We start from the raw sequence: 72,089 nt of genomic DNA on the forward strand, positions 1-72,089 counted from the left end.
CTTTTTGGGATAGATTTCAAGTAGGCCTGAAATACCACAAACTAGTTATTTTCAGAATGGCAAATTTGGGAATGCTTTTTCAACCCAGAACAAAAAGTCTGCTTTGACGGTCACTACAAATAACTTGACCAGCTAAAACTGTGCAGATTTGGTTGAATAGAGATGTGAGACCTGTTTTTTTTTGCGCTGTGTGACAGTTATAGGCTTTAATCACAGAATGACACTTCTATCAGCACGCTAGCGTGTGTCTTAGGTTTTTCTGAATGATACTATCAATAACTTTAATGGAAGATTTTCTTTTTGGGATAGATTTCAAGTAGGCCTGAAATACCACAAACTAGTTATTTTCAGAATGGCAAATTTGGGAATGCTTTTTCAACCCAGAACAAAAAGTCTGCTTTGACGGTCACTACAAATAACTTGACCAGCTAAAACTGTGCAGATTTGGTTGAATAGAGATGTGAGACCTGTTTTTTTTTTGCGCTGTGTGACAGTTATAGGTTTAATCACAGAATGACACTTCTATCAGCACGCTAGCGTGTGTCTTAGGTTTTTCTGAATGATACTATCAATAACTTTAATGGAAGATTTTCTTTTTGGGATAGATTTCAAGTAGGCCTGAAATACCACAAACTAGTTATTTTCAGAATGGCAAATTTGGGAATGCTTTTTCAACCCAGAACAAAAAGTCTGCTTTGACGGTCACTACAAATAACTTGACCAGCTAAAACTGTGCAGATTTGGTTGAATAGAGATGTGAGACCTGTTTTTTTTTGCGCTGTGTGACAGTTATAGGTTTAATCACAGAATGACACTTCTATCAGCACGCTAGCGTGTGTCTTAGGTTTTTCTGAATGATACTATCAATAACTTTAATGGAAGATTTTCTTTTTGGGATAGATTTCAAGTAGGCCTGAAATACCACAAACTAGTTATTTTCAGAATGGCAAATTTGGGAATGCTTTTTCAACCCAGAACAAAAAGTCTGCTTTGACGGTCACTACAAATAACTTGACCAGCTAAAACTGTGCAGATTTGGTTGAATAGAGATGTGAGACCTGTTTTTTTTTGCGCTGTGTGACAGTTATAGCTTTAATCACAGAATGACACTTCTATCAGCACGCTAGCGTGTGTCTTAGGTTTTTCTGAATGATACTATCAATAACTTTAATGGAAGATTTTCTTTTTGGGATAGATTTCAAGTAGGCCTGAAATACCACAAACTAGTTATTTTCAGAATGGCAAATTTGGGAATGCTTTTTCAACCCAGAACAAAAAGTCTGCTTTGACGGTCACTACAAATAACTTGACCAGCTAAAACTGTGCAGATTTGGTTGAATAGAGATGTGAGACCTGTTTTTTTTTTGCGCTGTGTGACAGTTATAGCTTTAATCACAGAATGACACTTCTATCAGCACGCTAGCGTGTGTCTTAGGTTTTTCTGAATGATACTATCAATAACTTTAATGGAAGATTTTCTTTTTGGGATAGATTTCAAGTAGGCCTGAAATACCACAAACTAGTTATTTTCAGAATGGCAAATTTGGGAATGCTTTTTCAACCCAGAACAAAAAGTCTGCTTTGACGGTCACTACAAATAACTTGACCAGCTAAAACTGTGCAGATTTGGTTGAATAGAGATGTGAGACCTGTTTTTTTTTTGCGCTGTGTGACAGTTATAGCTTTAATCACAGAATGACACTTCTATCAGCACGCTAGCGTGTGTCTTAGGTTTTTCTGAATGATACTATCAATAACTTTAATGGAAGATTTTCTTTTTGGGATAGATTTCAAGTAGGCCTGAAATACCACAAACTAGTTATTTTCAGAATGGCAAATTTGGGAATGCTTTTTCAACCCAGAACAAAAAGTCTGCTTTGACGGTCACTACAAATAACTTGACCAGCTAAAACTGTGCAGATTTGGTTGAATAGAGATGTGAGACCTGTTTTTTTTTTGCGCTGTGTGACAGTTATAGGTTTAATCACAGAATGACACTTCTATCAGCACGCTAGCGTGTGTCTTAGGTTTTTCTGAATGATACTATCAATAACTTCAATGGAAGATTTTCTTTTTGGGATAGATTTCAAGTAGGCCTGAAATACCACAAACTAGTTATTTTCAGAATGGCAAATTTGGGAATGCTTTTTCAACCCAGAACAAAAAGTCTGCTTTGACGGTCACTACAAATAACTTGACCAGCTAAAACTGTGCAGATTTGGTTGAATAGAGATGTGAGACCAGTTTTTTTTTGCGCTGTGTGACAGTTATAGCTTTAATCACAGAATGACACTTCTATCAGCACGCTAGCGTGTGTCTTAGGTTTTTCTGAATGATACTATCAATAACTTTAATGGAAGATTTTCTTTTTGGGATAGATTTCAAGTAGGCCTGAAATACCACAAACTAGTTATTTTCAGAATGGCAAATTTGGGAATGCTTTTTCAACCCAGAACAAAAAGTCTGCTTTGACGGTCACTACAAATAACTTGACCAGCTAAAACTGTGCAGATTTGGTTGAATAGAGATGTGAGACCTGTTTTTTTTTGCGCTGTGTGACAGTTATAGGTTTAATCACAGAATGACACTTCTATCAGCACGCTAGCGTGTGTCTTAGGTTTTTCTGAATGATACTATCAATAACTTTAATGGAAGATTTTCTTTTTGGGATAGATTTCAAGTAGGCCTGAAATACCACAAACTAGTTATTTTCAGAATGGCAAATTTGGGAATGCTTTTTCAACCCAGAACAAAAAGTCTGCTTTGACGGTCACTACAAATAACTTGACCAGCTAAAACTGTGCAGATTTGGTTGAATAGAGATGTGAGACCTGTTTTTTTTTGCGCTGTGTGACAGTTATAGCTTTAATCACAGAATGACACTTCTATCAGCACGCTAGCGTGTGTCTTAGGTTTTTCTGAATGATACTATCAATAACTTTAATGGAAGATTTTCTTTTTGGGATAGATTTCAAGTAGGCCTGAAATACCACAAACTAGTTATTTTCAGAATGGCAAATTTGGGAATGCTTTTTCAACCCAGAACAAAAAGTCTGCTTTGACGGTCACTACAAATAACTTGACCAGCTAAAACTGTGCAGATTTGGTTGAATAGAGATGTGAGACCTGTTTTTTTTTTGCGCTGTGTGACAGTTATAGGTTTAATCACAGAATGACACTTCTATCAGCACGCTAGCGTGTGTCTTAGGTTTTTCTGAATGATACTATCAATAACTTTAATGGAAGATTTTCTTTTTGGGATAGATTTCAAGTAGGCCTGAAATACCACAAACTAGTTATTTTCAGAATGGCAAATTTGGGAATGCTTTTTCAACCCAGAACAAAAAGTCTGCTTTGACGGTCACTACAAATAACTTGACCAGCTAAAACTGTGCAGATTTGGTTGAATAGAGATGTGAGACCTGTTTTTTTTTGCGCTGTGTGACAGTTATAGCTTTAATCACAGAATGACACTTCTATCAGCACGCTAGCGTGTGTCTTAGGTTTTTCTGAATGATACTATCAATAACTTTAATGGAAGATTTTCTTTTTGGGATAGATTTCAAGTAGGCCTGAAATACCACAAACTAGTTATTTTCAGAATGGCAAATTTGGGAATGCTTTTTCAACCCAGAACAAAAAGTCTGCTTTGACGGTCACTACAAATAACTTGACCAGCTAAAACTGTGCAGATTTGGTTGAATAGAGATGTGAGACCTGTTTTTTTTTTGCGCTGTGTGACAGTTATAGGTTTAATCACAGAATGACACTTCTATCAGCACGCTAGCGTGTGTCTTAGGTTTTTCTGAATGATACTATCAATAACTTTAATGGAAGATTTTCTTTTTGGGATAGATTTCAAGTAGGCCTGAAATACCACAAACTAGTTATTTTCAGAATGGCAAATTTGGGAATGCTTTTTCAACCCAGAACAAAAAGTCTGCTTTGACGGTCACTACAAATAACTTGACCAGCTAAAACTGTGCAGATTTGGTTGAATAGAGATGTGAGACCTGTTTTTTTTTGCGCTGTGTGACAGTTATAGCTTTAATCACAGAATGACACTTCTATCAGCACGCTAGCGTGTGTCTTAGGTTTTTCTGAATGATACTATCAATAACTTCAATGGAAGATTTTCTTTTTGGGATAGATTTCAAGTAGGCCTGAAATACCACAAACTAGTTATTTTCAGAATGGCAAATTTGGGAATGCTTTTTCAACCCAGAACAAAAAGTCTGCTTTGACGGTCACTACAAATAACTTGACCAGCTAAAACTGTGCAGATTTGGTTGAATAGAGATGTGAGACCTGTTTTTTTTTGCGCTGTGTGACAGTTATAGCTTTAATCACAGAATGACACTTCTATCAGCACGCTAGCGTGTGTCTTAGGTTTTTCTGAATGATACTATCAATAACTTTAATGGAAGATTTTCTTTTTGGGATAGATTTCAAGTAGGCCTGAAATACCACAAACTAGTTATTTTCAGAATGGCAAATTTGGGAATGCTTTTTCAACCCAGAACAAAAAGTCTGCTTTGACGGTCACTACAAATAACTTGACCAGCTAAAACTGTGCAGATTTGGTTGAATAGAGATGTGAGACCTGTTTTTTTTTGCGCTGTGTGACAGTTATAGGTTTAATCACAGAATGACACTTCTATCAGCACGCTAGCGTGTGTCTTAGGTTTTTCTGAATGATACTATCAATAACTTTAATGGAAGATTTTCTTTTTGGGATAGATTTCAAGTAGGCCTGAAATACCACAAACTAGTTATTTTCAGAATGGCAAATTTGGGAATGCTTTTTCAACCCAGAACAAAAAGTCTGCTTTGACGGTCACTACAAATAACTTGACCAGCTAAAACTGTGCAGATTTGGTTGAATAGAGATGTGAGACCTGATTTTTTTTGCGCTGTGTGACAGTTATAGCTTTAATCACAGAATGACACTTCTATCAGCACGCTAGCGTGTGTCTTAGGTTTTTCTGAATGATACTATCAATAACTTTAATGGAAGATTTTCTTTTTGGGATAGATTTCAAGTAGGCCTGAAATACCACAAACTAGTTATTTTCAGAATGGCAAATTTGGGAATGCTTTTTCAACCCAGAACAAAAAGTCTGCTTTGACGGTCACTACAAATAACTTGACCAGCTAAAACTGTGCAGATTTGGTTGAATAGAGATGTGAGACCTGTTTTCTTTTTGCGCTGTGTGACAGTTATAGCTTTAATCACAGAATGACACTTCTATCAGCACGCTAGCGTGTGTCTTAGGTTTTTCTGAATGATACTATCAATAACTTTAATGGAAGATTTTCTTTTTGGGATAGATTTCAAGTAGGCCTGAAATACCACAAACTAGTTATTTTCAGAATGGCAAATTTGGGAATGCTTTTTCAACCCAGAACAAAAAGTCTGCTTTGACGGTCACTACAAATAACTTGACCAGCTAAAACTGTGCAGATTTGGTTTAATAGAGATGTGAGACCTGTTTTTTTTTTGCGCTGTGTGACAGTTATAGGTTTAATCACAGAATGACACTTCTATCAGCACGCTAGCGTGTGTCTTAGGTTTTTCTGAATGATACTATCAATAACTTTAATGGAAGATTTTCTTTTTGGGATAGATTTCAAGTAGGCCTGAAATACCACAAACTAGTTATTTTCAGAATGGCAAATTTGGGAATGCTTTTTCAACCCAGAACAAAAAGTCTGCTTTGACGGTCACTACAAATAACTTGACCAGCTAAAACTGTGCAGATTTGGTTGAATAGAGATGTGAGACCTGTTTTTTTTTGCGCTGTGTGACAGTTATAGGTTTAAACACAGAATGACACTTCTATCAGCACGCTAGCGTGTGTCTTAGGTTTTTCTGAATGATACTATCAATAACTTTAATGGAAGATTTTCTTTTTGGGATAGATTTCAAGTAGGCCTGAAATACCACAAACTAGTTATTTTCAGAATGGCAAATTTGGGAATGCTTTTTCAACCCAGAACAAAAAGTCTGCTTTGACGGTCACTACAAATAACTTGACCAGCTAAAACTGTGCAGATTTGGTTGAATAGAGATGTGAGACCTGTTTTTTTTTGCGCTGTGTGACAGTTATAGGTTTAATCACAGAATGACACTTCTATCAGCACGCTAGCGTGTGTCTTAGGTTTTTCTGAATGATACTATCAATAACTTTAATGGAAGATTTTCTTTTTGGGATAGATTTCAAGTAGGCCTGAAATACCACAAACTAGTTATTTTCAGAATGGCAAATTTGGGAATGCTTTTTCAACCCAGAACAAAAAGTCTGCTTTGACGGTCACTACAAATAACTTGACCAGCTAAAACTGTGCAGATTTGGTCGAATAGAAATGTCAGGTCTATTTTTTAGGCGCTGGGTGACAGGCTCAACTTGCCCCTGATGTAATATATGGCCAAAAAATAACCAGACTGTTGATGGTTAAATGCACTTCGGTGACACAGGCTCAGCCTGCAGCTGATGTAGTATATGCCCAAAAAATAATCAGACTGTTGATGGTTAAATGCTACTTGGGTGAAACAGGCTCAGCCTGCAGCTGATGTAGTATATGGCCAAAAAATAACTAGACTGTTGATGGTTAAATGCACTTCGGTGACACAGGCTCAGCCTGCAGCTGATGTAGGATATAGCACAAAATAACCACACTATCGATGGTTAAATACACTTGGTGATAGCTCGTGCTGGCGCACCACAAGTCACAAAATGGCCGCCGATCATCCCAGAAAAAAAGTGATCTAAAAACGCTCTGGGCAGCCTCAAAAAAGTGAGCAAGTCAATAATAGCACTTCAATGATCCACAGCTGCAGATCGATCACAGAATGAAGTCTTTTGGAGGAGTTAATCTGCCTAATCTCGCCCTAACATCGCAGATGCAACCTCTCCCTATACTGATCATAGCAGAGTGACGTGCGGCGCTACGTGACTCCAGCTTAAATAGAGGCTGGGTCACATGGTGCACTGGCCAATCACAGCCATGCCAATAGTAGGCAAGGCTGTGATGGCCTCTTGGGGCAAGTAGTATGACGCTTGTTGATTGGCTGCTTTGCAGCCTTTCAAAAAGCGCCAAGAAAGCGCCGAACACCGAACCCGAACCCGGACTTTTACGAAACGATACAGTTCGGGTTCGCTCATCCCTAGTCATAAGTTAACATTAGACAGTTTATTAGTTAAATACCTGGTTATGGTTGGCTTTATGGATTGTAACATGCAAAGAGCTGTGCCTGTAATGCCGTGTGCAGTACTGACTAACTGCCGGGGTCCAGTACTCAGAAGGATACAGTAGTACTTCAGTGGTATCTCAGCTGACTTTTAGATGATACACATGTGGGGGCCCAGTCATTATATGATGACTCTGAATCAGTGACACTGCCGTCTATATCAGAATCAGAGTGGTAAGTTTAAGATATATTGCCTCTTATCTACCAAAGAATCATCCCTGCTCAGTCAAATTGCTGATACATGGGCAGAAGCTTTGGTCAATAGTATATTAACAGTGATGTTATATCTGGGCAAATTTACCTGTGAAGCGGTATTTTCTGTCAGTGTGCTGCGTCCGATGGCCTCCCGGCGTCTGCAACATTACAGAGCGTCGGTCAGCCACGTCGGGCGCTTTAAAGTAACCGCCGGCTGATTACGTCACAGAATCACGTGATCGGAACTTGATCATGTGATGCATCACTGTCATGGTCTTACCTGCTTGCTGCTCTCCTTCGTTTGACATGTGCTGGCGGCCATCTTGGGTCCTGGGTTTCTTGTAGCCTTCCACCCTGCGGCTCCTCCTTCCCCTGGGAGGAGCTGGATGCCTAGCTCATATATATAGGAGGTCTGTGGCTTCAGTTCCTTGCTTGGTCCTCTTGTGTTCACATGCTTCTAAGACTGCTGCTGCTTCTGGTTCCTGATCCTGGCTTCGTCTGACTACCCTGCTGGTTCCTGATCCTGGCTTCGTCTGACTACCCTGCTGGTTCCTGATCCTGGCTTCGTCTGACTACCCTGCTGGTTCCTGATCCTGGCTTCGTCTGACTACCCTTCTGGTTCCTGACCTCTGGCTTCGCAAAGACTCTGCTCGGTTTCACCATCCGTTTGGACTTTTGCTTTACAGCTTTATTTTCAATAAAGCCTTCTATTTTCACTTATCTCTTGTTGTACGTCTGGTTCATGGTTCCGTGACATTAGGACCAAGCCATGAATTCTGACGGTACAGGGCCATCCTCGCTACCCACGCTGGTTGCCAGACTTGATCAGCAGGATCACCTGTTGGGTCGGTTCGCTGTGGCGTTGCAAACCCTGCTTGAACGCACGGCTCATTTCGCTCCCGTTGCCGATGGGTCGGTTGTCGCTCCTGGGCTCGCTCCTACTGCCGCTCCGGTTGTTGCGCCAGAGTCTACCCCGACACCTGTTGTTGCGCCTGCGGTGTTTCGGGGTATGACCGGTTCTGCCCCTCTTCCACAGCGCTTTGGGGGAGAGCCAACTCAGTGCCGAGGTTTCCTTAACCAGGTGGGCATTTATTTCGAGTTGCTGCCACATGCCTTTCCTACTGAGAGATCAAAGGTGGGCTTCTTGATCTCGCTGCTCTCGGACAAGGCCTTGGCCTGGGCCAGCCCTTTATGGGAGAACAACAATCCGGTGGTTGCCGAGTTTTCCGGTTTTGTTGCTTCTCTTCGGAAGGTATTCGATGTGCCGGCTCGTGCTGCCTCTGCTGCGAAGCTCCTTATGTCCATCAGACAGGGTTCACGATCCGTAGCTGAATACGCCATTGAGTTTCGTACCCTGGCAGCAGAGGTGGGCTGGAATAATGAGGCTCTGCTCGCTGCTTTCTCTCATGGTCTCTCGGATGCCTTGAAGGATGAGGTTGCAGCTAAGGACCTACCAGTTGAGCTCGAGTCTCTTATTTCTTTCCTGATTTTGATTGACACCAGACTCAGGGAGAGACCTTCCTTTAAGGAGAACCTGCGGAGGTCTTCTAACAGATTGGTGCCTACGTTTGCTGTCCCACCCGTGCCTCCCTCTCCTCCCACGCCTCCTGGGGATGACTTGTCTGGGGGTGAACCCATGCAGCTGGGGTTTGCTCGCCTGTCCGAGGGGGAGAGGGCACTCCGGAGACGCGAGGGCCGATGCATGTACTGTGGTCTCGGTGGGCATTTTCGGTTGGCATGTCCGAAACGTCCGGGAAACGCTCGTACCCTGAGATCCTGTCGGGGGCAGATCTTGGGTGGAGTCTCCTCGTCCCCGGTTTCCCGTGTTGACAAACCACTGATCACTGTTGTCCTCTCCTGGGTCGGGGGCTCGGTGACGACCCAGGCGTTGGTGGACTCTGGTGCTGGTGGTTTGTTCATTGATAGTGTGTTCGCTGCCGCCAATTCCATTCCTCTGCAGGCTCGAGGTTCCCCACTGGCTCTTGAGGCGATAGACGGCAGACCCCTTCTGCCGCCACACGTGACTCATGAGACCCTTCCAGTGGGGATAGCCATTGGCGCCGTTCACAGAGAGTCGGTCTGCCTCCAGGTTATTTCGTCTCCACACTACTCGGTGGTCTTGGGGTACCCCTGGCTCCAGAAGCATAATCCGACTTTCGATTGGAGATCGGTCGAGATCCTCTCGTGGTCACCGCAGTGTGGGGCTAGTTGCATCCATGGGTCTGTCAAGTTGCTGTGTACTTCCTCGGACTCTCTGTTGCCTCCTGAATACGAGGAGTACCGGGATGTATTCGATAAGGTGCGCGCGGTTGCCCTACCTCCGCACCGCCCATACGATTGTGCCATAGAGTTACAATCTGGTGCCGTTCCTCCTCGTGGCAAAGTCTATCCACTGTCGGTAGCGGAGAATGAGGCCATGGAGGAGTACGTGAGGGAGGCGCTTTCACGCGGACACATTCGCTAATCTTCGTCCCCGGCAGGGGCTGGATTTTTCTTTGTGAAAAAGAAGGGCGGTGAGTTGAGGCCTTGCATCGATTACAGGGGTCTCAATCGCATCACGATCAAGAACGCTTACCCGATACCCTTGATTTCCGAGCTGTTCGATCGCCTTAAAGGGGCCACGGTCTTTACCAAACTCGACCTGAGGGCGGCATATAACCTGGTAAGGATCAAGGCGGGCGATGAGTGGAAGACCGCGTTTAACACCAGGACCGGTCATTACGAATCCTTGGTTATGCCCTTTGGGTTGTGCAATGCGCCCGCAGTCTTTCAGGAATTCATCAACGATGTTTTCCGTGACCTGTTGCAGCAGTGTGTGGTAGTCTATTTGGATGACATCTTGGTTTTATTCTGAATCCATGGAGGCCCACATTCTGGATGTCAGACGAGTGTTGCAACGGTTACGAGAGAACAAGCTGTTCGGTAAGCTTGAGAAATGCGAATTTCACCGATCCCAGGTAACCTTCTTAGGTTACATCATTTCCGCTGAGGGGTTCTCCATGGATCCTGAGAAGGTTTCGGCTGTCTTACAGTGGCCCCAGCCCAGTGGTCTTCGTTCCCTGCAGCGCTTTTTGGGCTTCGCCAATTATTATCGGAAGTTCATCAGGGACTTTTCCATGCTGGCCAAGCCTCTCACGGATCTGACCAGGAAGGGCAGTAATTCCCAGGTCTGGCCGCTCGAGGCCATCCGAGCTTTTGAGGCCCTAAAGTCCGCCTTTGTGTCGGCTCCGATTCTGTCGCATCCCAACCCTGGGTTGCCCTTTGTCCTCGAGGTGGACGCGTCTGAGACGGGAGTAGGCGCCCTTCTGTCTCAGCGTAGAACACCAGAGGGTCCTCTGCTTCCTTGTGGGTTTTACTCCCGGAAACTGTCTTCCGCGGAGTGCAACTATCAGATTGGTGACAGGGAGTTATTGGCCATCGTGCAGGCCCTTAAAGAATGGAGGCACTTGCTCGAGGGTTCGGTGGTTCCGGTTCTCATCCTGACGGACCACAAGAATCTGACCTACCTTTCTGAGGCCAAGAGATTGACACCACGTCAGGCCAGATGGGCTCTGTTCTTGTCACGTTTTAATTACGTGGTCTCCTACCTACCCGGTTCCAAGAACATCAGGGCGGATGCCTTATCACGGCAGTACTCCGAGCTGTCCAGGGAGGAGTCGATTCCGACTTCGGTCATACCTCCGAATCAGATCCTGGCCGCCATTCGCACCAGCCTGACCTCTCCCCTGGGTGAGCAGATTTTGGCGGCTCAATCTGGTGCTCCCTCTGGGAGACCCAACGGCAGATGTTTTGTGCCTGAGGAGTTGCGCACTCGGTTGTTGCGAACCTACCATAACTCCAAGACCGCGGGGCATCCTGGAAAGAATCAGCTGTCCTGGGCTGTTTCACGTCTGTTCTGGTGGCCTTCCCTACGTTCCGACATCGCCGCATATGTAGCGGCATGCTCCGTTTGTGCCCAGAGTAAGTCCCCTCGGCACCTTCCGTTGGGCCTTCTGCAACCCATAGCCACCGGGGAGCGCCCATGGTCACACCTGGGGATGGATTTCATTGTGGACCTCCCTGCATCCCGAGGCCATACGGTCATTCTCATGATTGTGGATCGGTTTTCCAAAATGTGCCACTGTGTTCCTCTCAAGAAGTTACCCTCTGCACAAGAGTTGGCCACGATTTTTGCCAGGGAGGTCTTCCGGTTGCACGGTTTGCCTAAGGAGATTGTGTCGGATCGGGGGAGTCAGTTTGTGTCCAGGTTCTGGCGCGCCTTTTGCTCCCAGTTGGGGATTCATCTCTCCTTCTCCTCGGCCTACCACCCTCAGTCCAATGGGGCCGCAGAACGATCCAATCAGGCCTTGGAGCAATTCCTTCGTTGCTATGTCTCCGATCACCAAGACAATTGGGTTGACCTCCTGCCTTGGGCTGAGTTTGCCAGGAACACGGCGGTGAACTCTTCCTCTGGGACGTCTCCCTTCATGGCCAATTATGGGTTCCAACCTGCCGTGTTACCGGAGGTATTCTCTCCCCAGGATATTCCGGCTGTGGAGGATCACCTTTCCGTCCTACGTGCTTCTTGGGTACAGATCCAGAAGTCCCTTGAGGTCTCTGCGCAGCGCCAGAGATTCCAGGCTGATCGCAGACGAGCGCCTGCTCCTTCCTACCAGGTCGGAGACCGTGTATGGTTGTCCACCCGCAACCTCAACCTTCGAGTGCCCACTCCCAAGCTGGCGCCTCGCTTTGTTGGTCCCTTCCGAGTGCTTCGCAGGGTAAACCCGGTAGCCTATGCCCTTGCGCTTCCTCCTGGCATGCGGATCTCCAACGTGTTTCATGTCTCCCTGTTGAAGCCACTGGTGTGTAATCGTTTCACTTCCTCGGTTCCTCGGCCTCGTCCGGTCCAAGTGGGCAATCGTGAGAAATATGAGGTGAGCAATATCCTGGACTCACGCCTGGTCCGCGGTCGGTTGCAGTTTTTGGTCCATTGGCGTGGTTATGGTCCAGAGGAGCGTTCCTGGGTTCCCTCCGCAGATGTCCATGCTCCTGCCTTGCTCCGAGCCTTCCACGCACGCTTCCCTCAGAAACCGTTTTGTGCTTCGCGGAGGAGGGGCCCTTGAGGGGGAGGTACTGTCATGGTCTTACCTGCTTGCTGCTCTCCTTCGTTTGACATGTGCTGGCGGCCATCTTGGGTCCTGGGTTTCTTGTAGCCTTCCACCCTGCGGCTCCTCCTTCCCCTGGGAGGAGCTGGATGCCTAGCTCATATATATAGGAGGTCTGTGGCTTCAGTTCCTTGCTTGGTCCTCTTGTGTTCACATGCTTCTAAGACTGCTGCTGCTTCTGGTTCCTGATCCTGGCTTCGTCTGACTACCCTGCTGGTTCCTGATCCTGGCTTCGTCTGACTACCCTGCTGGTTCCTGATCCTGGCTTCGTCTGACTACCCTGCTGGTTCCTGATCCTGGCTTCGTCTGACTACCCTTCTGGTTCCTGACCTCTGGCTTCGCAAAGACTCTGCTCGGTTTCACCATCCGTTTGGACTTTTGCTTTACAGCTTTATTTTCAATAAAGCCTTCTATTTTCACTTATCTCTTGTTGTACGTCTGGTTCATGGTTCCGTGACAATCACATGACCGCAAACCGTCAAAGGTCCTTAATCCCTGCACTCGCTGAAGCATTGTATTTCTGACATTTAGAGAAGGCCAGATTAACCATAGTTAGGTAAAAACCATACCAACGGGATAGTATAAATGTGTTTATCTTACAGGTGGCATTATTTTATTTTATTTTATTTTATTAGTTATTAGTTATATCAGTCATATCTACCAAGATATTCTAATAGTATATAATGTGTAATATAGAAACTTATCATTCAAAAAATCTACTGTGAGAGGATCAAAACAGGGTTTTCCCAGTTCACCATGGAGAGCCATTGGGGTCGCCTTAGACCCCCAGTGTCATTTGACTATTCCATATTTATATCAAAGGATGTAGGGACCCCTGCATATGATAATTGATCTGGACTATAGAAAGCACGCAAAGTCGATCCCATTATTAATACCTCGTGGTTTTGAGGGTGAAGATCTACCTGGATTCTTTTTGTCTCAGGATCTTATCTAAATCCCCCCCTCGTATTGATGGTTTGATGGTTTCAATCATAGAGAAATGTATTGATTTGACATTTCCCTCATGGTACAGTAGAACATGTCTGGCTAGGGGTTTATCTCGTCTACTTCGTATATCCCCTATTTGTTCTAAAATCAGTTTTTTGAATGGCCTACAAGTTTTTCCTACATATTTTAAATCACAATCACATTGTGCCAAGTAAACTACTCCTCCCTTGTTAGAGTTGGCAAAGCTCCATGCTGAATATATTTTATTTCCTGAACTGTCCGTAAATGTGCTACCCATGTTAATAAAAGGACAGGCCTTACACTTCCCACATCTGAACGTACCCAGGCTCCTATTCTGGAGCCATGTATTATTATGCTGAGATTCTAGGTGATCGTGGACCAGTGTGTCCCCAATGCTTCGACCCCGCCTGTACGTTATCGCTGGGCTCTCAGGTAGGCATTTATCTAGATCTGGATCTGTTTTTAGTAGTGACCAATATCGGTTCATAACATCCTGTACTTGTTTGGCCTCAGTTTTGTATGTCCCAATCACTCTAATTAGTTCTTGTGATGTATCTCTTCTTTTTGATTGGAATAGTGATGACCGATTTACTGATTGTGCATGGGCCCAAGCCTCATAGAGGCAAGAGTCCGGGTATCCTCTGTTTTTAAGCCGATTGAACAGTTTCTGTGCCTCCACAGTAAAATCCTCTTGTTCAGAGCAATTCCGGGGAATTCTCAGGAACTGTCCCTTAGGTATACCCCTTTTTAGTGGGACCGGGTGGAAACTGTCCCACCTGAAAAGACCGTTTGTGGACGTCTTTTTCCTAAATAGGGTGGTTTTGATGGAATCTTTGTACCCACGTTCAATTTGAATATCTAAAAAGGTAATCCGATCATGTTGGAGCTCATACGTAAAGTAAAGGCCTATATGATTACAGTTAAGATCACTCATGAATATATTGAACTCAGTACCTGCCCATAGTAACATAATGTCATCAATAAACCTGGACCAAAGCAATATATGCTTTGTCCAGTGATACAATGACTCTGCGAATACCACGGTATCCTCCCACCAGCCCAGGAGAAAATTTGCATATGTCAGCGCACAGGGGCTACCCATCACGGTGCCCCTGAGCTGGTGGTAGAAGTGGCCCCCAAACACAAAATATTTATGCGTCAATACAAAGTTCAATAGTTGAATGACAAAGTGATTATGCTCTGACAAATCTTTGGACCTAGTATCTAGGAAATATTTTACAGCTGCCAGACCATTGTTATGAGGTATTGACAGGGCCGTCTTTAATATTGATTGGACCCTGGGCAAGAATTTACTTGGGCCCCCTGGATCCCGCCTTCCCACACCTTAAAAAAAAGCGAAAATCTTATACTCACCTGTTTCCTTTCACTGGCGCTCACTAGCTGCTGGTACGGCGAGGGATGGTGCAACGCAGACGCGCACACCTCACCGCTTCCTGGCACAGGCGGGCGTGATGACATCATCACGCCTGCCTGCGCTGGGATTTCACTACCAAATAGACCTCAGGCCTGTAGTCTATGACAAGTCTTGTCGCCATCTGCAAATTTTAAGGCACATTGGCGACCATTTTGCTCGCCATCTGGAGCGCTGTATTGCATCAGTGACATGAACACTCTCCACATATAATGATATATTACATCAGTGACATCACCGCTCTCCACATATAAGTGATATTTTACATCAGTGACATCACCGCTCTCCACATATAAGTGATATATTACATCAGTGACATTACCGCTGTCCACATATAGGCGATATATTACATCAGTGACATCACCGCTCTCCACATATATGTGATGAGCGGTGATGTCACTGATGTAATATATTACTTACCGGTATATGTGGACAGCAGTGATGTCACTGATGTAATATATTACTTATGTGTGGAGAGTGGTGATGTCACTGATGTAATATATCACTTATAAGTAATATATTACATCAGTGACATCACCGCTGTCCATATATAGGTGATATATTACATCTGTGACATCACCGCTCTCCACATACAAGAGGCATATTACATCAGTGACGTCATCCCTTGGCGCTGGGGTGCGCAGCCAGGGCCGGTGTTCAGGCGCCCTGTGCGAGCTAACCTTGTGGTAGTGTTACCTGCAGTCCTATGTAAAACCACAGATAACACTAGTGCTAAATAATGTAGTAGTGTTACCTGCAGTCCTATGTAAAACCACAGATAACACTAGTGTAGATCATGTGGAAGTGTTACCTTCGTCCTTAGTGTGCCTCCCTGTGTCTATCGCACAGACTCCATGCTGGCGCTGCCTCCTCTTCCATCTTCTTCCTCTTGTCCCGCACAGAACGTTCTGAAGCAGCTGCGTCAAGACATAGGAACACTGTGGGCATGGTGATACACACAGGGAGAGACACACACACACACAGGGACGGACACACACACACAGGGACGGACACACACACACACAGGGACGGACACACACACACACAGGGACGGACACACACACACACAGGGACGGACACACACACACAGGGACGGACACACACACACAGGGATGGACACACACACTGGCACACTCAAAATCAGCAGCAAGGAGTTAAAGTCCAACCCTTAATGCCCCCAAGATCCCTGGGGGGGGGGGGGGTTGATGTAGTAGCAGGAAAGCACACACTGTCCCCCTGTCCTATATGAGCCCCCCCTGTCCTATATGAGCCCCCCTGTCCTATATGAGCCCCCCCCTGTCCTATATGAGCCCCCCCCTGTCTGTCCTATATGAGCCCCCCCTCCCCTGTCCTATATGAGCCCCCCCTGTCCTATATGAGCCCCCCTGTCCTATATGAGCCCCCCCGTCCTATATGAGCCCCCCCCCTGTCTGTCCTATATGAGCCCCCCCCTCCCCTGTCCTATATGAGCCCCCCCTCCCCTGTCCTATATGAGCCCCCCCCCCATGGCTACCAAATACCTGTAAGTTCTGTTGTTGCTTGGCTGGCTCAGGCTGTCTGTTGTGGCTGCCGGCTGGGGCTCCGCCTCCTTGTTCTCTCTGCCTGTGCGGCAGCTGCATCACGCTCCAGCAGCCACTGGTCTGCTCTGTTAAAGAGACAGGCAGGCCAGGCAGCAGAGTGGAGCGCAGAGCGGCCCCGGGCCCCGCCCCCTCCTCACTCTCTCTTTCTATAGTCCGGAGTCCGGACCATGACTTTGTTATGTTACAGGGCCGGCGGGCGGCAGCGGCAACAAAATATAGGGGGCCCAAGTAAAATCCAAGTAAAATGCTGCTTGGGCCCCCCAGGAGCAACTGGGCCCGGGGCAGCTGCCCCTTTTGCCCTGTGGTAAAGACGGCCCTGGGTATTGATGTGTATAATGCGTCTATGTGGATGGAGGCTAGCCATGTATTTGATTCAATGATAATTCCCTCTTTATTTCCAGTCCTAGTTCCTGACATCTTTTCTGAAGATGTGAAAATTTTCCGCCATCTAAATTTTCTTGTGAAGAGATGAAGATCCTTAACCCATTCAAAAAGATTAAAACGGGTTGTGGGTACATATATAGGACAAGATAGATACTTCTGTCTTCGACAGCGGAATTCCTGCAAGATTCAGTACCGTCAATTTATCATTAGTATATTCTATGTTTTTTTGGTACCTGCAATCTCTCCCTTAGTCCATAGGTGTTCGTTGGCATCTGGCCTAAAAAAGAGTCTGGACTGGTAGAGGGAAAGGAATGTGTGGATGTACCAGACGAGCCAAATCTTGTTGATCTCTGTCTACCTCTATACTGCCCTCTACCTCTCCAGTTGCTCCTACGGGTCTTTTGTGTATGTAGAAAATGTTTCTGATCTTTGAGTTCAGCTCATGCAAAATGGGAGCAAAACCGAAAGTGTCATGTTTATATTTTTGTTCAGTATAAATATATTGAAGAGAATAGGGCCCAATACTGACCCCTGAGATACCCCACTAGTGACAGTCACCCATTCTGAGTGTGTACCATTAATAACAGTGTTTAGCACTATTCTATTGCTGTTCTAATCCACATTATGGCAATATCCACTCAACGAAGTAAAGAGAAATAAGAGTCTGTCATTAACCCCTTAGTGACCACTCATACTCATTTTTATGGTGGTTACTAAGGGGCCTTAGGCCTCCTGCACACGAATGTAGGTGTCCCGTTGCCGTATTGCGGACCGCATATGCGGATTCGCAATACACGGGCACTGTTCAGTGTGCATTCCGCATCACGGATGCGGACCCATTCACTTGAATGGGTCCTCAAATCCAGAGATGCGGAACGGTGCGGAACCAAAGCATGGAAGACTACAGAAGCACTGCGGAGTGCTTCTGTGGAGTTCCCTTCTGTACTTCCATCCCCCAAAAAATTAGAACTTGCTCTATCTTTTTGCAGAAAAGACGGATGCCGACCCATTCAAGTTGAATGAGTTTGGATCCGTCCCGGCGGCTGCACGGAGGTTGCCCGTGCATTGGGGACAGCAAATTGCGGTCCCCAATGCACGGATCAGGACAAATAAGTTTGTGTGCTGCATGGAAAGGAGTGCCGATCTGGATTGTTTAGCGCTTTATATGCCGCGGGCAATGGTGCCCACCGCAAGTAAAGCAGTGACAGAGGGAGCATACTCCCTCTGTCTTCCATTAGCACCCCGCAAATGCGATCATGGGGTGCCAATGTAATGGGGTGCCGATGTATGTAAAGGCTGGCTGGGGTCTGACATAGGCCCCAAGCTAGCCTTCAGAATTTTCTGGCCTCTCTGGCACAGTCTGCTGGTCAAAGTCAGTATAGCTCTGACATTAAAATGCAATGCACTATAGGTATAGTGCATTGTATTTTAAAATGAATCAAAATTTAGTCTGTTATAGTCCCCTTACTTATTAATTGGTAAAAATAAAAGTTAAAAAACACATTTATGAAATAAAAAAAATTCCAGTAAAAAATAAAATCTTTTTCCATTGAAAACACACTGTTCGATAAAAAAAAAAAATGCGGAAAAAAATCTCCCCCATATATTTGGTATCGCTGCATCCGTAACAACCCACACTACATAAATATCATGCAATTTATCCCCTACAGTGAACGCCGTAAAAAAAAAAAAAAATTTAATGACAGAATTGCTAATTTATTCTAAGTTGCCACTGAAAAAACTTAATAACAAGTGATCAAAAAGCCTAATTTACTCCAAAATTATACCAATTAAAACTGCAAGTCGTCCTGCAAAAATCCTTACACAACTCCATCAAGTTAATCAAAAATTTATGTGTACCCAAAATGGCGCCATTAAAACTACAACTTGTCCTGCAAAAAACAAGCCCTCATATAGCTATATAGATGGAAAAATAAAAAAGTTATAGCTTCTGGAAGGCAACGATGAAAAAAGGAAGAAAAACGCTTGTTCAGTAAGGCCCAAAACAGGCTGGTCACTAAGGGGTTAAAAAGTACACTGGAGTTACCAGCCTCATAAACCACAAATTAACAGCACCTCAAATTAGAATATACCTAAATGCTTTACGTAGATCAAGTGGCAGACAAATCTCAACATCAACTGATCAGAGGTGGCTGTGAGAATCAGGTTTTTATGGTCAAACTGCTGCAAAGAAGCACCTACTGAGGAGCAAAAAGAAGAAATTTCCTTGGACCAAAATAAGCAAGGAATGGCCATTAGACAAGTAGAAATCTGTGCTTTGGTTTGACAATTTGGTTCCAACCATTGTGAGATGCAGCAAAGCTCAGTGGCTGGTTTCTATATGTGTGGCTTCCATTGTGAATCTTGGAGAAGCTATGATGGTGTGGGGGGCTTTGCAGGTGACACTGTTGTTAATTTATTAAAAACTGAAGGCACATTTAACAAACATGGCTACCACATGTTTGTTAAATGGGACCATCATTTGCTTTCAACAGGGCTATGACTTCAAACACACCATCAAACTATTTAAGAATATTTGTCCAAGAAGCAGAGTGATGGAGTGCTGGCTTGGATGACATGGCCTCCACAATCACCCATCCTTAACCCAGTTGAGATGGTTTGGGATAAGTTGGAGCACACAGTGAAGGAAAAACAGACAAGTGCTTTGTACCTAAGGGAACTCCATCAAGACTGCTAGAAAACCATTCCAGGAGACTACCTCATGAAGCTGATTGAGAGAATGCCAACAGTATGCAAAACAAAAGGGTCTACGTTGAAAGATATAGATTATAAAACTCTGGTTATATTCTGGTATGTTTAACACTTTACTACATAATTCCATATGTTTTTCTTCAGCATTTTAATGTCTTCAATATAAATCTACAATGAAGAAAATAAAAAAGAAAAGCAATACAATAAAAACTGTGTGTCCAAAGTTTTGACTGGTACTGTATACTCTGTTATTAAGGTGATAATGTCTTCCTAAACTTTAAATTGAATTATTCTGGAATTGAAGTCTGTTAGAGCAACATTTCATTTTCCAATTCCGGTGCCTGGTCTGAGGAGCTCATGTAAGTATTTAGTGTCTACAACATGATTATTTAAATATATATAAGGATGCATCCAGTGACAGGATGGAGCGGGCGGTCCCCCCAGGGGCCTGCATATTGGCAAAGAGCCGATGCAGATTATGATGGGTGCCCGTGTTTTGAATAAAGCCATTCTGATCCGGATGGACAATGGAGGGAATAACCCTGGAAAGCCTTGTGGCCAGAACCCTCGCAAGAAGCTTTACATCTGCATTAAGCAGTGAGATTGGTCTATATGATTCTAGATCTACGGGATCTTTGCCTTTTTTTGGAATTAATGTTATTACGGCTTCCATCATTGAGTCTGGTAACTTCCCATCCTCCACTGATTCAGAGAAAACCTCCAACAATCTGGGGAAAATAAAGTCCCCATATTTACTATAGAATTCATATGGGAGTCCATCTGAACCAGGGGTGGAATTGGCCAAACATAATTTAATAGCTCCCTCAAGTTCCTGGATTGAAACATCCAATTCAAGTGCTTTCTTTTGCACCTCAGTAATGATTGGAAAAGCAATCCCATCAAGATAGGCATCCATCTTATCATCTGTGAGCTTGGATTCAGCCTTATACAAGTCCAGGAAATAGTCCACAAAGGCCTTCTCTACAGGACCCTGTCCACTAACCATCCTACCGTTAACCAGTCGAATGTTATCTATGTATTTTTTGGATTGTTGACTTGAGATCACTCTGGACAAAAGTTTACCAGGTCGCCCTGACTCAGTAAAATATTTTTGCCCTTTAAAAAAAAGGCTCTGTTGGGCCTTATCCAATAAAAAGTTGGAGTATACTTGTGTAACCATTTGCATGCTTTCCCTATTCTCCTCCGTCTTATTTCCCTATTTTTCTGTTTTTTCCCATACTCCTTTCTAAGGTTCGCAATATTACTGACCATCATTCCCCTCATATATGCCTTAAAGATATCCCATACCACTTGAATTTTTGCTGAGCCATAGTTGTTATCCCAAAATCGGCCAATTTTATTGTGGATTGTTTCATGTGTCTTTATTACTGATAGCCAATAGGGGTTTAGTCTAAAAGGGGGCTTTTGTATGTGTCTTTCCTGGGTTAAGCAGAGTTCGAGGAGTAACGGCGAATGGTCCGAAATTGACCTCGTTTCATATCTTATTTGCTTTACCAGTTTCACATATTTACTGTTTATCAGTGCGAGATCTATTCTGGACATAGATTTACCTGCTTTACTAAAGCATGAAAAAACCCTTTTTCCCTGTCCTAGGTGTCCCCACACATCTTCAAAGCCAGCCTCAGAACAAAACCGTGCCAGGGAAGATCCCTGAACCGTACTATCTCCCTTGGCACTCGTAGAGACCCTATCACGTAGAGGATCAATGACACAGTTAAAATCACCAATAATCATTGTCGGGCACTCTGGCCATTTATCCATAAATAATAGCAAAGAATTAAGAACCGAAAAGGAAAATGGCGGTGGAATATAGACAAAAGCTAAAATACATGTCTTCCCCCTTAACCTACAATATAGGAAGATAAATCTCCCCTGATGGTCGACAGAGGATGCCTCACAAACGAAATCAATCTGTCTATGTATCAAGACAGTAACAGTAACACCTCTAGAGTGGCTGGAGAAAGTAGAATGATACGTATGCGCGGCCCATCCCCTACCGACCACCCTAGAGGTCTCTTCGGTGAGATGGGTTTCTAACAAGCATACTATTGCTGGTAAGTGGACCTGAGTCAAATCAAAAACCGCTTGTCTTTTTCCTCTGTCCCCCAAACCGCGTATATTCCAGGCAATAATTCTAGTCGACATTATCAAAAGCGGTTAGGTGGAGCAAAAAAAAAAAAAAAAAAGCAATCATAATTTAGGCGCACCACAGCCCATCTCCCACCCCAGACCCCACCCCCCGTGCAGGTAATCCACCACATATTGTAGTAGATTTCTCTCCTATGACCATCCCTCCCACCCTCCCCACGCTCGGCCCTCCCTATTAGAAAACGGAGAAAAGGGCAATTGGGGTTGTAGACCCCCTATAACAGTTATTGTTCCCACCAAATCCTAAAGAGACAGTCACAGATCATTTCATTCAAGCCAGTCCGCGGCTTCATCCGGGGTATCAAAAAAAAGGATTTTATCATTAAAAAAAATCCGCAATTTTGCTGGGAACATAAGAGAGTATTTAATATCCCTTTCTCTTAGCTTCTTTTTTACCGTCATAAATGTGCGTCTCTTTTCTTGTATGTCCTTTGAAAAATCTGGAAAAAAAGCCAATCTGTTACCATTATATACAACCGGTGAGCATTCCCTCGCCCTTCTCAGTAACATATCTTTGTCCCCTGTGGCCAAAAACTTAACAAGAAATGTCCGAGGTTGTCTCCCTGGGATTAGTTTGCCCCGACAGGGTGGAGTGGCGCTTCCTCTGGAAGGTTCTGGCAAGGATGGGCTTTGGGGAAAAATTTATAGGCATTCTCAAACTATTGTATAGATCTCCTAGGGCAAAATTAAGTCTCAATGGGATCCTGACAACTAGTTTTGATTTAAATAGAGGGACGCGGCAGGGCTGCCCACTATCCTTATTGTTATTTGACATTTATATTGAACCCCTTGCGATGGCCATTAGGCAGGACGATCGGGTTAAAGGATTTGGTACGCTAGGAGTGCAAGACCGCATCTCCTTATATGCGGATGATGTTCTTTTCTTTATAGACCATACGGAAATAACTCTTCCCAGAATTATTCAAATGGTTAAATCATTTGGTGAGGTATCCGGTCTTCTTATAAACTGGTCTAAGACCAGTTTGATGCCAATAGACCCCCTCCCACAGAAAGAGGTTCTTGTGACACAGTTGGACATCGTTGACACTTTTCAATATTTGGGCTTGATTATATCACCCCGGGTGGAAAATTTTGTACAACTTAATTTGATCCCCATAATAGCAAAGATTAGAGCTAAAATAGGGATTTGGCTGAGGCTTCCCCTATCTAGAGCTGACCGAGTTTCACTGGTCAAAATTGTGATATTACCACAACTTCTCTATGTGCTTAGGAATACACCTATTTGACTTCAAGATAAATACTTTAAACTCATGGAAAGAATAATTAATGATTTAATATGGGGAAGAAAACGAGTTCGATTAAAGTTGGAATATTTGTATAAACCACTGGAGTGTGGGGGTTTAAATCTCCCTTACTTTAAAGGGTATTTTATTGCTGCCCAGCTATTGATGTGCTATGAATCAGAAAACAGTGCACTGTTGGGGAAGTTGGTAGGGAGCTACGCTCATGATAATATATTTACCCTGTTGGAATCCGGGCTACTGAAGACCCATGAGCCGGGCTACAGAGAGACTATAAAACTCCTCCTGAAAGTGTGGGCTACTACTAGGACATGGTTGAAGGTAAAGGGCTCACTTACATTCACACCTCTTTGGCACAATGTGTACTTACAAAGGTTAAACGATATTGCACTTGACACATTTTGGCAAAAGAATAAAATTTTGTATATTTCACAGGTAGTAAAGGATAGAGAGATTAAGCCATTTATAGAGATAACACATAATATAGAACATTTTTCATGGTTTAGATACTTTCAATTGCGTTCAGCATTATCTAGTCTGGACGATAAACTGGTGTTGGATATAGACAGCTCATCCTTTTTGAATGACTGGGTAGGGGGGACACCGTCTAGAATGAAGATTTCAAATATATATAAGTTATTACTTAAGGCACGGTTTAGTGATATACAGTCACCAGGACAAAGAGAGTGGGAGATGGATTGTCCGAACATACTGTACAAGTAGAAGGGTGGGAGAATATTTTTGGGAATCTAGGTTTACTATCCCAGAACTTTAATCATGTTCTAGTACATTTTAATATTTGTCACAGATTATATATCACTCCTTTATGGATGAATAAATGTGGGCTAAGAGATACTTCCAATTGCCCTAAATGCGACACCTCAGGTGCGGACTATCTCCATATGATCTGGACTTGCACAGAACTTATAAAATACTGGAATAGCATTAATAACTTTATCACCTACAAATTAAAAATACGAATTCCCTTCGAACCACAAGTGTTTTTGCTCAATGATCTCTCCAAAACAAATAGCCATAAGTATCAAAAGTTCTTCCTAGTTAGGATACTGATGTTGGCCAGAGTTTTGGTTAGTCGGACCTGGTTTGCTCGATATACCCCAGAGATAAATACATGGATAAACCTAATTGATAAGGTAAAAATTTTTTAGAAAATCATGTATAAACAGAGGGGAGCTGAGGAGAAGTGGACTAAGATATGGGGTGGCTGGAGGATTTGAATAGTTGGGATAATTTTTATTTTTTATTTTTAATTTTTTTGAGCTGTTTTTGTTTCTTTTGTTGACGCACCACAGGTATGGGGATAAGGGGAAAGGAAAATGAAGAATTCTTTTTGTACTGTAATCTGTTTTTTATACATCAATTAATAAAGATAATTAAATTTAAATATATATAAGGATAAAGGGAAAAAAAACAATTACAGGTATACTTCTCAGTGCGGTCTATGTACAGTTGTATTATTCAGTTTCATTATTGCACCCTACTAATGACACTGCTTCTATGACATTTTTATCATAGTTTAAAGTTGCCTTTCACAACATAGCACCTGAATAGTAACATTGCTTTTCTCCCCCTTTTAAAGTAAATCATAATACTGTGCTCATAATATCTAATTTAATAGCAATATTTCTAATATTGCATTGTGAGCACAACTTTGAAATAGCTGCTTCCAAGTTGAACCATTATTAATAATAAAAATATTATTAAGGTTATCAGTATCTGATCGTGGGGGTCTGACACCCAAGACCCCCGCCGGTCAGCTGTTTGAGAAGGCAGCCTAGGCCAGTGACAACTTGTTCATCTGTCACATGGCGTAGAAGCATTTCAACCCCATAGAAATAAATGTGGCTGAGAGTGATACCAAGCATAGCTGCTATACAATGTACAGCACTGCTTGCATAACCAAGGAGAAGGCCTTCTCAAACAGCTGAACAGCAGGGGTCCCAGGTTTTGGACCCCAACCAATCAGATACTGATGACCTATCCTAAGAAATAGGGATATGAAAACCATTTGAAACACACTAGATGCAATTAGTTCATGTATGTTTATTTATTAATGGCACTTCAAACTATTTTAACATGTACCAATTCTGCATAATGGTTTTTACAGGCGTTTTATTAGGTAAATCATGCACATTGATAAGATGTAGGGCAGAATGTTTATGCAGCAGCAGCAAAACCAACTTGATTGTTGCCCAGATCATATACAGAGTAGTACTGCCTGAGGAAGACATCACCAAGAATCCATCGTGGCTGCCCATCCTGAGAAGGCAGGGACATCGACATAATACCAATGGTGCAGTATCCATTGTTCTAAGTAGATAAAATATAACAAGACATAATATTAATATTACTTGTTGTTTAGCACATTACACAAAAAAAATTCTTTTACGAAAGAAGACTACCTGAAGAACGTAAGCAGATGGTGGAAGTGGAAAAGAAGTTCCACTAATGGTGAAGCTAATTGTGGGGAGATTCTGTATGGAACTGCAGCTCACGGCATACTGCAAGAGAAAATACAATTATTATAACAATGTGATTTCAACAGAAATTTCCACCCATGTGATAAATATTATCTCCATGAGAAGAAAATGTGGATGTGAGCATATTTGCACATTTGTGACTTTAGTAAAGTAACTTTAGGCAAGTATTGCTTACTTTAAGTATCCCAAGTCTTGGCTTTTATGCAGGACCTGGGAAAATTCAATCGAGTACCTTGTGTTGAAAATATTTGGTATAGACAGCCATTTTATCTTACATCTCCATTCTGATCTTGTTGTGCACCAATGTCTTGCATGAGGGTGGAGACGATATCTTCAGGAGCAGTCAGCAGGGAAGTTCCAGTGTCTACGATACCCTGGCATCCTTGGCTACACCATCCAGTAGCTTGTCCATTGATGGAGAACCTAAAGGACAAACATTCAGCCATTATATTTGTAACAATGTAAAGTAAGATAAAAATGGTTTACAACAATGTGTATGTAGTATTGGAAGGTGTAAAGCACATTTTTATATCAATACTAATGCTTGAGTACCTACTCTTGGATTCCAATTTGCCAGTAAGTTTCAGAGGTGACAGGAGTCCAGTAGATTTGTCCTGAGTAGTAGTTTTGATCAACTCCCCCAAAAACTACTTCTCCACCACTCTGGGTGTTCTCCTGTCTGCAAATAGAAGGTGATGGAGATAAATGTATGTAATTCTTACATGTTACATCACAATGTAACAGAGAAAAAAAACACAATTTGCAAAACATACAATCTTACCCACTAAGGTAAAAACCAAACACAGGCTGATTAATGAGATTCTGTTGGATCATTCCCTGCATCACAGTGGTGGCTCCTCCCTCGGCAATAGATGGATAAGCCAGACCCAGGATTCCATCAAACTGAGCGTACACAAAGTTGGTTCCAGGCTCAGTCACACTTAATCCTAACTCTTGCTGAGAAATAGCTATATTTTGGATCTATAAATAACCAAATAATTTAAAGTGAGAATATTTATCAACTGTTAGAAAAAAATGCGGTTTAAATATAACTTTGTTGAAAGTTAGAAAATTTGCTGTATGTTTGATATATTTTGACATTTTACAGTTCATAAAGAAATGGTCTTCCCATACTTCAGAAGACCAAAATACATTTACCCACAGTCACAGGTTCCCAGATGCCAGTCTGGCAGATGGCAGTTGGGATATGAAGAGAAAGACTTGCAGGCTTGTATTGGCTAATGCAGGTCATATTTTGGGAATATCTCAAGAACGGTACGTTCGCTCCTAGAGAGCTGAGACCCAGTCTAAAACCTTCACAGACACCTGATGTACCTGTGTGCCAAATTTGGTGAAGATCGGTTAAGTAGTTTGGTCACACATAAAGAACAGACAGACATCGGGACAGACAGATGTCGGGACAGACAGAAACAAATTTTTATAACATAAGCGATATAGGCGGGATTACTAAGACTGTACAAAGATGCATCAAATATATTGACATGCCTCTTGTCTAATGCTGTTGTATCTTGGGCTGCCCATGTGCCACAAAGTAAATCTACACCAGCTATAGGCTGGCATATATATATCACCTATAATTTATGTCAGATTTCAGGCAGAAATTATAATACATATGTTGTCTCCTTCTTTAATAGTGCAATGAGTATTGTACAATACAATAAAAAATTTTTTTTAGCGTGAACGCCATTTGCACAAGGCTTTACAACTTTTATACACCGGAAACCTGGCCTACAACTTTGCTACATATACACCCCCCATTGTCTGCACTCTGAATTTTATGTGAATTGTTGACAATTTCCAATTATTTTTTATGCCACAGTAAAAATATAAATAGAAGTGTGACATACGATGACAGTGTCATATCTCACTGCGCGTACGCCATTTGCTCAAAGATTTGCCACTTTTAAACACAAGAAAACTGGCCTACAACCCCACTACCCTTTTTCTGCAATTTCCAATAATTTTTTTTGCTACAGTAAAAATCTAAATGGAAGTGTGACATACGGTGACAGTGTCATATCCCAGGATTCCAGTCAAGCTTCCAGTTCCATACTGCAGAGAAAATTGCTGGTTGTTTGAGGAATAGGTGGAGGACTGGCTTGGGTTGAACAGAGGATGATTGTCTGTAAAAATAATAACAGGTAGACTATTGGTCCTGTTTCACAAATGAACAATATTTAGGCATTGCTAAAGCATGCTTATCTGTCAAAACTGAAAAATATTATTCACTTAATAAAGTATTATGTTCCACATTCCTGTAAAATACAATAGAGAAGTCTGGAATGTATATATTAGCCAACTATACGTCTTTCTTCCTGCAAGCTTTAAGCTCTTTAAAATGATAAACTAATGATAATTTTGACATTTGCTTTCCGGATAAAAATTCAAGTGCATGAACTTATGTATTGCTAGAACTATAGTTCTAGGCACTGGATTAATTTTAAAAAGTATTAATTAATTAAAATACATCTATTGTTGTAATTTCATTTTTTAAACGGGTTATCCAGGAAAATATATTTATGTTATGACTTATCATCAGGATAGGTCATCATTATCAGATCTGCGGGGGTGTGACACCCGGGCCCCCGCCGATCAGCTGTTAGAAGAGGCCTTGAGCGCTGCAGTCTCTACCTAGGCCAGTGACATCACTGTACATAGGTCATGTGGCAAAGTTGCAGCTCAGCCCTATTTAAGTCAATGGGGCTAAACTGCAATACCAAGCACTGTCACAATACAATGTATAGCGATGTCCTTGGAAAGCTGTCAGGAGCCTGCATCGCTCACCAGAGTGCAGCCTCTCCCTGAAACAGATGATTGACAAGGGTGCCGAGACAATTACATTGCCTGATTTTTCTGCAGATAATCGCTAACAAGTGTTTATATGGATGCTCGATAGCAATCATCTGGCAGTGTAATACTACCACCGACTGCCTGATGAACAAGCAAATGGTTGATCATCAGGCAATTCAAATCTTTTAACATGTTAAAAAATGATTGTGTTAAAACGATCTTCACAACAGCAAACCACTATACAGTGTGGGGACAAGCGATGGCATAGTGATTGCTCCTCCCCATGCTGCTGCAGAGATCGCTGCATGTAATAGCAGTGGTCTTCTCTGCTTGCAAGCAGGCAATTGCCAGGAGGGAATGCTTTCTTCCCAACAATCATCTGCCACATCGGGCTGTGTAATACAGCCTTTAGACCAGCACTGATGTGATAATGATGACCTATCCTTAAGACAAGTCATCATTATCTTTTCCAGGATAACCCTGTAACTCAATCTACAGTTACTTACTGCATGCCTGGCTCTGACAATAGGTTGAGGCTACCCACAAGTTAGAGGATCCAGTGTCAAACAGAACCAGGAAGTTCTGAGGTGGTGTACCAATGCTGATTTCTCCATAGTATGACATCTATCCACAAAGAAAACAAACAAACATATTGACTAAGTGAGTTATTTGTTCTAATCTTGCCACCTATAAGACTAATTATGTTAAGTAATTAATGTTCAGTCCTAAGTACTCACGTCCATGTAGTTTGCCAAAGGCTCATAAGCAGTGGCAAACTGGTTGTAATACTTTGAAGCTGGATCAGCTCTTGGGGCTTTGATACCATGCTCGCTCATCACCTCTCTCATGGACTTGAATCTCTTCAGGGGGACTCTAAAATAAAAATTTAACAGTTATTATAGGAGAGTTCTTCAGATTGATATATATTACTATGCGATAAAGATTGATGTTCATTTTAGCACTTTGTAAAAGGTATTAGATAACTACTGATCTATTGCCTTAAATATGAAGAAAAAAAATGGGTCAAACATATGTAAATTAATACATATTACCTAGTTGTTTTATATTTTTAGTTCTATGGCAATTAATTGAAGAAAAGTACGATGGGTCCGCATCCTATCCGCAAAAAAAATGGAACGGACACGGAAACAAACAACGTTCGTGTGCATGTAGCCTAATCCATATGCAAATGAGCAATTAAGTGTGCCGAGGGCAGGCATGTCATTCTGTGCGCCCTTGTTCCTCCTACTTCCTATGTCAGCCCCTTCCTCTCCTTCTTGACAAAGCCAGACGGGATGACTATGTAGGAACCAGGCACTGACCATCAAGAAGGAGAGGAAGGGGCTGCCAGAGGAAGGTGGATGATCAAGGGTGCTTAGAGTGACTTGTGCTCACCCTCGGTGCACTTAATTGCTAATTTGCATATGGATTAAAAATACTTTTTCTCCAACAGAAGCAACAGATAGCTAAGTGTAACATATCAGATTAATTGTCAGGTAGAGAGAAAAGGTATTGAAAAAATATGAGCAATTAGTGATGCAATATGTTTCATAATTATCCTATCAACTTGGAGCAATGTATTTTTTGCCATACAATTCATAGTAAAGGATCGATCTAAAGAGAAACGAGAGAAAAGCACTAAGATGCACAGTATATGGCAACACTTTCTCAGTTCTCAGTTTCTCATTTGTGTGTACATTTACAAAAACTAAGAAAGCTTACAAATTCCAGTAAAACTACATAGGTATCAGGAAATTATAAGTTAATATTAAATATAAATAAAACTTACAATATTAAACAACATGTACTTACTTAACAATCCCCTCTGAGAGGTGGAGGCAAATGAAAGCAAGAATTAGACACTTCATGTTGGAGGGTAACCTTCCACTTTAGTTGTCTGCACAACTACCAGTACTTTATATACTCAGAGAAATGCTATCTTATTAAAAAAAAGTTTTATCAAAATGTCAACTTCATTACGTTTCCTTTATCAAACATTTTAGGCCCTTAAAACTATCTCCATGAAAGTTAGATTACAATTGTTTTCAGGTTTGCATATTATGTTTGACTTTGACTTTATTGCACGGGTCATTATAATTAAAAGTATTAAAAATATGTGCCAAGAGTTGAGAGAATAATCTTGAACAAATATTCCTTTGAACTAAAGATAAGCGAACCAGCCTGTAACGAACAAGGTAGTTACGAACTTTGCAGTTTTTCGACTGGCAGACGAACCCGAACCTTTTCAGGTTTGATACGGATGAATCCAGTAAAATGGTGTGTAGAGCCATTTCACTGCACATTCTGACGAGAAAACAAAGACTATGGATGAAGATGGGTGCTCACATGACCCTGAGAAGAAGTGGGGGGAGGGCTTACCCTATTTGGCTCACAGGCAGGGAGGTGCCCTAGCAGAACAAGCAGAATGTCATTCTGTGTTGGGATATGAATGAGGGTGGATGAATCTTACAGTGTCTGCCAGAAAAATTATCTTATGGAGTCAGGGAGAGTGAAAAAAACAATCAAGGACAGTCAGAAATTAAAATCACACTTGTATTCTACTGCCCGAGACAGTGATGGGAAAGACAATAATTACAAAGAAAAATAATTGTATGTTTACAATATGGATAGGCAGGAAAAGCTGTCAGCCAGGGAGTGAGAAGTGGGGAGTTGAGGCTGTCTTTGCCTCCTAGCACAACTGTAGCTGCTACAAATCTCAACAACAGCTACCTACAAGGACATTACTTTTATTTTTTCCCATTTTAACAGAAATCGCACAAAACTGTACAAGACATGTTCTATCATCAATGTAGCATATTAACTCTCAGTGAAAACACCTGAAATACTAGTCCAAACTCCATGTCAAATAGTAAAAAAAATTTAAAGTCTTTAAAACAGTGTAAAATACACAGGGGAGCGGACAAAAACATCAGTGAGTGATAACGTAATATTAGGGCTAAATTTGTTTATATCTATCTCCACACAGTTCCAAACTTCTTTTTTTGGGGAGGTTGTTAAAATTATTAAAACCAGCAGCAATACACAGGGTAACACACGACATTATCTGTGAGTGATAGCAAATTTAGACCTAATTCCATTTCTGTTTATTTCTATCTCCATATGCTTCCAATCCAATTTTTTTTGGGGGTTGTTGAATGTATCCAAACCAGCATATAGATGATTAGTGCACCAATACACTGGGTAGTGCACAACATTATTTGTGAGTTATAACAAATTTAGGCATAAATCTGTTTCCGTTTACTTCTGTCTCTACACAGTTCCAATCAAATTTTTTTCAGGGGTTATTGAAATTATTGAAACCAGCATATAGGTGATTACTACACCAATACACAGGGTAGCGCGCATTATCTGTAAGTGATAACATGATATTAGGAGGCAGGACTCAATGAGTTTCCGTTTTCCTTTTACCAATATACAGGGTAGTCCACAATATTATCTATGAGCCCCAAAAATGTCAGGCCTACGGAAGGGTTCCAAACCCAGAGAGGTAGTAGTAATAATAGTAGTAGGCCGCAATTGTTCCTGGAGCCAGAATGTAAGTAGTAGCAGCACCACCATCTATCCGGTCAGAAGTAGTGGTAGTAGTAGTAAAAGTTGTCCCTGCTGGCTTTGGAAAGGTGCAACATTATTGTTGAGGTGGAAAGAGGATGAGATTTTGGACTGGATGGCTCGCTCCTCCTCTCAGTCGCAGCAGAATGACGTGGAGGTGAATTCAGAGTCTGGCACTGTGCCATGGAGCCAGTGGTCATAGCATTTCTCCTGCTCCTCCTCCATGCAGCCCCAGAGAAGGCTTTCAGGGGAGTCCTCTCAGTCTTCACTTCCCCTTCCTAGTGGGGCGCCTTCTAGTGGCAAGAAAACCCCAACACGTCCTACAGCAGATAGTCAAAAAAGTCTCCATGATAATGGCTTGTGTGAGAGCTGGCACCATTTGGGCTTCCCCGAGGGGGAGATTTGGGAGGAGGCTTGGGACCCAATCCATAGCTGTGTTGATGGTGGTGGTAATAGTGGCACCTGTAGCCACAACATTGGTGATGAGGGCAGCGACAGTGGCAGTAAGAAAAAATGCAGAGCAGGGGAAGGGGGCCCAGGAGCCCACCATGATATCTCACAGACCAACTGTGTGCTTGACTGCACCTGGGAGCCAGATTGGGGTGCTGAGGAGGAGACAAACTCAGTGAAGAGGGGTGGTGGCAGCAGCAATAAAGAGCAGAGGCGATGTACCTCCCAAAAAACAGCTCGGGCCACATCAGCTTTGGGATCTGATGATGCCGCCGACACTGTGGGTGGGTTAGGCCCAAAACGTGGCAGAGCTAAGCCAAGATCGGCTCTCTGTAGTTCTGTGTGAGCAACTCCCGTATGGAATTTGTTTTCCACAAGGCGAGCGCACAAAACCATAGCCGTGTGCAAGATGCCAACCCACATCCCGAAGCAATACGATGTCTTTGTCATCAACACCTTCTTCTTCTAGTGCTAAGACTCCTCCTTGTCCTCCACTCCATCATGATAAATATATGCCAGAATGTTTGCCATGAAAAAACTTTTCTCCACCAGCAATCAATTTGTCTACAAGCTGAACCCCTACCTGGCAATGCTGCTTGCGGTGCAGTCGCTGCAGTACCATTGCAGTAGTGCTCTGTACTATCACTTGCTAGAGAACATGGGCCACTCCTTGTAATTCTTGCTATGCGGCGAGCTGCATTCCACGGTGGACACCTGGAGCAGCTGTTACGGGCAGGGACAGTACATATCTTTCATTGCCAACTTGGTCAATGTTTTTTGCAGCAGTGTAGGAGCAGCACCTCAGCAACATGGGGAAAGCACTATCACAGCAAGCACTTATCCACCTCCTCAATCTTCTCCTCCATGGACACCGTCCCATCCCCAACAGCAGTAGGGCACAGTGTCACTCCCGTCTATTACAGGTGTCATCACGCATTGCCATGTGGTGTTGTAGTTGATCGGCCTGGATGATACAGACCTGCTTGAGCGCCTGTAGGAGAAGCAGAAAGCATAAACAATTATGTCATGCACCAGAACGCCTCAGCAGGTAGCATGTGCTGTTTCCAGGTCGAGCAGTGACAGCTCATGCCATTCATGCTGCAGTTGTCCCTCATCCCCCTCATTTTTGAAGAGACGCTAACGCTCATGCAACAGGTGGTGACGAAGGAGAAGGAAGAACTACTAACGCATCTTGCTGTCCGTGTGTTGGGGACTCACAATGAGAAAATCCCATAGGGGAGGAGGAGGTGCTGCGACTTGAGGAGGAAGAAGAGTTGGAGTTGGAAGAGCAAGAGGATGTAGATGATGATGGTGACACTGGCCACAACTCCCAATTTTCTTAGTGGAGGGCAGAGTTGGAAAGAACTTGCTTCTCGGCACACTGGTCAGAATGGCAACCAGTAGACTAACTTATGCAGTGACAGGCGGATCATTGACATCAAGCAGTCTGATGATTACTGGTGGCCATGCTTTTAGACCCTTGCTTATCAAAGCAAAATGGGAGAATATTTTTCTGCCAAAGAAAGGGAGGCCAAATTACATTATTACTAGGTAACACTGTGTACGCAGCTTGCCACAGCTTACAGCAAACGCTTGCTGCCAGCGTGTTTGAAACAGAGGCCCCTCTCCCGCCACCACAAGTAGCAGAAGCAGTAGCAGCAGCCATTTCAGTTTCTTCAACATGATGGAGCAATTTTTTCATGTGCTGCAACAGGTTGAGGCCAGTGAGAAAGCCGAAAGCTCCTGCTTCAACACCCAGGTTCAGGCCTACCGACACTCTGGACAGTCTCTGATTTTATGGATTTGTAGGCAGGAAGACTCTTTCTTCTTTCTTGCCTAGCATCCAGTGTCATCTTGGAGAGGGTTTTCAGCACTGCAGAGGGTGTGGTGACACCGAAACGGACCAAGTTGTACTCCGCCAGTGTCCAAAACATCACTTTTGTCAAAATGAACCAAGCCTGTATTTGGGAGGATTTTCACACCCCTCCGTCTGAGACTGATGAATAGATTTGTCCTTGATGGTGCTCCTTCTTGCCACTGTTGCTGCCTGCCTGCCTCCACCATGCACCTGCCACCATCATGTCACTGCTGTGGCCTCCCAACTATCATTTTCTGTAGAGCTACTGCTGCTGTCTCAATCATGCCACTGCTGCGGCCTGCCAACCATCATGTTCTGTATGGCTGCTGCTGCCTCCATATTGCCACTACCACCTTTGTTCTACTGCTGCTGCCTGTGCCTACCATCATCTTCTGTAAGACTGCTGCTGCCTGCCAACATGTACCATGTGGCTGCTGCTGCCTCAGCTGCTGCTGCTATTCACTGCTTGTCCCCTACTGCCACCGCTACAAAAAAAAAAAGCATCTGGCATTACTATTACAGTTACGAGTAGTAGTACTACTACTACCCATAGAGAGCCTTCTGCTGCCGCTACTGTTGCTGCCAAATCTAACACCCTACCCTTTTCCACACTGCCCTGCTGCTGCTCCCAGGTATAAAAGAAAATATAAAAAAGAGGATTAGGGAACAAAATATATATTATGGGTGAGTGGCCCAGAATAAATGAAGATGTAGGTGACGGGCGCCAAGAGGGTGGAATGTGTAAACAAGAAGAGAGGTGAGAATAAAATAGGATACTATCAAACGGGAAGTCAGCACTAGAGATGTCGCGAACATAAAATTTTCCGTTCGCGAACGGCGAACGCGAGTTTCTGCAAATGTTCGCGAACGGGCGAACCGCCATAGACTTCAATAGGCAGGCGAATTTTAAAACTTTAGTGATGGAAAAATTGTTTCAAGAGGACTAACACCTGGACTGTGGCATGCCGGAGGGGGATCCATGGCAAAACTCCCATGGAAAATTACATAGTTGACGCAGAGTTTGATTTTAAACCATAAAGGGCATATATCACCTAACAATCCAAATTTTTTTTGAACAACGTGGTTTAACCACCTCCGGACCGCCTAACGCAGGATCGCGTTCCGGAGGCGGCAGCTCTGCGCAGAGTCACGCATATACGCGTCATCTCGCGAGACGCGAGATTTCCTGTGAACACGCGCACACAGGCGCGCGCGTTCACAGGATCGGAAGATAAGTGAGTGGATCTCCAGCCTGCCAGCGGCGATCGTTCGCTGGCAGACTGGAGATGCAATTTTTTTAACCCCTAACAGGTATATTAGATGCTGTTTTGATAACAGCGTCTAATATACCTGCTACGTAGTCCTCTGGTGGTCCCTTTTGCTTGGATCGACCACCAGAGGACACAGTAATAAGTAGCACCAAACACCACTACACTACACCCCCCCTGTCACTTATTAACCCCTTGTTAACCCCTGATCACCCCATATAGACTCCCTGATCACCCCCCTGTCATTGATCACCCCCCTGTCATTGATCACCCCTTTGTAAGGCTCCATTCAGACGTCCGTATGTTTTTTACGGATCCACGGATACATGGATCGGATCCGCAAAACACATACAGACGTCTGAATGGAGCCTTACAGGGGGGTGATCAATGACAGCGGGGTAATCACCCCATATAGACTCCCTGATCACCCCCCTGTCATTGATCACCCCCCTGTAAGGCTCCATTCAGACGTCCATATGTTTTTTACAGATCCACGGATACATGGATCGGATCCGCAAAACACATATGGACGTCTGAATGGAGCCTTACAGGGGGGTGATCAATGACAGTGGGGTGATCACCCCATATAGACTCCCTGATCACCCCCCTGTCATTGATCACCCCCCTGTCATTGATCACCCCCCCTGTAAGGCTCCATTCAGACGTCCGTATGTTTTTTACAGATCCACGGATACATGGATCGGATCCGCAAAACACATACGGACGTCTGAATGGAGCCTTACAGGGGGGTGATCAATGACAGGGGGGTGATCACCCCATATAGACTCCCTGATCACCCCCCTGTCATTGATCACCCCCCTGTCATTGATCACCCCCCTGTAAGGCTCCATTCAGACATTTTTTTGGCCCAAGTTAGCGGAAATTGTTTTTTTTTTCTTACAAAGTCTGATATTCCACTAACTTGTGTCAAAAAATAAAATCTCACATGAACTCACCATACCCCTCACGGAATCCAAATGCGTAAAAATTTTTAGACATTTATATTCCAGACTTCTTCTCACGCTTTAGGGCCCCTAAAATGCCAGGGCAGTATAAATACCCCACATGTGACCCCATTTCGGAAAGAAGACACCACAAGGTATTCCGTGAGGGGCATATTGAGTCCTCGAAAGATTGAAATTTTTGTCCCAAGTTAGCGGAAATGGAGACTTTGTGAGAAAAAACAAAAAAATTTCCGCTAACTTTTGCCAAAAAAAATTAAATTCGGTGAACTCGCCATGCCCCTCATTGAATACCTTGGGGTGTCTTTCCAAAATGGGGTCACATGTTGGGTATTTTTACTGCCCTGGCATTTTAGGGGCCCTAAAGCATGAGAAGAAGTCTGGGATCCAAATGTCTAAAAATGCCCTCCTAAAAGGAATGTGGGCCCCTTTGCGCATCTAGGCTGCAAAAAAGTGTCACACATCTGGTATCGCCGTACTCAGGAGAAGTTGGGGAATGTGTTTTGGGGTGTCATTTTACATATACCCATGCTGGGTGAGAGAAATATCTTGGTCAAATGCCAACTTTGTATAAAAAAATGGGAAAAGTTGTCTTTTGCCGAGATATTTATCTCACCCAGCATGGGTATATGTAAAATGACACCCCAAAACACATTGCCCAACTTCTCCTGAGTACGGCAATACCACATGTGTGACACTTTTTTGCAGTCTAGGTGGGCAAAGGGGCCCACATTCCAAAGAGCACCTTTAGGATTTCACAGGTCATTTTGTACACATTTTGATTTCAAACTACTTACCACACATTAGGGCCCCTAGAATGCCAGGGCAGTATAACTACCCCACAAGTGACCCCATTTTGGAAAGAAGACACCCCAAGGTATTTCGTGATGGGCATAGTGAGTTCATGGAAGTTTTTATTTTTTGTCACAAGTTAGTGGAATATAAGACTTTGTAAGAAAAAAAAAAAAAATAATAATAATAATAATAATCATCGTTTTCCGCTAACTTGTGACAAAAAATAAAAAATTCTAGGAACTCGCCATGCCCCTCACGGAATACCTTGGGGTGTCTTCTTTCCAAAATGGGGTCACTTGTGGGGTAGTTATACTGCCCTGGCATTGTAGGGGCCCTAATGTGTGGTAAGTAGTTTGAAATCAAAATGTGTAAAAAATGACCTGTGAAATCCTAAAGGTGCTCTTTGGAATGTGGGCCCCTTTGCCCACCTAGGCTGCAAAAAAGTGTCACACATCTGGTATCGCCGTACTCAGGAGAAGTTGGGCAATGTGTTTTGGGGTGTCATTTTACATATACCCATGCTGGGTGAGATAAATATCTTGGTCAAATGCCAACTTTGTATAAAAAAATGGGAAAAGTTGTCTTTTGCCAAGATATTTCTCTCACCCAGCATGGGTATATGTAAAATGACACCCCAAAACACATTGCCCAACTTCTCCTGAGTACGGAAATACCAGATGTGTGACACTTTTTTGCAGCCTAGGTGGGCAAAGGGGCCCACATTCCAAAGAGCACCTTTCGGATTTCACCGGCCATTTTTTACTGATTTTGATTTCAAACTACTTTGCACGCATTTGGGCCCCTAAAATGCCAGGGGAGTATAACTACCCCACAAGTGACCCCATTTTGGAAAGAAGACACCCCAAGGTATTTCGTGATGGGCATAGTGAGTTCATGGAAGTTTTTTTTTTTTGTCACAAGTTAGTGGAATATGAGACTTTGTAAGAAAAAAAATAAAAAATCATCATTTTCCGCTAACTTGTGACAAAAAATAAAAAGTTCTATGAACTCACTATCCCCTTCAGCGAATACCTTAGGGTGTCTACTTTCTGAAATGGGGTCATTTGTGGGGTGTTTGTACTGTCTGGCCATTGTAGAACCTCAGGAAACATGACAGGTGCTCAGGAAGTCAGAGCTGCTTCAAAAAGCGGAAATTCACATTTTTGTACCATAGTTTGTAAACGCTAGAACTTTTACCCAAACCATTTTTTTTTTTTACCCAAACATTTTTTTTTTATCAAAGACATGTAGAACAATAAATTTAGAGAAAAATTTATATATGGATGTCGTTTTTTTTGCTAAATTTTACAACTGAAAGTGAAAAATGTCATTTTTTTGCAAAAAAATCGTTACATTTCGATTAATAACAAAAAAAGTAAAAATGTCAGCAGCAATGAAATACCACCAAATGAAATCTCTATTAGTGAGAAGAAAAGGAGGTAAAATTCATTTGGGTGGTAAGTTGCATGACCGAGCAATAAACGGTGAAAGTAGTGTAGTGCAGAAGTGTAAAAAGTGGCCTGGTCATTAAGGGTGTTTAAGCTAAGGGGGCTGAAGTGGTTAAAACATCCAGTGTGTGTATACGATCAGGTATGATGTATCGATCAGGTAGTGTAAGGGTTACGCCCGCTTCACAGACATTGACAGACCAAACTCCCTTTTTAATGCACCGCAAACAACCGCAAACAGTCCATTTGCCCAACCGCAAACTCCCCATTTGTACAAGGTTGGATACCAAGCTAGCCATGTCCCGTTGATGTCATTAAAGGTTTCTTCCTCCACCCAGCCACGTACAACACCAAGGGTCCCGGAAAGGTGAATTGAATTGATTTTTCGAACGGGGAGATGGTTAAAAAAACGCTGGCTCCCTCCCCTTTGTTTGAATCCACGCCACGGTCACTGCGTCTGCGCCGTGCAATTTACTGTCACACCCCTGAGTGACACCCTGTAACGGTATGAGTGGAGGCCTAGCCACTAGCCAGTGGCCACAATAAAGTCTGTGTGTGCCTGACACACACTGGCTTGCAACTGTGATTATATCACAAAAAAAATATTAAATTGATTTTTTTTTATCTGCAAGGTATTTGTGAGTGAGTGACACCCTGTAACGGTATAAGTGGAGGCCTAGCCACTAGCCAGTGGCCACAATACAGTCTGTGTGGGCCTGACACACTGGCTTGCAACTGTGATTATATCACAGAAAAATATTAAATAGAATTTTTATTTATCTGTGAGGTATTTGTGAGTGAGTGACACCCTGTAACGGTATAAGTGGAGGCCTAGCCACTAGCCAGTGGCCACAATACAGTCTGTGTGGGCCTGACACACACTGGCTTGCAACTGTGATTATATCACAGAAAAATATTAAATAGAATTTTTATTTATCTGTGAGGTATTTGTGAGTGAGTGACACCCTGTAACGGTATAAGTGGAGGCCTAGCCACTAGCCAGTGGCCACAATACAGTCTGTGTGGGCCTGACACACACTGGCTTTCAACTGTGATTATATCACAGAAAAATATTAAATATAATTTTTATTTATCTGCGAGGTATTTGTGAGTGAGTGACACCCTGTAACGGTATAGGTGGAGGCCTAGCCACTAGCCAGTGGCCACAATACAGTCTGTGTGGGCCAGACACACACGGGCTTGCAACTGTGATTATATCACAGAAAAATATTAAATAGAATTTTTATTTATCTGTGAGGTATTTGTGAGTGAGTGACACCCTGTAACGGTATAAGTGGAGGCCTAGCCACTAGCCAGTGGCCACAATACAGTCTGTGTGGGCCTGACACACACTGGCTTTCAACTGTGATTATATCACAGAAAAATATTAAATATAATTTTTATTTATCTGCGAGGTATTTGTGAGTGAGTGACACCCTGTAACGGTATAGGTGGAGGCCTAGCCACTAGCCAGTGGCCACAATACAGTCTGTGTGGGCCTGACACACACTGGCTTGCAACTGTGATTATATCACAGAAAAAGATTAAATAGAATTTTTATTTATCTGCAAGGTATTTGTGAGTGAGTGACACCCTGTAACGGTATAAGTGGAGGCCTAGCCACTAGCCAGTGGCTACAATACAGTCTGTGTGGGCCTGACACACACGGGCTTGCAAATGTGATTAGATCACAGAAAAATATTAAATAGAATTTTTTTTTATCTGCGAGGTATTTGTGAGTGAGTGACACCCTGTAACGGTATAAGTGGAGGCCTAGCCACTAGCCAGTGGCCACAATACAGTCTGTGTGGGCCTGACACACACTGGCTTGCAACTGTGATTAGATCACAGAAAAAGATTAAATAATTTTTTTTTTATCTGAAAGGTATTTGAGTGAGTGACACCCTGTAACGGTATAAGTGGAGGCCTAGCCACTAGCCAGTGGCCACAATACAGTCTGTGTGGGCCAGACACACACGGGTTTGCAACTGTGATTATATCACAGAAAAAGATTAAATTTTTTTTTATCTGAAAGGTATTTGAGTGAGTGACACCCTGTAACGGTATAAGTGGAGGCCTAGCCACTAGCCAGTGGCCACAATACAGTCTGTGTGGGCCTGACACACACTGGCTTGCAACTGTGATTATATCACAGAAAAAGATTAAATATAATTTTTTTTTATCTGCGAGGTATTTTATGTCACACCCTGTATGAATGGTGTGCACACAGTACTGTCTGTGACTGAGCCTGCAGCCTCTCACACATGGGCAGGCAACTGCAATATATATATATATATATATATATATATAAAAAATAATAAAAAAAAGCAGACTGATGTACCAGCCCTGAAAAGGGCTTTTTGGGGTGCTGTCAGGACGCTGTCCTTACAGCAGATGAGTCTTTGGACACAGAACAATGCCCTAGCTAACGCTTTCCCTATTGAATCAGCAGCAGCAGCACTGTCCCTCCTCTCACTGAGAATGCAGATTCCGAATGAATCTAAAATGGATGCTGTCCAGGAGGTGGGAGGGTCTGGGAGGGAGGGTCTGCTGCTGATTGGCTGGAATGTGTCTGCTGACTGTGAGGTACAGGGTCAAAGTTTACTCAATGATGATGTATAGGGGGCGGACCGAACATCGCATATGTTCGCCCGCCGCGGCGAACGCAAACAAGCTATGTTCGCCGGGAACTATTCGCCGGCGAACTATTCGGGCCATCACTAGTCAGCACTAGTTGTCAAAGTGTAGCATTAGCTAACACACAAATATCAAAGGAAAAAGACTTAGCCTCTATTAGAGTGTCCTTCGGCTGAAAAGAGAACAATAAAACTCCAGTAGACCAAAAAAAGATGACTCACAATCAGGCGCCACTCCGTAACACATCAGATGTGTTAAAAATGATTGTGAAGATAATAGCAATTTAAAACAATGGTGGATTATACTAGGTAAATGAACTCAATTGTCAATAAATAGAAATAAAAACATACTGTATAATCAAATCATAACTAAAAGATGCATATGTAAAACTCACTTCACTGGGGAGGATGTCTGTCGGATAAAGCTCAAGACACCTCCAGACAGAGCTCCCCCTGGCCGGGTCCGCTTCTAGAATGTTAGAAATTATGGCAGCTGGATGTCCAGCATCTGATCAGTATTCCTTTATTGGATAAACTCACTGCACTCAACACGTTTCGGGGGTCTAGGGTCAAAAGCCCCCTTCCTCAAGAGTAATAAAAAAACAATACATATACAGTCAGGTCCATAAATATTGGGACATCAACCCAATTCAAAAAATTTGGGCTCTATACACCACCACAATGGATTTGAAATGAAACGACCAAGATGTGCTTTAACTGCAGACTGTCAGCTTTAATTTGAGGATATTTACATCCAAATCAGGTGAACGGTGCAGGAATTATAACAGTTTGCATATGTGCCTCCCACTTGTTAAGGGACCAAAAGTAATGGGACATAATAATAATCATAAATCAAACTTTCACTTTTTAACCCCTTAAGGACTCAGCCCTATTTCACCTTAAGGACCAGGCCATTTTTTGCAAATCTGACCAGTGTCAATTTAAGTGCTGATAACTTTAAAACGCTTTGACTTATCCAGGCCATTCAGAGATCGTTTTTTCGTCACATATTGTACTTCATGACACTGGTAAAATGAAGTTAAAAAAAAAAACATTTTTATTTATAAAAAAATGCCAAATTTACCAAAAATGAAGTAAAAAAAATAACATTTCCAAGTTTCAATTTCTCTACTTCTATAATACATAGTAATACCTCCAAAAATAGTTATTACTTTACATTCCCCATATGTCTACTTCATGTTTGGATAATTTTGGGAATGATATTAAATTTTTTGGGGATGTTACAAGGCTTAGAAGTTTAGAGACAAATCCTGAAATTTTTCAGAAGTTTTCAAAAACCCAATTTTTAGGGACCAGTTCAGGTCTGAAGTCACTTTGGGAGGCTTACATAATACAAACCACTAGAGATGTCCCGGACTATTCGCCGGCGAACATTGCTTGTTCGCGTTCGCCGCGGCGGGTCAACACATTCCTCACAGTCAGCAGACACATTCCAGCCAATCAGCATACCCTCCCTCCCAGACCCTCCCACCTCCTATAAAAAACCAAGGACAGCATCCATCTTAGATTCATTCTGAAGCTGTATAGTTAGTGAGAGCAGGGAGAGTGCTGCTGCTGCTGAATTAATAGGGAAATCGTTAGCTAGGCCAGTGTTCTGTGTCCACTTCAGTCCTCAAAGACTCATCTGATCTGCTGTAAGGAAAGCGTCCTGACAGCACCCTAAAAAGCCCTTTTTAGGGCTAGTACATCAGTCTGCTTTTTTTTATTTTATATATATATATATATATATATAATTGCAGTTGCCTGCCAGTGTGTGTCAGGCCCACAGAGTGTACTGTGCCCACTGCCAGTGCCCACCACTCATATCTGGTGGCACAGTAGCTTGCAGATAAAAAAGTAATACAATTTTTTCTCTGTAATATAATTGCAGTTGCAAGCCAGTGTGTGTCAGGCCCACAGAGTGTACTGTGCCCACTGCCAGTGCCCACCACTCATATCTGGTGGCACAGTAGCTTGCAGATGAAAAAGTAATACCATTTTGTCTCTGTAATATAATTGCAGTTGCCTGCCAGTGTGTGTCAGGCCCACAGAGTGTACTATGCCCACTGCCAGTGCCCACCACTCATATCTGGTGGCACAGTAGCTTGCAGATTAAAAAGTAATACAATTTTTCTCTGTAATATAATTTCAGTTGCCTGCCAGTGTGTGCCAGGCCCACAGAGTGTACTGTGCCCACTGCCAGTGCTTACCACTCATATCTGGTGGCACAGTAGCTTGCAGATAAAAAAGGAATACCATTTTTTCTCTGTAATATAATTGCAGTTGCCTGCCAGTGTGTGTCAGGCCCACAGAGTGTACTGTGCCCACTGCCAGTGCCCACCACTCATATCTGGTGGCACAGTAGCTTGCAGATAAAAAAGTAATAAAACATTTTCTCTGTAATATAATTGCAGTTGCCTGCCAGTGTGTGTCAGGCCCACAGAGTGTACTGTGCCCACTCCCAGTGCCCACCACTCATATCTGGTGGCACAGTACCTTGCAGATAAAAAAGTAATACAATTTTTTTTCTGTAATATAATTGCAGTTGCCTGCCAGTGTGTGTCAGGCCCACAGAGTGTACTGTGCCCACTGCCAGTGCCCACCACTCATATCTGGTGGCACAGTAGCTTGCAGATAAAAAAGGAATACAATTTTTTCTCTGTAATATAATTGCAGTTGCCTGCCAGTGTGTGTCAGGCCCACAGAGTGTACTGTGCCCACTGCCAGTGCCCACTACTCATATCTGGTGGCACAGTACCTTGCAGATAAAATAGTAATAACATTTTTTCTCTGTGATATAATTGCAGTTGCCTGCCAGTGTGTGTCAGGCCCACAGACTGTACTGTGCCCACTGCCCACCACTCGGGTGGCACAGTACCTTGCATGCATAGTACCACTAATCTAAAAAAAAATTACAGGCAGAGGCCACGTACCCTGAACTCGAAAAGTTCTGAGGACATAGTTGACTGGCTAACACAGGACACCCAATCTTCTACAGCTTCCGCTCGGAACCTTGATGCACCATCCTCCTCCAGCTCAGCTTCGGGCACCTCTCAAGTTACCACTCGCCCGCCTGCCGCCACCACCAACACTAGCACCACAGCTGCTTCACTTGATCTGTCAGAGGAGTTATTTACACATCAGTTGAAAGAAATGAGTGATGCGCAACCATTATTGCCAGAGGATGTAGATAACAGGGATATGTCTCAGTCAGGCAGCATGACACACATAGACGTGTGGTGTGATGATGATGATGTTGTACCCACTGCTGCTGGTAAGCGCCCGACAGTTTAGGGAGGGTGATAAGAGACTGGGGGTCCTCCCTAATGCCCCCTCCCCCCCCCCTCACCCGGTTTATAGGGGTCATGGCCTTGTTCAGGAGTTTGGATATGGTGGGAGAAGAAAGTAGGGAAGGGGTTAAACTGAAAGCCTTCCCAGGATTACATCAGGGGAAGGGGCGGTACTGGGGGGTTATATAATCTTGAACGGTTCCCCAGGCACTTCCTCTTGACGGTGGATGAGCTGGTTTCCCTCCCTCTCTCCCTGTGAGTTGGTGATGGTTTGACGGACCAGGTCCGTGTTTTTTCGTAACATATGGTTGTGTATTTTGTTAAAAAAAATAAAAAGAGAGACAAGAAAATACAAAAAAATAAAATAAAAATAAGATAACAATATAAGAGAATAATGAATAAGAAATGGATTATGATAACATTTCATTCAAGTCACAGCTGGCGGTATATAATTCAGTTGGAAGTGGTTATGGTACAAGGCAGACTTGCCCGCTGGGAGTTCAGCGGCCGGCATACTGCGCCATTGACAGTTATGGTGTTATTGTTAAATAAAGAAAGCTGTGGCCGATCATCACCCAGCATTAAAAGGAATATGGTTGTCAGTCTCTTATTTAAGGTTAATGGTTTTAAATAGGCCTGACGGTGTGCCCCCTTACCCCAAGGGGTTAATCCCTACTTACCAACAGTCTTCCTTTGCTGAGTTGTCAGATACAAGTAAAGCGGTTGATGATGATGATGTGTCCGTGGATGTCACGTGGGTGCCCACTCAAAGAGAAGAAGAACAGGGGGTAAGTTCAGATGGGGAGACAGAGAGGAGGAGGAGACAAGTTGGAAGCAGGGGGAGGTCGTCGCAAGGGGCTAGTGGCACAGTCAGACAGCATGTATCGGCACCCGGGGTCAGCCAGACAGCACGCCAATCAACGCATGCTGTTGCCACCACCAGAATGCCGTCATTGCAAAGCTCAGCAGTGTGCCTTTTTTTTGTGTGTCTGCCTCTGATAACAGCAATGCCATTTGCAAACTGTGCCAAAAGAAACTGAGTCGTGGGAAGTCCAACACCCACCTAGGTACAACTGCTTTGCGAAGGCACAAACGCCTATGGGATCAACACATGATGAGTACAAGCAGCACACAAACTCAAAGCCACCATCCTCCTCCTGGTCCAGCATCTTCAGCCACGTCAACCACTGCTGTCCTTCTTGCCCCCTCTCAACCACCCGCCACTCCGCCTCTCACCTTCAGCAGTTCCTGCTCATCTGCCCACAGTCAGGTGTCTGTCAAGGAAATGTTTGAGTGTAAGAAGCCAAAGTCACAGAGTCACAACCTTGCCCAGAGTCTGACAGCTCGCTTGTCGGAACTATTAGCCCGCCAGCTTTTACCATACAAGCTGGTGGAGTCTGAGGCCTTCAAAAAAATTGTAGCTATTGAGACACCGCAGTGGAAGGTACCCGGCCGAATTTTTTTTTCACAAAAGGCAATCCCCAACCTGTACTCTCTTGTGGAAAAGGAAGTCATGGCATGTCTGGCACACAGTGTTGGGGCAAGGGTCCAGCTGACCACTGATACCTGGTCTGCAAAGCACGGTCAGGGCAGGTATATCATGTACACTGCGCATTGGGTAAACCTGCTGACGGCTGCCAAGCATTTAATGCGTGGCTCTGCAGAGGAGTTGGTGACACCTCCACGACTTGCAGGTAGGCCTGCTGCCACCTCCTCTACTCCTCCTACTCCATCCTCTTCGCTAACCTCCTCGGCTGAGTCCTCTTCTGCTGCTGCGTCTTGCTCCACATCAACTGCACCCCCCCCAGCTCCCCAGGGGCTATTCCACATCCTGGATACGACAGTGTCACGCCGTCTTGGGGTTGACTTGCCTGAAAGCAGAGAGTCACACCGAACCAGCACTCCTGTCCACCCTGAACACACAGGTGGATCAGTGGCTGACCCCGCACCAACTGGAGATAGACAAAGTGGTGTGTGACAACGGAAGCAATTTGTTGGCGGCATTGAATTTGTTGGCGGCATGGCACATGTGTTGAATCTGATCGTACAACGCTTTGTGCATAAGTACCCAGGCTTACAGGACGTCCTCAAGCAGGCCAGGAAGGTGTGTGGCCATTTCAGGCGTTCCTACACGGCCATGGCGCACTTTTCCGATATTCAGCGGCGAAACAACATGCCAGTGAGGCACTTGATTTGCGACAGCCCGACACGTTAGAATTCAACACTCCTAATGTTCGACCGCCTGCTCCAACAAGAAAAAGCCGTTAACGAGTATTTGTATGACTGGGGTGCTAGGACAGCCTCTGCGGAGCTGGGTATTTTTTTGCCACATTACTGGACGCTCATGCGCAATGCCTGTAGGCTCATGCGTCCTTTTGAGGAGGTGACAAACCTAGTCAGTCGCACCGAAGGCACCATCTGCGACATCATCCCATTTGTTTTCTTCCTGGAGCGTGCCCTGCGAAGAGTGCTGGATCAGGCTGTAGATGAGCGTGAAGAGGAAGAGGAAGAGTTGTGGTCACCATCACCACCAGAAACAGCCTTATCAGCATCGCTTGCTGGACCTGCGGCAACGCTGGAAGAGGAGTCTGAGGAAGAGGAGTCAGAGGAGGAGGAAGACCAACCATAGCAGGAATCCCAGGGTGCTCGTTATCAGCTATCTGGTACCCATGGTGCTGTACGTGGCTGGGGGGAAGAACAGATCTTCAATGAGATCAGTGAGGACGAGGAACGGGACATGAGTAGCTCGGCATCCAACCTTGTGCAAATGGGGTCTTTCATGCTGTCATGCCTGTTGAGGGACCCTCGTATAAAAAGGCTGAAGGAGAACGACCTGTACTGGGTGGCCACGCTACTAGACCCCCGGTATAAGCAGAAAGTGGCTGTAATGTTACCGAATTACTGGAAGTCGGAAAGGATGCTGCAGTTCCAAAACAAGTTAAAAAGTATGCTTTACACAGCGTATAAGGGTGATGTCACAGCACAACGGGAATCTAACAGGGGAAGAGGTGAAAGTAATCCTCCTCCTACCACGACCACGCTGGCAAGGACAGGACGCTTTACAGACGTGTTGTTGATGGAGGACATGCAGAGTTTTTTAAGTCCTACACATCGCCACAGCCCTTCGGTGTCCACCCTCAGAGAACGACTCGACCGACAGGTAGCAGACTACCTCGCCTTAACTGCAGATATCGACACTCTGAGGAGCGATGAACCCCTTGACTACTGGGTGTGCAGGCTTGACCTGTGGCCTGAGCTATCCTAATTTGCGATAGAACTTCTGCCCTGCCCCGCTTCAAGTGTCCTGTCAGAAAGGACCTTCAGCGCAGCAGGAGGTATTGTCACTGAGAAGAGAAGTCGCCTAGGTCAAAAAAGTCTAGATTACCTCACCTTTATTAATATGAATGAGGCATGGATCCCGAAGGGACTGACAGTTGGGGATGCATTTGACTAAAAAAGGCCTGATGAGATGCCTTGGGCTAAAAATGGTCCACACGCTGCTGTATTTAATCTCTGCATGCCGGATGACTTGCGTGACCTCCGCCACCAACTAGGGTTCAAGCCGCAATGTTTTAGTGCACTTTCTGCCTAGAAAACATAAATTTTTCCGGCCGCTGCTACAGCAACGGCTGAAACAATACCTGATTTTTAGGCATGTGTACATGCCTAATTTTTCTGGCCTCTGGTGCTGCACTGTGGCTGCAAAAACAAACAAAAAAAAAAGGCACATACATGTGTCAATTCCCCTTCGTGATCGATACCTTGTTGTGGTGAAGGGGCTTGCGTATCACAATGAAGCGATCACCTCTATGAGTGTATTGGCAATGGCAATGTTGGCACACCCCAGATGATAAGGTCGTTGCTTCATTGTGAACAGACCAAAAGCGATCGGCTGGATAATTTTGCATAGAAAAAACATTAATTTTCTTTGTGATCATCTAAGGTGATCATTAAAGCCTACTAGGCCAACAATGGGCCCACACTGCAGAATCATTGTTTTCTGGGTCACTTAACTGTCACTGAACTACCTCAGCACGACCATAGGCTTTGAAAAACCGCCATCGCCTGCAATCTGCCAAACATGCGCACGAGCACAGTCATCACTACACCAAGATTGACGCATAGAGGAATAAAATTGATGTCATGAGTGTGTCAACTATTCACAACTCTTTGCGGTTGTCTAAAATCTATTCGATACACGTCCCCTGATAGGGGACGTAACAGGGATTAAACTGATAAGATTAGTACTGCTTAACACACCACTCATATAGGGTGGCACAGTACATTGCACGGCGCACGCGCAGTGCCCCAAATTGGAAGTAAGAGGACCAACCAAGCATCTTTTTCCATCCCCCGGTTCCTAAAATCTATTCCATACACCGGCCCCTGATAGGGGACGTAACAGGGATTAAACTGATAGGAATAGTACTACTTAACATACCACTCATATAGGGTAGCACAGTACATTGCATGGCGCACGCGCAGTGCCCCAAATTGGAAGTAAGAGGACCGACCAAGCATTTTTTTCCATCTCCCGGTTCCTAAAATCTATTCCATACAACGGCCCCTGATAGGGGACGTAACAGGGATTAAACTGATAGGAATAGTACTACTTAACATACCACTCATATAGGGTAGCACAGTACATTGCATGGCGCACGTGCCGTGCCCCAAATTGGAAGTAAGAGGACCGACCAACCATCTTTTTCCATCTCCCGGTTCCTAAAATCTATTCCATACACTGGCCCCTGATAGGGGACAAAACAGAGATTAAACTGGTAAGAACAGATTTTTTTAATAAAAAAAAAAAGAGGACAGCCTCTGCGGAGCTGGGTATTTTTTGGCCGCATAACTGAACGCTCATGCACAATGGCTGTAGGCTCATGCGTCCTTTTGCGGAGGTGACAAACCTGGTCAGTCAAACCCAATGCAACATCATCGACCTCATCCCATATGCGTTTTTTCTGGAGCGTGCCCTGCGAACAGTGCTGGATCAGGCTGTAGATGAGCAAGAAGAGGAAGAGTTGTGGTCACCATCACCACCAGAAGCAGCCTTGTCGTCTTCGATTGCTGGACCTGCGGCAACACAGAGAGAGGAGTCTGAAGAAGAGGAGTCAGAGGAGGAAGGTGGCTTTGAGGAGGTGGAAGACCAACCACAGCAGGCGTCCCAGGGGGCTTGTTGTCACCTTTCGGGGACCCTTGGTGTTGTACGTGGCTGGGTGGAGGAAGAGACCTTCAATGACGTCATTGAGGACAAGGAACGGGACAAGGTATCCAACCTTGTGCAAATGGGGAGTTTGCAGTTGTGCAAATGGACTGTTTGCGGTTGTTTGCGGTGCGTTAAACGGGGAGTTTGGTCTGTCAGAGTTTGGTCTGTCACTGTGAAGCGGGCGTAACCCTTACACTACCTGATCGATACAACATCATACCTGATGTTTTAACCTCTTAAGGACATAGGGCGTACAGGTACGCCCTTGTGCCCTGGTACTTAAGGACACAGGGCGTACATGTACGCCCTGTGTATTTTCGATCACTGCCGTGCGGCTGGCAGTGATCGGAACCCGGTGCCTGCTCAAATCATTGAGCAGGCACCTAGGCTAAATGCGCGGTGGGGTCCCGTGACCCCCCCATGTCGGCGATCGCGGCAAACCGCAGGTCAATTCAGACCTGCGGTTTGCTGCGATTTCTGCAGTTTCTGGTCCCCGCGGTCCCTGACCGCGGGGATCAGAAACTTTATATGCCTAAAAAAAGTTTTATTCACCCCCCCTGCACCCCCGAATGATTTTTATGGTGGCGGGAGGTGCAGGGGGAGGGTTGCGGGCGGTGTGGGCGGTGCGGGAGGCGGGCGGTGCGGCAGGCGGGATAGCGATCCCCCGCCCGCCTCCCCTTGAAAATTCATTGGTGTTCAGCGGGTATACCAGGGTGCCAGCACATTGCTGGCACCCTGGTATAAACGGCTGACATCTGCGATGCGATGTCAGCCGTTTAACCCTTTCCATACAGCGGTCCGTACGGGTTAACAGCCAAACAAAACTCAATATTTATGGCCCTGATTCTCTAGTTTACAGAAACACCCCATATGTGGTCGTAAACAGCTGTACGGGCACACGGCAGGGCGCAGAAGGAAAGGAATGCCATACGGTTTTTGGAAGGCAGATTTTGCTGGACTGTTTTTTTTTACACCATGTCCCATTTGAAGCCCCCCCGATGCACCCCTAGAGTAGAAACTCCAAAAAAGTGGCCCCATTTTAGAAACTACGGGGGGATAGGGTGGCAGTATTGTTGGTACTAGTTTAGGGTACATATAATTTTTCTTTGCTCTATATTACACTTTTTGTGAGGCAAGATAACAAGAAATAGCTGTTTTGGCACCGTATTTATTTATTTCTGACAGGTTAGATTATGTGATATTTTTATAGACCAGGTTGTCACGGATGCGGCGATACCTAATATGTATACTTTTTTTTATTTATGTAAGTTTTACACAATGATTTCATTTTTGAAGCAAAAAAAAAATCATGTTTTAGTGTTTCCATAGTCTGAGAGCCAAAAAATTTTCAGTTTTTGGGCGATTACCTTGGGTAGGGTATGATTTTTGCGGGATGAGATGATGGTTTTATTGGCACTATTTTGGAGTGCGTGTGACTTTTTGATCACTTGCTATTACACTTTTTGTGATGTAAGGTGACAGAAAATGGTTTATTTAGCACAGTTTTTAGTTTACATTTTTTACGGTGTTCATCTGAGGGGTTAGGTCATGTGATATTTTTATAGAGCCGGTCGATATGGACGTGGCAATACCTAATATGTATACTTTTTATTTATTTATGTAAGTTTTACACAATGATTTCATTTTTGAAGCAAAAAAAATCATGTTTTAGTGTTTCCATAGTCTGAGAGACATAATTTTTTCAGTTATTGGGCGATTACCTTGGGTAGGGTATGATTTTTGCGGGATGAGATGACGGTTTTATTGGCACTATTTTGGAGTGCGTGTGACTTTTTGATCACTTGCTATTACACTTTTTGTGATGTAAGGTGACAGAAAATGGTTTATTTAGCACAGTTTTTAGTTTACATTTTTTACGGTGTTCATCTGAGGGGTTAGGTCATGTGATATTTTTATAGAGCCGGTCGATATGGACGTGGCAATACCTAATATGTATACTTTTTATTTATTTATGTAAGTTTTACACAATGATTTCATTTTTGAAGCAAAAAAAATCATGTTTTAGTGTTTCCATAGTCTGAGAGACATAATTTTTTCAGTTATTGGGCGATTACCTTGGGTAGGGTATGATTTTTGCGGGATGAGATGACGGTTTTATTGGCACTATTTTGGGGTGCGTGTGACTTTTTGATCGCTTGCTATTAAACTTTTTGTGATGTAAGGTGACAAAAAATTGTTTATTTAGCACAGTTTTTATTTAAAAAATTTTACGGTGTTCATCTGAGGGGTTAGGTCATGTGATATTTTTATATAGCCGGTCGATACGGACGCGGCAATACCTAATATGTGTACTTTTTTTTTTATTTATGTAAGTTTTACACAATAATATAATTTTTTTTTTTTTAAATCATGTTTTAGTGTCTCCATATTCTGAGAGCCATAGTTTTTTTCAGTTTTTGGGCGATTATCTTAGGTAGGGTCTCATTTTTTGCGTGATGAGATGACGGTTTGATTGGCACTATTTTGGGTTGCATATTACTTTTTGATTGCTTGCTATTACACTTTTTGTGATGTAAGGTGACAAAAAATTGTTTATTTAGCACAGTTTTTATTTTTTATTTTTTACGGTGTTCATCTGAGAGGTTAGGTCATGTGATATTTTCATAGAGCCGGTCGATATGAACGCGGCTATACCAAATATGTATACTTTTTTTTTTTCATTTATGTACGTTTTACACAATAACAGCTTTTTAAAAAAAAAAAAAATGATGTTTTAGTGTCTCCATATTCTGAGCCATAGATTTTTTATTTTTTGGGCCATTGTCTCAGGTAGGCGCTCATTTTTTGAGGGATGAGGTGACGGTTAGATTGGTACTATTTTGGTGGGCAAACGCCTTTTTGATCGCTTGCTGTTGTACTTTTTGTGATGTAAGGTGACAAAAAAATTGTTTATTTAGCACAGTTTTTATTTTTTATTTTTTACAGTGTTCATCTGAAAGGTTAGGTCAAGTGATATGTTTATAGAGTCGGTCGATACGGACGCGGCGATACCTAATATGTATACTTCCCCCCCCCCCCTATTTTTTTTTACTTTATTTGGGGAAAATGACGTTTTTGTTTATTTTTACTTGAAACTTTAAATTTTTGGGGGGGAAATCTTAATTTTTTTAACTTTTTTTTCATTTTTTTTTTTTTCCCACTTTGGGACTTGAACTTTTGGGGGTATATTCCTTTACAATGCATTCCAATACTTATGTATTGGAATGAATTGGCTGTATGAGTAATACTGTGTGCATTACTCATACAGCTTGCGGGGCCTGTGAGATCCAGGGGGCTGGATCTCACAGGCTCTTCACCGGAAGGCAGTGCAGATGCCTCAGGAAGGCATCGCGCTGCCTTCCATGCCATCGGCTCCCCCCCACAGCCTCATGGGGACCTGATGGCACCGCCGCCGTTCCAGGTAAAAGCCGCAAACCGCAGGTCTGAATTGACCTGCGGTTTACGGCGATCGCCGACCCCCCCGCGCATTTAGCCGAGGTGCCTGCTCAATGATTTGAGCAGGCACCTTGTTCCGATCACCACCCGTCGGGCGGAGGTGATCGGAACACCACATGACGTACAGGTACGTCATGTGTCCTTAAGGACTAGGGAAACATGCCATACCGGTACGTCATGTGTCCCTAAGGGGTTAATACTTGGTTGCAAATCCTTTGCAGTCAATTACAGCCTGAAGTCTTGAATGCATAGACATCACCAAACGCTGGGTTTCATCCCTGGTGATGCTCTGCCAGGCCTCTACTGCAACTGTCTTCAGTTCCTGCTTGTTCTTGGGGCATTTTCCCTTCAGTTTTGTCTTCAGAAAGTGAAATGCATGCTCAATCCTTGACCTTAGAGTTGTCTGCCGCTTGCTCGTCCATTAAATCGAACTAAACCTGTTGGGGTCCGGATGCCAGGAACGGAGCGATTTCCTCAGCCCACTGGTCTCGGGGTAGACTCTCCCTCATGGCCACCTTCTCGAACATTGCCAGGTAGGTTTCAACGTCATCCGTTGGTGCCATCTTGAGAATCGCCATACGAACTGCTTTCTGGGCATCGTGGACTCCCTGAGACATCCCTGACTTCTCTAAAGCCATCACGTGTTGCAGCTGGTTTGTTTCTTGTTGGACACATAAGGCTTATTCGTGTCTCTTTTTGTCCTCTGCTTACAACTTTTGCTGTTGCTCCATGGCCTGTTGTTGCCTTAGGGTGGCCTGCACTAGCTGCTTCCTCATCTCCTCCATCTTGTCCCGTGATGCTGGTTGCAACTTAGCAGGCTTTATCCAGGACATACAACAGTGCCTGAAAAAAAAGGGAGCAAAAATATTTTGGCTTTTACACCAGCCTCACTGCGATTGCCCGCATCCTCCACCAATTGTAGGGATTCACTCTGGTAGGCAGGGTAAGGGAACGCAGTACAGAGGCAAAAACCAGTTTGAAAAACAAAACTAGCACAAAACGCAAGTTACTTTGCAGTCTTGGCGTTTGTTCACTAAAAGTTCATAAAGCAAGAAAGTCACCTTATCTCCTGGGTGTTAGTTCACACCCTGCTGGCAGTTCTGCCTCATCAAGTCTATAAGCAGGCTTTAGGAGGCCTATTTCCTCTACACCCGGGTCTCAGCCCTCCAACTCGGCACAAGCCTCAGATCCCAACACAGAGATCCCTTCTTCTGAACCCAGCTGTCTTTTAAAGGCAGCTAGGTGTTGCCAAACCCCAGACCGGCAATTAAAATCCAGTCCGGTATTTGACCCCATCTGGCTGCAAATCAGCCCAGCAGCATATGCTGGGAGGAAAATACCTGTTTTACCAGACCATACCCCTCACTGTGTCACAGTATGTATTGATGCTTGCTTACAGTCAAGCATGGTGGTGGGAGTGTTTGGAGTTGCATGAGTGCTATGTGCTATTCGGCTTTGGAGAACTACAGTTCATTGAGGGAACCATGAATGCCAACATGTACTGTGACATACTGAAACAAAGCAGGAAACTGGGCAGCAGGGCAGTGTTCCAGCAAAATAACGACAGGACACAGGACACCTCCAGGAAGACCACTGCCTTGCTAAAGAAACTGGGGGTAAAGGTGCTGAACTGGCCAAACATGTCTGCAGTCCTAAACCCTATTGAGCATCTGTGGGGCATCCTCAAACAGAAGGTGGAGGAGCGCAAGGTCTCTAACACCAGCTCCCTGATGTCATCATGGAGAAGTGAAAGAGGATTCCAGTGGCAAACTGTGAAGCTCTAGTGAACTCCATGCCCAAGAGAGTGAAGGCAGTGCTGGTGGCCATACAAAATATTGACACTGGGCACAATTTGGCCATTTTCACTTATGGGTGTACTGTACTCAGTTGCCAACGGTTTACACATTTATGGCTGTGTGTTGAGTTATTTTGAGGCCACACCAAATGTATACTGCTATACAAGCTGTACACTGACTACTTTACATTGTATCAAAGTGTCACTCTTGTGAGATACTGTATGTAGAGGTCGGTGTCTCCTCATAACTTCAGTGGATATAGGAGTAATTTCGTCATGGCATTAAATTGTCACCATGTCTGCAGACAGGTGAACATTGCTGAGACCACGGCTGTTACATACAGCCAGGGATCTCAGCTAACCAGACCAGAACCAATGAGGGCGGTTCCGGGCCTGTGATCACTCTGATTTGCTAGTCTGTTGAGATTAACCGATCAGAGCAAGTAATGTCGAGTAAAAGTTCTGAACCCCACAGTTTATGACTGTGGGGATCAGAACCTTGTTAAAAATATATGTAATGTGCCCCCGCATTTCAGGATGGCTGGGGCATGTAGAACACACACCCCTCCCCCCTTCCCTCCCCTGCCGCAATATCATCTTTATTCAGGATGGCCAAGCGGATCAGAGTGTCAGCTGTAACATACAGCTGACACTCTGCTTAAAAACGTCTGACATCGGCGCTGGCAGCCTGGCACCAATGTCAGCTGTTTAACCCTTTCCACGCTGCGGTCCATAGGGGCCACTGTATGGAAGGGTTTAACAGGGAGGGAGTTCCTCTCCTATCGGGCCGCTGCCACGGAGCCTGATCAGGCTTAGTGTAAATGAAAATACCCTGCAGTACACTATATAGTGTACTGCAGTGTATTGAAGAGCCATCTAATTTCTTCTTATAGCCACACATTTATAATTCATTAAAAATTAAAACAATAAAATACACTACACAAGTTTGGCATTGCCGCGTCCGTAACAACCTGATCTATAAAAGGATCATGTTACTTTTCCTGCACGGTGAATGGCATAAAAAAAAAGAAAAAAAGAAAGAATTGAAATTTTGCCCACCCTACTTCCCAAAAAATTGTATTAAAAGTGATCGAGAAAGTCAAATGTACCCCAAAATAGTACCAATCAAACCGTAATATCTTCCTGCAAAATATGAGTTTAACATAAGTCAGTCGCCCAAAAAAAAAAAATATGGCTTTCAGAAAATGGAGACACAAAAACATATTTTTTTTTTCAACAATGCTTTTATTGTTTTGTTGTGGAGTACCACTCAGGAAACACAGTCTTCAGGAAGAAAAAGGTTTATTGCAGTTAGCCAGGAGCATTAACAGTTTCAATCACACAAAAGAAAATGCTCAAAGAGGGAGAGGTCTACATTCGTCTTTTATACAACCATCCTAAGGGCTCTTTCACACGAGCGGATGCAGTGCGGGTAATCTGCTGCGTGAAAGAGAGCCAAGCCCCATTCTGGACAGCACGAGCATGGAGCATTTACATGATTAATAGTGCTCCGTGCCTCTCTGTGATCTTTTTACTACAAAATCACAGTGAGATAAAGTTGTCACTGTGATTTTGTAGTAAAAACATCACAGAGAGGCAAAGATCATTATCAATCATGTCAATGCTCCGTGTCTCTGCTGTCCAGAATGGGGCTTGGCACTCTATCACGCAGTGGATTCCATGCACAGGATCCGCTCATGTGAAAGAGCCCTAAACCATACATACATGTCTTATCCTCATTGGATAGGTTATCTCGAAATACCCTATTGGATATATCCATGCACGGACAACGTGTGCTTGCTTCATGTTCTTCTTAGCAACCCAACATTCATCCATTACCAATACTTTCTTCATCCTGTCTAATCTATAGCCCCTCACCCAAGTGGCTGCTACCCCCACCTTTGAAATGTGCACATACACATAAGATTTGGGAATGTAGTGTCTGGTATAATCAGGGGACATTATACTATATATATTTTTTATTTTCTCCTTCATTCCCCCTGTTGTCTGTTTTCTCAACACACACACAGATACTGATATTTATACCGCACACAATGTCACTCTCACACTGTAGTTCAGTATATGTGCAGCGTCCCACTCAGGACACGTGGGAACTGCAAAATAGCTTAAAACGGCATTATCCTACTGCATGTCATTTTGTACTACAACACCTGTTGTATCCCTGTTCATAGACTGGTCTGGTGTAATTTATACATCCCACCACTAGATGGGGATAGCACTTAGGTCAGATTAGTGGGAGATTAGTGGGGATGGTTCTAGAGTTTGGAAGATTAGGTTAGAGAGTAGCAGAGGCAATGGTTACTCTGAGGCTACACACCACACATTAGTGGGTGAAGCCAAAGGCAGAAATGAGGTAAAGCCAAGCTATGAGGCGCAGGAGAGCGTTTTCCTCCTGTGACCTTCTTAGATCCCAGAACCTACAACCAGAGGATAGCGTTTTCGTCCCTGAAGAAAGTTAACCAAGCTAAAGAGAGACATCGGTGATAACAGCCATTACTAAAGGCTTAATGGGCACCTTTGGGCATGGTGGAGGACAATCTAGCTACAGGCAGCCTCACCATACTTTGAAGAATACAGATTAGCTACCTGTTCAAGGGCTTGGAAGTCACAGCAACGAGAAGGACTTAGCATACCAAATAAGTATTACAGGCAACCTCACCAAATAACTCTGGTTCACTAGGGACCTGAAGCAAAGTTACCTACCAGAACTACTTCTACAGAACCTTCAAGCTAAGCTAAACCCAGCCAAACCTATTAACAGTGGATCAACAGGATTCCTTTAACCCCTTAAGGACTTAGGGCGTACCGGTACGCCCTGTTTCCCGAGTCCTTAAGGACCCAGGGCGTACCGGTACGTCCTGTGTAGTTTTGATCACTGCCGCACGGCCGGCAGTGATCGGAACAGGGTGCCTGTTGAAATCATTCAGCAGGCACCCTGTGACAATGCCTAGGGGGGTCCTGTGACCCCCACGCATTGCCGATCGCTACAAACCGCAGGTCAATTCAGACCTGCGGTTTTTAGCGCTTATGCAAGTTTTTGATCAGAAACCTCAAAGTGCCTGTATTTATGAAGGTTAACCCCCCCCCCCTGCAGCCCTCTGTGTTTTTTTGCCTGCGGGCGCAGCAGGGGGGGGAGGATTGCGGGCGGTGCGGGAGGCGGGCGGGAGGCGTGCGGCAGTGTGGGGGGCGGGTGCGCGATCTTCCGTTCACCCCCCGTTTATTTTCAGGATGGCTGAGCGGTTGAATCAGAGTGTCAGCTCATTGCGTACGGACCGCTGTATGGAAGAAGTGAAGAGGGAGGGAGCTCCCTCTCCCATCGGGGGGATGCTGTGCCTTTGCAGCCCCCGGAGAGGATGGGGTCACAGCCCCCCTCCTTCCCCTTCCCCGTCTGCTCAGTTGTGGCCACAACTGAGCAGACGGGGAAGGTTCCCATGGCAACAGGACACCTTCTCAGGCATCCTGCTGTCCATGGTGCTGAACAGATCTGTGCTAAAGGCATAGATCTGTTCAGACAAAGTGTAAGTAAAATACAGTACAATACACTATATAGTGTACTGTACTGTATTATTCAGACATCAGACCCACTGGATCTTCAAGAACCAAGTGGGTCTGGGTCAAAAAATTATTTTTAAAAGTGAACAAAAAGTAAAAAAAAAAAAAAATTTTATCCCTGATTAAAAATTAAAAATATAAAATTCCCTATACATGTTATATATCACCGCGTCCGTAATGACCTGATCTATAAAACGGTCATGTTACATTTCCCGCACGGTGAACGCCATAAAAAATAAAAACTATGATGAAATTGAAATTTTGCTCACCTTACTTCCAAAAAAAGGTAATAAAAGTGATCAAAAAAGTTGCATGTACGCCAAAATAGTACCATTCAAACCGTCGTCTCATCCCGCAAAAAATGAGACCCTACCTAAGATAATCGCCCAAAAACTGAAAAAACTATGGCTCTCAGACAATGGAAACACTAAAACATGATTTTTTTTGCTTCAAAAATTAAATCATTGTGTAAAACTTACATAAAAAAAAAAAGTATACATATTAGGTATCGCTGCGTCCGTATCGACCGGCTCTATGAAAATATCACATGACCTAACCCCTCAGATGAACAACGTAAAAAATTTAAAATAAAAACTGTGCTAAATAAACCATTTTTTGTCACCTTACATCACAAAAAGTGTAATAGCGAGCGATCAAAAAGTCACACGCACCCCAAAATAGTGCCAATAAAACCGTCATCTCATCCCGCAAAAATCATACCCTACCCAAGGTAATCGCCCAAAAACTGAAAAAATTATGGCTCTCAGACTATGGAAACACTAAAACATGATTTTTTTTTGCTTCAAAAAAGAAATCATTGTGTAAAACTTACATAAATAAAAAAAAGTATACATATTAGGTATCGCCGCATCCGTGACAACCTGGTCTATAAAAATATCACATGATCTAACCTGTCGGATGAATGTTGTAAATAGCAAAAAAAAAAAACTGTGCCAAAACAGCTATTTCTTGTTATCTTGCCTCACAAAAAGTGTAATATAGAGCAACCAAAAATCATATGTACCCTAAACTAGTACCAACAATACTGCCACCCTATCCCGTAGTTTCTAAAATGGGGCCACTTTTTTGGAGTTTCTACTCTAGGGGTGCATCAGGGGGGCTTCAAATGGGACATGGGGTAAAAAAAAACAGTCCAGCAAAATCTGCCTTCCAAAAACCGTATGGCATTCCTTTCTTTCTGCGCCCTGCCATGTGCCCGTACAGGAGTTTACGACCACATATGGGGTGTTTCTGTAAACTACAGAATCAGGGCCATAAATATTGAGTTTGGTTTGGCTGTTAACCCTTGCTTTGTAACTGGAAAAAAATTATTAAAATGGAAAATCTGCCAAAAAAGTGAAATTTTGAAATTGTATCTCTATTTTCCATTAATTCTTGTGGAACACCTAAAGGGTTAACTACGTTTGTAAAATCAGTTTTGAATACCTTGAGGGGCGTAGTTTCTAGAATGGTGTCATTTTTGGGTGGTTTCTATTATGTAAGCCTCGCAAAGTGACTTCAGACCTGAACTGGTCCCTAAAAATTGGGTTTTTGAAAATTTCTGAAAAATTTTAAGATTTGCTTCTAAACTTCTAAGCCTTGTAACATCCCCAAAAAATAAAATATCATTCCCAAAATGATCCAAACATGAAGTAGACATATGGGGGATGTAAATAATATTTATTTTTGGAGGTATTACTATGTATTTTAGAAGTAGAGAAATTTAAACTTGGAAATTTGCCATTTTTTACAAATTTTGGGTAAATTTGGTATTTTTTTATAAATAAAAATGATTTTCTTTGACCCAATTTTAGCAGTGTCATGAAGTACAATATGTGACGAAAAAACAATCTCAGAACGGTCTGGGTAAGTCAAAGCGTTTTAAAGTTATCAGCACTTAAAGTTATACTGGTCAAATTTGCAAAAAATGGCCAAGTCCTGGGATTTTGTGTATAGAGCTGAGGACATGGGTTGCTAGATGGCCGCTAGCACATCCGCAATACCCAGTCCCCATAGCTCTGTGCGCTTTTATTGTGTAAAAAAAACGATTTGATACATATGCAAATTAACCTGAGATGAGTCCTGTCCCTGAATCATCTCATGTACAGGACTCATCTCAGGTTAATTTGCATCTGTATCAAATCGCTTTTTTTTTCACAATAAGAGCAAAGGGAGCTATGGCGACTGGGTATTGCGGATGTGCTAGTGGCCATCTAGCAACCCATGTCCTCAGCTCTATACACAAAATCCAGGTGACAGGTTCCCTTTAAGGTGAAATAGGGCTAAGTCCTTAAGGGGTTAAACTGCAAAAGACTGTATTCTGTCTGATGTATATGCTGCAACTGGAACCAACATCAGTAAATGTTGTGAGTTGTATCCTACCACTGTCTACTTCATTCTTACCATTGGTTGTACCACCATTAACGGTACTTGCGTCATGACAAATACCATGAAGGGACTCAGCCGCAACAAGCACCCTAAGCACCCCTGACACCAAGGGCACCTCAACCTCCATCTTGGCTGATGATTCCCTAACACAGAGTGTGCCCCGGAGGATTTCATGCTGTCTTCCTCAACACTGTGCTGCCAGCCCAGGGAGGCTTTCTGCTAACCGTGAGTAAACTGATGAACCGTGTTGTTATTCGGCCCCTCATCGGCCCACCGTGCACCTCACATGTTGCCCCTGCGGTTCTGGCTGGCTGCATATGATGTTCTCATCCAATGAACAAAATTCACACTCCTGATCCTTGACTTCTTCGGAAGCAACAGGTGCTTAGGTGAGCATCATGGTGGCTTTCAAAAACAGTCTTTTGCAGCATGAAAATAAAAGGCTTACAAGGCACAGTAACAATACTGGAGCACATGCAAGCATGACAGTCTTCAGGAATAGCAAGTACCAAAATGGAAGATTCAAAGACCACCCTGAGAACCAGTCACCTGTAACTCCAGCCTTGTCAGTCATCTGCTTTTTCAATAAATGGTGGTGCTTGATGGCCCTAACAAAAGTCCCATTTTGCTCATCATCATTCGCTGGGATAAAGGTACAGCAAGAGTCACAAATACCTGCGCAAACTCCTCCTTGACAAGCGAGAATCATATCTAGAGCATATTGTTTTTGCATAGCTGTCAGTCTCAGACCTCTGAGCTCCTCCATCTGTAATATTTATGAACTTTATTAGCTCATACCTCTGTTTAGCATTTTCTGCTAGTTGTACACCAGCGGTCAGCCAACTAACAAAAGAGATTTTGGCCGTTTAAATTTTTTTTAAACTTAATTAAGTATGGACTTTTAATTTGCACACGCTTACCTGGAACCCATGAATTCTTAGGGATTACCAACAAGGGGTGGATTAACTTAACCACTAGGCACACACCTGACCAGTCTCCAGGGAGTCTGGTATATGCCATACTACCACATTACCAATACACTTCAATCAGTACAGCAGTCCCTTGACTCCAGCATTTCTCATGTTTGACCAACTTACATAAAGTGTTTGCCTCCAAACGTTATCTTTTCCCATCATTGAAATAATATACATCACATTCCCTCTCTTCCATGACTTTAAGACCTTTCTCATGTGAATCTTCACTTCAAGTTGATGATGTTACAAAATATCTCCATACTTTTTACACTGGTCAGTATTGTTTACCAAACAGGAATCCAAAGAGTCTGGCCTGAAAAAGGGGGTCAGTCAGCACATCCCAATGCGCAGGGGCACGTTGCTATGGCTGAGAACAACACTGTAAAACAAAACATGCAATGCAACAGCTCTCTGCAAACCATCTTTGGTCATCTTTGGTGCCAAAATGGCCTCCATTATATCCAAGGAATGCAGGTACCAACATGCATGCCGGGCCCACTCCACACCACTCCTGGTGCCAAATGGCCACCAAAGAATGCAATGAGAGTCCACAACTATATCTCTCCTAGTGCCAAATGGCTTCCAGTGAATGAGGGTGAGCAGGCCAAGCTATATACTCACACTAATTAAAATCAGCCTATGGGGCAGACGAGCTGGTCAGGAGTGCACGACTGAGGTGTCAGCCACACCTCCAGTACAAACTGCAAAGAAAAAGGGGGTCAGTCAGCACATCCCAATGCGCAGGGGCACGTTGCTATGGCTGAGAACAACACTGTAAAATAAAACATGCAATGCAACAGCTCTGTGCAAACCAAATAAAGTACAAAAATGCATAATAATTGCTAGTGCTATACTTATAAATTAGAGATGCTTGGCAAATCATTTTGTACAAAATTATTTGAGCCCGTCTGCCGCAAGTCAAGGCGATCTCTGTAAGACGGGTTCCTAAGGGCTCTTTCACACTTGCGTTGTCCGGATCCGTCGTGTACTCCATTTGCCGGAATTACACGGCGGATCCGGAAAAACATGCAAGAACGCATAATTTTTTTCTTTCCGGATGCGTCTTTCCGGCTTTTTTGGTAAGATACTGATCCAGAAATCCTGAAGCCAACATCAAGTGCTGTTTCGATGGATCCGTCGTACGGATCTATCGAAACAGCGGATCCGTCGTGTACTGATGAGCGGATCCGGTATGTAAATTATTTCTTATCCGAAAATTTCTAGTTTGTTTTACAAAATAAAATATGCAAGGGACAAACACACACAATACTCACCTCCAGGAGCTTCTTTCACGCCCTGTGTTCTCATGCGCGGGCTGTCTAGTGGAAGTTTTCACGCCAGCCAAGCCCTTCCTACTTCCTGGCGCAGACGCAACTTCCGGATCCGTCGTTGCGTCGTAACAACTGAAGATGTTAGGACGAATCCGGACTAATACATTTCAATGGGCTATTATTCCGGATCCGTCGATGCGGAAAGTGTTTAGTATTTTTGACCGGAGCAAAAAGCGCAGCATGCTGCGGTATTTTCTCTGGCCAAAAAACGTTCCGGTCCTGAACTGAAGACATCCTGATGCATCCTGAACGGATTTCTCTCCATTCAGAATGCATGGGGATAATCCTGATCAGGATTTTTCCGGCATAGAGCCCCGACGACGGAACTCTATGCCAGAAAAGAAAAGCGCAAGTGTGAAAGGGCCCTTACACTAAATTCTACCTGTTATGTGCAATGACGGCTACCATACAATTCAGGGAGTGTAAGTTCCACATGCATGCTGGGCCTGCTTTAATTTCTGTCATTTTTGGTGCCAAAATGGCCTCCATTATATCCAAGGAATGCAGGTACCAGCATGCATGCCGGGCCCACTCCACACCACTCCTGGTGCCAAATGGCAACCAAAGAATGCAATGAGAGTCCACAACTATATCTCTCCTGGCACCAAAAATGACAGAAATTAAAGCAGGCCCAGCATGCATGTGGAACCTACACTCCCTGAATTGTATGGTAGCCATAATGGCACATAACAGGTAGAATTTAGTGTTAGGAACCCGTCTTACAGAAATCGCCTTTACGTGCGGCAGACGGGCTCAAATAATTTTGTACAAAATGATTTGCCACGCATCTCTAATTTATAAGTACACTGCGTGCAGAATTATTAGGCAAATGAGTATTTTGACCACATCATCCTCTTTATGCATGTTGTCTTACTCCAAGCTGTATAGGCTCGAAAGCCTACTACCAATTAAGCATATTAGGTGATGTGCATCTCTGTAATGAGAAGGGGTGTGGTCTAATGACATCAACACCCTATATTAGGTGTGCATAATTATTAGGCAACTTCCTTTCCTTTGGCAAAATGGGTCAAAAGAAGGACTTGACAGGCTCAGAAAAGTCAAAAATAGTGAGATATCTTGCAGAGGGATGCAGCACTCTTAAAATTGCAAAGCTTCTGAAGCGTGATCATCGAACAATCAAGCGTTTCATTCAAAATAGTCAACAGGGTCGCAAGAAGCGTGTGGAAAAACCAAGGCGCAAAATAACTGCCCATGAACTGAGAAAAGTCAAGCGTGCAGCTGCCAAGATGCCACTTGCCACCAGTTTGGCCATATTTCAGAGCTGCAACATCACTGGAGTGCCCAAAAGCACAAGGTGTGCAATACTCAGAGACATGGCCAAGGTAAGAAAGGCTGAAAGACGACCACCACTGAACAAGACACACAAGCTGAAACGTCAAGACTGGGCCAAGAAATATCTCAAGACTGATTTTTCTAAGGTTTTATGGACTGATGAAATGAGAGTGAGTCTTGATGGGCCAGATGGATGGGCCCGTGGCTGGATTGGTAAAGGGCAGAGATCTCCAGTCCGACTCAGACGCCAGCAAGGTGGAGGTGGAGTACTGGTTTGGGCTGGTATCAAAGATGAGCTTGTGGGGCCTTTTCGGGTTGAGGATGGAGTCAAGCTCAACTCCCAGTCCTACTGCCAGTTTCTGAAAGACACCTTCTTCAAGCAGTGGTACAGGAAGAAGTCTGCATCCTTCAAGAAAAACATGATTTTCATGCAGGACAATGCTCCATCACACGCGTCCAAGTACTCCACAGCGTGGCTGGCAAGAAAGGGTATAAAAGAAGAACATCTAATGACATGGCCTCCTTGTTCACCTGATCTGAACCCCATTGAGAACCTGTGGTCCATCATCAAATGTGAGATTTACAAGGAGGGAAAACAGTACACCTCTCTGAACAGTGTCTGGGAGGCTGTGGTTGCTGCTGCACGCAATGTTGATGGTGAACAGATCAAAACACTGACAGAATCCATGGATGGCAGGCTTTTGAGTGTCCTTGCAAAGAAAGGTGGCTATATTGGTCACTGATTTGTTTTTGTTTTGTTTTTGAATGTCAGAAATGTATATTTGTGAATGTTGAGATGTTGTATTGGTTTCACTGGTAAAAATAAATAATTGAAATGGGTATATATTTGTTTTTTGTTAAGTTGCCTAATAATTATGCACAGTAATAGTCACCTGCACACACAGATATCCCCCTAAAATAGCTAAAACTAAAAACAAACTAAAAACTACTTCCAAAAATATTCAGCTTTGATATTAATGAGTTTTTTGGGTTCATTGAGAACATGGTTGTTGTTCAATAATAAAATTAATCCTCAAAAATACAACTTGCCTAATAATTCTGCACTCCCTGTATAGCACTAGCAATTATTATGCATTTTTGTACTTTATTTGGTTTGCAGAGAGCTGTTGCATTGCATGTTTTGTTTTAGGCCTCCTGCATACGACCGTTGTGTGCACCCGTGGCCGTTGGCCCGTTGAACGTGTTTTTCTGCGGTCCCATTGACTTTCAATGGGTCCGTAGAAAACTCGGCTACTGCACCGTTTTGTCACCCGCGCCCGTGACCCGTCTTTCCTGTCCGTCAAAAAATATAACCTGTCCTATTTTTTTCACGGCTAACGGTTCGCGGCCCCATTCAAGTCAATGGGGCCGTGAAAAACGCGGTTGCACACCCGTTTGACATCCGTGTCCGCGTCCGCGCCCGCGTCCGCGCCCATTTTATTTCATCTTATGGCATGGCCAAATTGTCTGGCAAAACTTGTGGCAATAAATAAAAAATAAAAAAATTTACAGGAAGTTTAAGGTCACAGGATATGCTAATTTCTAGCCATCTGTGGTAAACAGCTTGTGTGTGGTGAGGGTGCCATTTCAGCAGGTTATTTTCATCCACCATGCCGCGATGGAATGTCGAAAAACTGATAACCCTGGTCCAGGAGAGGCCCGAGCTATGGGATACCAGGCAAAATGCGTATAGTGACCGATTAAAAAAGGATGCTTCGTGGGAGCAAGAGGCACGGAGCATGCGCAGAAGTGAATGGTCCAAAGCTGATAGCCGAGGCCGGGCCCAATTAGGTAAGTGATAGCAATGTAGTTGTGCTGTCCTTGCCCCCTGTGTGGCCAAAAGATGTAGTTTTAAATTCCCTGAGGTGACAATAGTGTTTTTTTGGTGGTCCAGCCTCCTTGTGCATAAAGGCCTGTTCATGGTTTTTGAAACAGACATCTGTTTTTCCCCTTTATAATTTTTGGAGCTCACAAATGTCTATTATGACATTTCAAAACAGTAAAACAAACCAAAACCCGCTGGGCGAGTTGCCGGGACCAATTCCGGCGGGAGATGACCAGCAAAGGCCGGAGTGGCGAGGGAACCTCCCGGAAACGGGCTTACATTTATACGGCCCAGTTGCAGTTTCTGCGGCCAGTAATGGAATTGAGGCCGTAAGTATTTTTAATGTATTCTTCAAAATGTTTAAATTTTTCACACTTACGTTTGAATTTTGACTTGCAAAAGTGTCCAATAAACTAATGGATACAGTTGTGTTCTTGTATTGAAGACCTATTCTTTCGGTAGTGCAGCCATGTCCTAACTGACTACATTCAGCTCTTTACCAACTGAAACTCCCAGCATGCCAGAATAGCTGTAAGCTACCCAGTCCTGCTTGGTGTTGTAGTTGGGCATCAGCTGGTGGGCAACAGTTTGTACATGCCTGGTGTTGGTTGTCTACATCAGTTTTGTGGTGGAGTCAAACCAGGGGCCACCGCTTTTGAGTTGTGTATGATGAGACGACACGTGTAGTGTGCAGATGGCGCCTCCCCTCTCTGTTTTAGTCGTGCAGAAGCAATTTATTGACCCTCCTGGAACATAGATGTTTGCAATTGGAACAAGAAAAGAGAATGGAGATGACACTTGCGCACTGCACGCATTATTTCCTCATACAGTAGATCATCGGGTTTTGCGGCTCCTAGTCACACAGATTTGGGTTTGGAAAGGACCCTGCATAGACGACCTGGGACTGCAGGCATTGCAGTTCGGGAACTCTATGCAGACTACTTTTACAGCTCAGAGGGGTCCGTGCCAAGGGTTAGGGTTGCTGTGTCTGTCAGCGTAGTGTCCAGAGCATGGAGGCGCTACCAGGAGACAGGCCAGTACATCAGGAGACGTGGAGGAGGTCGTAGGAGGGCAACAACCCAGCAGCAGGACCGCTACCTCCGCCTTTGTGCAAGGAGGAACAGGAGGAGCACTGCCAGAGCCCTGCAAAATGACCTCCAGCAGGCCACAAGTGTGCATGTGTCTGCTCAAATGGTCAGAAACAGACTCCATGAGGGTGATATGAGGGCCCGACGTCCACAGGTGGGGGTTGTGCTTACAGCCCAACACCGTGCAGGACGTTTGGCATTTGCCAGAGAACACCAAGATTGGCAAATTCGCCACTGGCGCCCTGTGCTCTTCACAGATGAAAGCAGGTTCACACTGAGCACATGTGACAGACGTGACAGAGTCTGGAGACGCCGTGGAGAACGTTCTGCTGCCTGCAAGATCCTCCAGCATGACCGGTTTGGCATTGGGTCAGTAATGGTGTGGGGTGGCATTTCTTTGGAGGGCCGCACAGCCCTCCATGTGCTCGCCAGAGGTAGCCTGACTGCCATTAGGTACTGAGATGAGATCCTCAGACCCCTTGTGAGACCATATACTGGTGCGGTTGGCCCTGGGTTCCTCCTAATGCAAGACAATGCTAGACCTCATGTGGCTGGAGTGTGTCAGCAGTTCCTGCAAGACAAAGGCATTGATGCTATGGACTGGCCCGCCCGTTCCCCAGACCTGAATCCATTTGAGCACATCTGGGACATCATGTCTCGCTCTATCCACCAACGTCACGTTGCACCACAGACTGTCCAGGAGTTGGCAGATGCTTTAGTCCAGGTCTGAGAGGAGATCCCTCAGGAGACCGTCCGCCACCTCATCAGGAGCATGCACAGGCGTTGTAGGGAGGTAATACAGGCACGTGGAGGCCACACACTACTGAGCCTCATTTTGACTTGTTTTAAGGACATTACATCAAAGTTGGATCAGCCTGTAGTGTGTTTTTCCACTTTAATTTTGAGTGTGACTCCAAATCCAGACCTCCATGGGTTGAAAAATTTGATTTCCATTTTTTTTATTTTTGTGTGATTTTGTTGTCAGCACATTCAACTATGTAAAGAACAAAGTATTTCAGAAGAATATTTAATTAACTCAGATTTAGGATGTGTTATTTTTGTGTTCCCTTTATTTTTTTGAGCAGTGTATATATATATATATATGTGTGTAAAACATGGTATCAAAAAGATAGTATTACAAAAACACATAGGGAAAATGCATAGAGGATAAAAAATGTATATATAAAAATTAATTAATAATAATCATAATAGATGAGATAAATACTAAAACAAAAACAATAACAATGATGTTTCTGTACTGATGCTTTATAATAATAGCTCTACCATGAGACTGATCTGTATGTCATATATAAATAACACCAATGCAAGCCACTAGCATAAGAAACCATATACAGAATCAAACTTTTTGATGTAGTTGCTGGTAAACCATAGTAGAAAAGCAAGGCTGATACTTCCATACGTTTGAAGAGAAACAGTATAAGATGTGAAAGGTCGCTATGGCTAATGTAATGTGTCCACTGGCAAACAGGGGGTGTATAGATATGTATTGTATGTATATTTTATATATATTAGTCCGTGCAACAAGTCTGAGGTGTTGATGTCCTGGCAGCTCAGACCAAGAATTACAACCCCGCATGATATAATGAAAAAATATATATATATTCTAATAGCGCTTCAATATTGGAACATATTACCTGAGCCGGAGGGCTGGAAGGATGTCACGGCTCGTTTGCAGAGGCACGTGTAGATTGCTGACCTCTTCAGTATCCGCGCTGCTAAAGATGAAGGGAAGTGAGTGGGAGGGCCTGCCGGGGTCCATAGGAGGAGCGTCCGTGGGGGGGCGTGGTTAGGGAGAGCGCACGGTGGCCTGAAAGGGCCGGTGAATAGGAGGGCTTGCCTGAGTTGGTGGGCGGGGGATCCGTATGGGGGCGTGGTTATGGGGAGCGCACAGAGTGGAGACAGTTGAGTGGGTTGGAGGCAGGATTGTGTCGCACGGTGGACAGGCGGGGCTACAGCCTGCATGTAGGGGATGGATTAGAGATAAAAAAGATGTGTGTATATATACACTCACCTAAAGAATTATTAGGAACACCTGTTCTATTTCTCATTAATGCAATTATCTAGTCAACCAATCACATGGCAGTTGCTTCAATGCATTTAGGGGAGTGCTCCTGGTCAAGACAATCTCCTGAACTCCAAACTGAATGTCAGAATGGGAAAGAAAGGTGATTTAAGCAATTTTGAGCGTGGCATGGTTGTTGGTGCCAGACGGGCCGGTCTGAGTATTTCACAATCTGCTCAGTTACTGGGATTTTCACGCACAACCATTTCTAGGGTTTACAAAGAATGGTGTGAAAAGGGAAAAACATCCAGTATGCGGCAGTCCTGTGGGCAAAAATGCCTTGTGCATGCTAGAGGTCAGAGGAGCATGGGCCGACTGATTCAAGCTTATAGAAGAGCAACGTTGACTGAAATAACCACTCGTTACAACCGAGGTACGCAGCAAAGAATTTGTAAAGCCACAACACGCACAACCTTGAGGCGGATGGGCTACAATAGCAGAAGACCCCACCGGGTACCACTCATCTCCACTACAAATAGGAAAAAGAGGCTACAATTTGCACGAGCTCACCAAAATTGGACTGTTGAAGACTGGAAAAATGTTGCCTGGTCTGATGAGTCTCGATTTCTGTTGAGACATTCAAATGGTAGAGTCCGAATTTGGCGTAAACAGAATGAGAACATGTATCCATACTCTGATGGCTACTTCCAGCAGGATAATGCACCATGTCACAAAGCTCGAATCATTTTAAATTGGTTTCTTGAACATGACAATGAGTTCACTGTACTAAAATGGCCCCCACAGTCACCAGATCTCAACCCAATAGAGCCTCTTTGGGATGTGGTGGAACGGGAGCTTCGTGCCCTGGATGTGCATCCCTCAAATCTCCATCAACTGCAAGATGCTATCCTATCAATATGGGCCAACATTTCTAAAGAATGCTATCAGCACCTTGTTGAATCAATGCCACGTAGAATTAAGGCAGTTCTGAAGGCAAAAGGGGGTCCAACACCGTATTAGTATGGTGTTCCTAATAATTCTTTAGGTGAGTGTATATATACAGTACAGACCAAAACTTTGGACACAAATTCTCATTCAAAGAGTTTTCTTTATTTTCATGACTATGAAAATTGTAGATTCACACTGAAGGCATCAAAACTATGAATTAACACCTGTGGAATTATATACATAACAAACAAGTGTGAAACAACTGAAAATATGTCATTTTCTAGGTTCTTGATGAGCTTCAACAGGTAGTCCCCTGAAATGGTTTTCACTTCACAGGTGTGCCCTGTCAGGTTTAATAAGTGGGATTTCTTGCCTTATAAATGGGGTTGGGACCATCAGTTGCGTTGAGGAGAAGTCAGGTGGATACACAGCTGATAGTCCTACTGAATACACTGTTAGAATTTGTATTATGGCAAGAAAAAAGCAGCTAAGTAAAGAAAAACGAGTGGCTGTCATTACTTTAAGAAATGTAGGTCAGTCAGTCAGCCGAAAAATTGGGAAAACTTTGAAAGTAAGGGCTATTTGACCATGAAGGAGAGTGATGGGGTGCTGCGCCAGATGACCTGGCCTCCACAGTCACCGGACCTGAACCCAATCGAGATGGTTTGGGGTGAGCTGGACCGCAGAGTGAAGGCAAAAGGGCCAACAAGTGCTAAGCATCTCTGGGAACTCCTTCAAGACTGTTGGAAGACCATTTCAGGGGACTACCTCTTGAAGCTCATCAAGAGAATGCCAAGAGTGTGCAAAGCAGTAATCAAAGCAAAAGGTGGCTACTTTGAAGAACCTAGAATATGACATATTTTCAGTTGTTTCACACTTTTTTGTTATGTATATAATTCCACATGTGTTAATTCATAGTTTTGATGCCTTCATAGTCATGAAAATAAAGAAAACTCTTTGAATGAGAAGGTGTGTCCAAACTTTTGGTCTGTACTATATATATATATATATATATATATATATATATATATATATATCCCATAGAAATGTTATTTAAATGGGTATAAGTAGTAATAAGGTAATATTAACACAAAATGATTACACAAGGGGAATGGATTGCCCCCGGGAGTATTAGGGACATCACTAATGTGTATAAGGAGATTGATGCTGGGGGAAGGAGGACAGAGGATGAGGATACTGAGGTTGAAGAGTAACTGTCTTTTAAATCAAAAGGTGCCAAGATGAGTAACAAATGGATATACAAGGAGTATACCAGAGGGCGGGAGTGGGGGGCTACGGTGTAATGAAGAGAAGGATCAATGAGATAACAGACCACGAAAATAGGAAAAAGAGGGGTCCCATAAGTGGTCTGCGGAGAAGAGTGCCCTGACCATACTTGTAGGCCGTGGCTTGTGTGGGGAGGGGGGCAGGAAGGGGGGGGTTGTATAGGGTAAAAAGCACTGAGGTATAACTGGAAAACTTTTTTCTTTCTGTACTT

At 43.7% G+C, this 72,089-nt stretch overlaps 1 protein-coding gene across 1 annotated transcript; it reads right to left on the reverse strand.

The window, feature by feature from the left end:
• Positions 1–25,277: 25,277 nt before the first annotated feature.
• Positions 25,278–30,279, reverse strand: LOC120993351 (gastricsin-like). The gene is made up of 9 exons (XM_040421877.1): positions 30,224–30,279; positions 29,149–29,284; positions 28,918–29,035; positions 27,626–27,744; positions 26,382–26,581; positions 26,157–26,279; positions 25,876–26,023; positions 25,523–25,621; positions 25,278–25,430 (listed from the first exon to the last, which is right to left on the reverse strand). The coding sequence occupies exons 1-9, from the start codon at positions 30,277–30,279 to the stop codon at positions 25,278–25,280; spliced, it is 1,152 nt and encodes a 383-aa protein (XP_040277811.1).
• Between the last annotated feature and the right edge of the window lie 41,810 nt (positions 30,280–72,089).

Source organism: Bufo bufo, chromosome 3, assembly GCF_905171765.1.
Source record: "Bufo bufo chromosome 3, aBufBuf1.1, whole genome shotgun sequence".
Taxonomy (NCBI): Eukaryota; Metazoa; Chordata; class Amphibia; order Anura; family Bufonidae; genus Bufo; species Bufo bufo.

Coding starts and splice junctions, on each gene's coding strand:
- LOC120993351 (XM_040421877.1), bottom strand. CDS start 30,279: ATGAAGTGTCTAATTCTTGCTTTCATTTGCCTCCACCTCTCAGAGGGG. Junction 29,036..29,148: donor CTTTGGCAAACTACATGGAC/GTGAGTACTTAG, acceptor CTTTGTGGATAG/ATGTCATACTATGGAGAAAT. Junction 25,431..25,522: donor CATCTGCTTACGTTCTTCAG/GTAGTCTTCTTT, acceptor TTATCTACTTAG/AACAATGGATACTGCACCAT.